This window comes from Panicum virgatum, chromosome 4N, assembly GCF_016808335.1.
Source record: "Panicum virgatum strain AP13 chromosome 4N, P.virgatum_v5, whole genome shotgun sequence".
Classification (NCBI taxonomy): domain Eukaryota; kingdom Viridiplantae; phylum Streptophyta; class Magnoliopsida; order Poales; family Poaceae; genus Panicum; species Panicum virgatum.
This window is the reverse complement of record NC_053148.1, coordinates 12,531,983-12,603,006: the sequence shown is the minus strand read 5'-3', so window position 1 is coordinate 12,603,006 and position 71,024 is coordinate 12,531,983. Positions and strand designations below refer to the sequence as shown.

At 48.5% G+C, this 71,024-nt stretch overlaps 3 protein-coding genes, 1 long non-coding RNA gene and 2 pseudogenes across 5 annotated transcripts; 4 read left to right on the top strand and 2 right to left on the bottom strand.

The window, feature by feature from the left end:
• The first annotated feature begins 27,122 nt into the window (after positions 1-27,122).
• On the top strand, positions 27,123-28,490 carry LOC120669952 (transcription factor MYB93-like). Its single transcript, XM_039949880.1, has 3 exons — positions 27,123-27,497; positions 27,578-27,707; positions 27,775-28,490. The coding sequence occupies exons 1-3, from the start codon at positions 27,239-27,241 to the stop codon at positions 28,466-28,468; spliced, it is 1,083 nt and encodes a 360-aa protein (XP_039805814.1). The 5' UTR covers positions 27,123-27,238; the 3' UTR covers positions 28,469-28,490.
• Positions 28,491-30,686: 2,196 nt separating this feature from the next.
• Positions 30,687-35,508, bottom strand: LOC120669951. Of its 2 annotated transcripts, XM_039949879.1 has the most exons (8): positions 35,073-35,508; positions 33,469-33,974; positions 33,302-33,374; positions 32,422-32,502; positions 32,280-32,343; positions 31,436-31,523; positions 31,209-31,293; positions 30,687-31,101 (listed from the first exon to the last, which is right to left on the bottom strand). In XM_039949879.1, exons 1-8 carry the CDS (start codon positions 35,190-35,192, stop codon positions 31,018-31,020), a joined length of 1,101 nt encoding a protein of 366 aa, XP_039805813.1. In that variant the 5' UTR covers positions 35,193-35,508; the 3' UTR covers positions 30,687-31,017. The 2 variants fall into 2 exon arrangements, 1 of the variants encoding a protein (XP_039805813.1); XR_005672904.1 differs by lacking the exon at positions 31,436-31,523 and having other exon boundaries at positions 31,068-31,101; positions 35,073-35,192.
• A 1,998-nt stretch (positions 35,509-37,506) lies between these two features.
• Positions 37,507-41,046, top strand: LOC120670944 (annexin D2-like). The gene is made up of 5 exons (XM_039951137.1): positions 37,507-37,709; positions 37,926-38,071; positions 38,180-38,398; positions 39,185-39,397; positions 40,541-41,046. The coding sequence occupies exons 1-5, from the start codon at positions 37,634-37,636 to the stop codon at positions 40,829-40,831; spliced, it is 945 nt and encodes a 314-aa protein (XP_039807071.1). The 5' UTR covers positions 37,507-37,633; the 3' UTR covers positions 40,832-41,046.
• A 368-nt stretch (positions 41,047-41,414) lies between these two features.
• Positions 41,415-43,243, top strand: LOC120668586 (annotated as a pseudogene).
• Positions 43,244-45,115: 1,872 nt separating this feature from the next.
• On the top strand, positions 45,116-46,358 carry LOC120669135 (annotated as a pseudogene).
• An 8,156-nt stretch (positions 46,359-54,514) lies between these two features.
• LOC120670863 lies at positions 54,515-67,781 on the bottom strand. Its single transcript, XR_005673407.1, has 3 exons — positions 67,596-67,781; positions 67,393-67,500; positions 54,515-56,143 (listed from the first exon to the last, which is right to left on the bottom strand). It is a non-coding gene; the product is annotated as an uncharacterized LOC120670863 (long non-coding RNA).
• Positions 67,782-71,024: the final 3,243 nt, after the last annotated feature.

Genomic DNA, 71,024 nt, shown 5'->3' with positions numbered 1-71,024 from the left:
GTTTTCAATTTGCTTACATGCCACTATTATGATTGCTGGTGGATATCAAAGATGGTTAACCTGTATGCAAGTTGCTCTGAGCTCAGTGCCACATTTACATCCTGTTTGGTTTGAAGGGCCATTTTATCATATCATGACACAAACCAAAGTTACCAAACAGCAATGAGATACATTCGCATGCCTTGGTTAAAGTGGGGCTTGTGATCGCTACAAAAATTCAGATGATGTTCTCAATCAAGATGTTTGCCATTTTATTCTTAAAAAAAGATGTTTGCCACTTTGCCAATATCTGTGCTTAAAGATGAAAGCCGATAAATTAAACTGGCATGGCAGAGCAATGAAATTCTTCATGCTTGTACACTAGATTGGAGACTACCTGTCAAGATGCTGCAGTTTCACATATCTCCGATGTATATGGGCACTTCAGGCAGGGCACATCTTTGCATACCATTAGGTAATATTGTTCAATGTAAATCACCAGTTGCGCTCCAGTCAAGGTACATAGCTGCCACGGCCTGCTGTAGTATTCAGAAATTGCAAAAGGTTTTGACCATGAAGCAGCTCCCTGTGTACCGCTAAAAGAATTTCAACACGCCTCTGAACGATTCAACACAAATAGAACTACCAGAAAATGATGAACACACCTCAGAATGATTCAAGAATTACAAGTTCAGCAAACGATTATACATCTGTATTGTTTTCTCAAATACGCAGGAGAGCTGCGTATCTTTGTATTAAGAAAGGAAATAGAATTGTTTTAGTACAACAGCGGAGCCAAGCTCACGCTAACAAATTGGGGCACACCCCGCTCCCAAGACTAGAACAGACCTGGCTATCTTGGACATACAGTTCGCGACTACTCACGCTTTAAACAACCAAGACGACTCGCGCCGGCTTCAATCCACTGTTGTGCTTCTTCCCATGTGCGTTCCAGCAGCTCATGGAACGAGCACTTATGTCACTCGAACATCTATACTTCTAAAAGATAGAAAAATTTTATAGCAAAAGTGTAGCTGACCTGAAGTACACATTTCATATCTTGCTTGCTCAACCTCCATAACACAAATATACTTACTACTCATGCTTGCTTTATGGGTTCGGTTTCCTAATATGGTACGTGGTACAGATTAGGCTTCTCTACCAAATCAATGAGCTGAAGCTTTCGCTCGTGGTCTGGTGGATTGCTGCCATCATTCTGTACTCAGGATTCGTCGCGCAGCATGACCATTGACATGTCTATTAAACTATTGAGCGGAAATGAATCCAACTTCCCTTGCAAGTAGCATTGGCATTTCGTTAGTTTTTTCAGAGTACTCCTTCAGTTTCGTCAGACTACTGTTTACCTCCAACGCTTACTTCCTGCATGATACTTTCTTCGACACCATTTTTCGTTCCACTAAGCTCTTAAGCGCATGCATTATACATGATAGCAAATATATTCCTCAGCTACGAGTAATTCCTGCATCATACTATTTAATCTCTCTTCAAATTAAACCAATCATTTGTCAACCGAAGGTTTAAAATAAGAACAGTAAGTTCAGATATCTTCATTTTCCCATCAAACTCCTGCGTATCTAAGCAATTCCACCAATGGTACACGGTATTCCACCAATGGATACATAAATTGGTTCACGGTATTCGCACTGGCCCGACAAAGTCCCAGACGCGGCAACGCGTCGCGTTGATTCTAGTAAAAGCCTAAAAGAGGTTGAAGTTGATTCAGGCTATTCCTAGTGGAGAGTTTCATTTTGCATTTTTTAAGAGTGCCATGTTATCTAAGAAGATAGGGAACATATCAAACAAACCTCTTCGCGCAAATCGTGCAGACTTCAATCTGGGCCACTAGATCAACATCGACACGGGGGGATTGGGTAATTTTATAATTAACCAGCCGCCTATGATCACACTTTTGCAAATCCGCCCTCCCACTCCCCCTGCGCTGCCTCTTGGATGTTGATCCGATGACCTAATTTAAAATTTGCACGGTTTGTACGAAAAAATTGGTTTGCACCTAATATGTTCCTAAGAAGATAAAAGTTAATAAATGAAATATGTCGGGTATCATAATCTGGGGCACCCTAACCTAGGTATTAAAATGCCCTAAAAAACGCTAAACACAATCAAGCAACTAATCCAAAGGCTCCATGCGGCGCAGTTTCATCATCTATGCTTGCGCGGCCAACCCCCTGCAGATCACAGGCCCCCGGGGTGCAGTGTCATCATCTATGCTTGGACGCCCAAATCCTCTCCAGGTTCCAAAAGGTCCAATACGCACTCAAGCTCACAACCCAACACCGAAGTACGGCTTGGCCGAGGCCTCCCAGGCCGCGGAGCGATCTCCACCTTGCCCAAGGCCTCCCCGTCGAGGTCCCCGGCAGTGCGTCTCATCTCCGCCTTGCCCGAGGGTAGGAGGCAACCCTTGGAGAAGAAGCGAGTTCCACCCTCGGCCAAGTCCTCTGCGGGGCCTCGGTTCGAGGGGAAACTCCGCCTCGGTCGAGGCCCCCCTCGACGGACTAGGATTGTAACCCACCCGCTCAACGGACAGGCGCATTTATTACCAACCACTCCGCAGCATGGTGCAGGTCAGACGGCGTCAGCAGCTACGCCACACAGAAGACATGACCGGGGTCCCGTCCGCCAACTCTGGCCATTGTGCCACCATTCCCAGCCCTGCGCGGACATGGCTGTGACACCTCTGGTGTCAGTCTAACCAAAGCCAGGCAATTAACATAACTTCACACACAAATGAACTAAGAAAACTTAAATAAGAATCCTATATATAGTTTTTGCAAACTTGTGTGTAGATGTATGTGTGCATGTGTTTGAGTGCAATGCTTGAAAAACAATATTTGGTATACTTTGAAACTTAACTTGACATGTGTGGTAATAAGGTAATAAAATACACCTTTCATAATGATCAATAAACTTTCTATGCAAATCAAATTCAAACTGGAAAACCATCACATGAAATGATTATTGGAACCATTCTTGGATTTGTGAAGAGCTACTAATTCAAACAAATTAAATAAACAAGAGTTCAATTTCTAGAAATAAGGAAATTAAAAATAACTTTCAAACCAATGCACTTATGCATAGGAAAATGAATCTACATATTCACCATGTCATGTTCAACAAAAACCTAGTTGAAGCCTAGGAGTAAAAGTGCCAAAATTCACATGAAATGATAAGTACCTTAAATGGCAGTTTTTGGAAATAATTAAATAACTCTCAAACCATTGCTCTAATGAAAAAGTGCATAACACGAAAGTTGTAGATCTCGAAAAACTGAGCAAAAGTGGTATTCAACACTTTTTCATTTGGAGCCAAGAAGAGGGAGAAAATTTGAAATTACAAAACTGATTTTGGAACTTCGGTTTATTTACGAAATTGCCACTGGCCGGTTCTTTAACCTCCGTCTCCCTGCACCTCGCCTACGACGGCGCCGTACGCCGGCGAAGCCACCTGGCCGCCCCACGCGTCGCGCCTCCGCCCAAAACCGCTCTCGCGCCCCTGGTTTGCGTGGCACCGCTCCCTGCTGGCGACCCCCCGAGCTCGACACGCGCCTGCGCAAGCCCGTCACGGCAGGCCGCCGGTCACCTCTGGCCGCCCCTCCCCGGGCGGCTAGCCTCCAGTTCGCCCAGCCCAGACTCGCCCTCCCCCTCCCCCTGGGCCTATAAAAGGCAGAACTCGAGTTCCTTCCACGCGCCCGAGCCCTGTCCGCCCAGTACAGCGCCTCCATGGCCGGCCTTCGCCGGAGCTCCGTGGACAACCCCATCCACCATCCCTCGCCTCCAACCGAGACCCAGAATGGTTTCCTCTCAGCACGCTGATGCTCCCAAGCCCAAACGCCCCTTCCCTACCTCACCCGAGCTCGCCGGAGCCGAGCTCCCATGGCCGCCGCCCCTGTACATCGCCGGCGACCCACCTCCCGGCCGCCCCCGACCCATCCAAGACCACCATAAGGTGCGCCTCGGTCTCCTCTCTCTTTTACCCCCACAAACCCCTCGCCGCCGGCCAACCCCTCGCCGGGAAATGCCGCGCCCGTACCCTCCTCTGTTCCTGACTTCCGCCAGGGACCTCCCTGGAGAAGAAACAAAAGTTCCAGGGGTCCAAATGAAAAGTTACAAATGAACTCAAAACAGCAAACTTTAAAAATGCCTAGAAAATCGTATAAAAATCAGAAAAATGCAAACTAAAATGTTTTGGAATCCTTGAAACAAGAACTACAACTTTTGTTACATTCACATGTTCATATTTTGCCTTTATTTTAATCTAGGGAAAATAATAAGAAAACCACCTTATGCATGTTCAGGAAGTTCTGCTCAGCAAATGACCTTGATTTTTGGACATGTTATCACTAATGGAATATTAAGATCACAGTAAAAAGATGAAACCCAACCAAAACAGTTATCATGTTAGAACAATCAAGATTCTCTAATCTGTTGCTAGCTTTCTCGATTTAATACTAGAAAATATGCACATGAACTTGCTCTGGAATTTTTACTTCATACATGTGTAACTGAAATCTTGTGAATCCATAAATTTCAGATTTATTAGAGTTCATTTGCTATATACCATGATTTATGCTTATTTAATCAACTTAATTCTCCATATATAGTTCTTATGCTCAGAAAAATCTATATTTATTTCTGAAGTCTCTTTTTAGCTCTTTGTTCCTGTATAAAAATTTTGAGGTGCAGTTACTGAGTTTTGCTTTGGTGAATAATCATGCTTAGCATCTTAGGGCTAGATTTACTATTTTTGTTCTGAGTAATCTACACCATAACTGATCTTGATTTTTGGACATGATCTTGTTTAGAGCATGTTCTACCTGTAATAAAAGGTCATATGTAGTACTGGTTAAATGCACCTTAAGAAATTTATGCTAAATCATGTTAAGTTAAATGCATAACTAATTTATCTGGTGGTTATAAAGCCCGATAATTTTTCTGGAGTATGTTTAGCTCATGAATAGGCTCTGGTAAAAATTTGAAAATCATATACCTAGTACAACTCTCTGGAGAATTAATCTTAGTTAATGGCTTGTTGTTTTTGTTCTTTTTATTACCTCAGCTACATAAGTGAATAAAATCTGGAAAAATTACAGTACTGAGTAGATGCTCCCATAAAATTTGTAGCACCAGAACCCATGTCAAACTTTCTGTGCAAAAAGGTGAAGCAACTCGAGTAATCTACTTACATGCTTTATTATGGATAATTGCTTTATGATTAGATGCTGAAAACTATACCATAGATGCTAGAGTATATGATTTGAGTTACTTTAATTTTTCATCACTATCTCATGAGTAAATTGGTTGCTATGAAATAGTGAAAGCATGCTATGTTTTAATGATAAAAATGAAAACCAAACCACACAGTTCTTTTATGAAGTAAAGTGAATTTAAGAACTACTCTATAAACGATTGCCCAGAAAATAAAGTTAACTAAGACCACCACAACAAACACTTGCTATTCTGGACTACAACTTTATAGTGAAGGAAAGAAATATATTTATATCATATTGTAACAATATCATTTCTGCATGCATATAGAAACGGTAAATCTACTCGACGGTGATTACGAGTTGGTGCCGCGAATAATACCACTCTGGAGAGTGTCTCTCTTAATTATACTGACTTGAATCAAGACCCGAACTAATGTTCGGAAGAGCCCAAGGCTACTTTTGAACAGTGCCCAAGAAGGCAAGCCCCGGTGCATAATCCCATTATTTTACATTTTATATTCATCTTACTATTTGTATATGTTGTAATAATTTTTATTGCGCATTTACGTTTTCTAGGAGTTGATCGAAAACCTTAGGTGCATGATCCCTAGGTACCTATGTTTGATACCCGGACCTTTTTATCGACTAGTTGCCATGCTAATTAGGTACGGTAGAAGTCGAGGGGTTTCCTGCCTCTCGCGAGCATATATGAATTTTACTGACTTTAATTCCTGCTGAAATATAAGGACAACGGGCGGGGTTGTGTAGTTGTGATACCCCGCTGGTGTAGGCAAAATGGCTAAGGTCGCGGTGTGTGGCTCATTTCGTTAAGCGTTTGAAAGTACTAGCCACATGCCGAGAAATATGGTAATCGGTAAGCTGAAGTACCTGATTGGACCAGCGAGTGGAACGATCTCGCACCCTCTTGGTAGAAGTAGGTTTTATTTTTTGTCCGGACGTACGGGTGCAGAGACGTCGGGCTCTGTAGTAGGGGAGGGTGTTCCGGATCCACGGACTGGAAAGAAAGGGGAAATGTTGTGTGGGTGACTTGGTTCCCATACGTGTGGTCTAGGTTCCCCTGGCCAGGTTGAAATCCGATTCAGAATCGTCCGCCTCTCACGGCATGAGACTGCTTAATGTTTTCGGTCACACAGAGTAACAAGTGGAACATGATGATGATAATACTGCTGGTTGATTAAATGGTTGCTCTACCATGTTTGAGTAGAGTTAGATGCAAACTTAGAATGGTTAATCCAACTGGAAGATGACTAAATAAAATCTGAAAATAAGGATCAACATTTAGTGGCGTTTTTGGCAAAACAAACTCCACCAACCAAAAAACCTTGCATGTCTAGTTATCGGACTATGTTATATCCGGTGACGGGTCAGTCTTGCTGAGTATTAGTATACTCAACCTTGCTTGTGGCACTGTTTTTCAGGTACTAACTTCGAAGATCTGTTTGCAAGTCTTGCTTGGCCGTGTACCTTGCCTCTGGGCTGGTCTTTTGAGTGGGATGATCCTTCAGCTGGTGCTGACCACCCTTCCGCTGAGTGACGCTTTCATACGGGCTTTATCGATGCGTCATGTTATTTCGCTAGATACCTTTTAATGCTTCCGCTGAACTATGACACTTGAATAATTTGTGTAGTTTGGAACTCTGTAGTACTTTACTATTCTAAACCTGGTTTGTAATAAATTTCTCTTCCACTGCAATCACTCTGAGATGTATGAAATGTTCTGTGTTGTAATCTCTGGGCTCACCTTCGTGTGAGTGTTGTCTGCTGATCCTGGAAGAGCGTGGCTTTTATCGAGGCTTCACTCGAGGAACTACCGGTGAGTGCCAATTTGGGTCAGAGTTGCTTAGCAACAAAGATCAGTGCACCCGGGCCCAGTAGTTTTGGGTGGTTCCGCCACAATGACTGCTACTGCTCCCGCAACTATGCTGCCAAACTTGTGTACTTTCTCCTCTGCAGGAGCCTCGGCAAACATGTGCAACGACCCTCGAACGTTGTACGGCCCTTGACCAGAACAAGACCACAGTCAGCAGCACCCTCGGCACTCCGCCCGGTCAGACGCAGAGGATGACGTGCCCTACAGCAATCGCCATGCCGCCCACTGGCGTCAGACGCAGAGGATGACGTGCCCTACAGCAATCGCCATGCCGTCCACTGGCGCCACAGGCCAAGGACACATCCCAGGCATAGTCAACAGCTTCCCAGGACGATGGCGATGCCCGAAGCCATGCCTCACAGTGCTCGGCAACAGCAACCGCCAACTGCTCCCCACGATTCGGGGAGAGACTGACGAAACCAAGGACATTCCGTGCATGTACACTGCCCCTCCTTAAGCCTATAAAAGGAGGAGGCAGGCCGCTCCCCAGGGGGCGGAACTCCAAGGCGAACTCCCACACACACACGCACACCAAGTTCTCCCCGATATTGGCACTTGCCTCAATCAACCCTAGCATACGCAGAGATTTGGGAGCTTCTCTCCCTCTCTCGCCCAAACTTGTACCCCCTACTACAAGCACCCCGGTGCAAGATAATACAGTGCTCGCACACCCTGCTAGACGTACGACCCCGTTGCCCGGAACCAGGACAAATCTTGTGTCATTGTGTTTCTTTTTGCATCAACCATCTAGAGACAGGGACACGCAGCATCATCACTAGTTGGTGCTAGACCGCATGGTCCGGACATCGATAGTTGGCACGCCAGGTGGGGGCTCGCTGCGTGACAATCATCCTTTGTACCCTCTCGCTCTCTAGATGACAGGCGGGCCACACCTGCTGCCGCCAGGCACGGTGCTCCGATTCGGGAGCCTGGAGTTCATGGCAACCGGCAATGGTTACGACATGGAGCTCCTCCCTCACAGAGCCAATCCCGACACTCCGACACTACCGCCCCGGCACAGGAGGCGCTCGGGCCAGCGCATGCAGCAGGCACGCATGGAGCGGCGCAGAGCGGCTCGCCTCAGCTCCCCCATGTAGGTTGAAGCTGGCGTGCCACAACCTGGCGTCGTGGTGGATAATGCCACCCCTTCATTGCCAAAACCGGCAGCAGTGCCGGCCAACGGAGATGCGTCTAGGCCGCTGTTGCATCCCTTCGGGATGCGCACTCCTGCTGCGACCTATGTGTCATCCGTCAGCACCAACATGAGCGCGTATGAGGATCTGCCAGGGCATCACCTGATCTCGATCCGGAACCTCATCGCGTCGACACCTGATGGCTCGTACCCCGGCTCCGCGGATGAGGGGTACGTCTTCGTGCGCGGTCACATGGCCCGGAGTGGGACTACTCTGGAGTCCGCGATCGCGATGCTTTTATGTCGTTTTAGGCTGCGGCGGACTACTGCCTCACCTGCTTCGACGACTCCAGCGAAGTGGATTACGATCCCACTCGAGAGTGCTTCCTCGTCGAGCTAGAGGATAACAAAGATGACGCGCCAAACGCAGAGCATGGCCCGGCGGCGCCGCCGGTAGTGCCTGCAACGCCTAGACCGGCCACCCCGGCGAACACGGGGCTACAGCAGCCACAACTGGAGCAACTCCGGGCGCATGAGGCCAGCTCTAGGAGGAGCGCGAGCAAATGCAGAAGCTATGCGCCATGTTCGAGCAGGAGCGTTCCATCCGCGGTGGGGGAGGCCGAGAGGCAGGACGGATTGCCCGGGACCAGATTCTGGTGGAAGGCGGCGTGGAACACCAACCGGCCTTGAACAGGGCCAGTCAAAAGATAACCGCTGCGGCTCTTCTACTCTGAGCCATGCCCGAGCCCTCTACGCCTGAAGGTCGCAACCTGCGCAAAGAGGCACAGGTGCTCCTCGAAGCTGCTACGGTGCAACAGGCGGAGAGCTCTGCGTCTCGTATGCGCTCGGCGGCCTCGGCAAAGGCTGGCGTAGCTGCACAACAAGAACGCGAGGACTCGATGCACACCCCGCCAGCGAATAGGGACAAGGCACCCTCAGTATGCCCGGTGGTTGGGGCCAAGGCCCTCATGGTGCACGGCCGTGTCAAGTTGCCTCCTGTAAAGGAGCGCATCCGGGACACACGCGGCCACGCCGATGACGGCGACGCCCGCAACATCCTCAATAAGAAGAAGCAGGATAGTGGGGGTCACGGCTACCACCCTCGACGTGGCGGCCGCTACGACAGCAAGGAAGACCGGAGCCCATTGCCGGAGCCCCCGGGCACCCACGTGTTCAGCCGGGAAATCCGCGCTTCTCCATTCCCCCACGCTTTCGTCAACCCACCACCCTCACCAAGTACTCGGGAGAGATAGACCCCGGGCTCTGGCTCAACGACTACCGCCTGGCTTGCCAGCTGGGCGGTGCGACTGACGACACCGTGGTCATTCACAACCTTCCTCTGCACCTTGCAGATTCTGCACGTACATGGCTCGAACATCTTCCCGCCAACCAGATCTACGACTGGGACGACCTAGTTAGGACCTTCATGGGCAACTTCTAGGGCACTTACGTGCGCCCTGTGAATTCATGGGATCTCCGTGGGTGTCATCAGCAGCCCGACGAGCCCTTGCGTGACTACATCTGTCGCTTCTCCAAGCAGTGCACCGAGCTCCCCAGTGTCACCGATTCCGAAATCATCAGTGCCTTCCATCTGGGCACAACATATAGGGACCTAGTGCACGAGTTGGGATGGAGCCCTCCCTCCAGTGCAAATGAGTTGTTCGGTATCGCCACCAACTTCGCCTCCGGCGAGGAGGCGGTCGGTGCCACCTTCGATAGCAAGAAGGGCAAACGCAAGGAGGATCCGCCCGCGGAGGGCTGCAAGACCAAGACTCCTGCGAAGAAGTAGAGGTGGACCAAGAAGGGAAAGAAGAAGGGCCCGCAGAACCAGTGCAGTCAAGGGCAGGAGGAGGACTCCAACAAGGCCCTCATCGTCACCCCTGATCGCAAAGGTCCCCGAGGACCCCCTCGAGACGGCGGCTTGTTCGATGACATGTTCAAGAAGCTGTGCCACTATCATAAGGGCTCGGTCAATCATATCCTCGAGCAGTGCGACATGCTATGCAAGTACTTCAACCGCCTCTGCCAAAACGAAGAGGACAAGAAGAAGGACGTGGAGGACAAGGGCGGCGACGGCTACCCCTCGGTGGAGAACGTGCTCTTTATCTTCGGCGGGCCAAAGGCGAGCATGATCCCTCGGCAGCGCAAGCGTGCGCGCCGAGAGGTCTTCTCTGTCCACAAGGCCACGTCATTCTACCTCGACTGGTCGGAGGACACCATCTCCTTCAGCCGTGAGGACCACCCCGACTACATCCCGAATCCAGGGCAGTACCCGCTTGTCGTTGATCCAGTCATCGACAACACCCGGTTCTCCAAGGTGCTTATGGACTTAGGCAGCAACCTCGACATCATGTACGCGCACACCTTGGAGCTCATGGGGATCGGCTTGGACAAGCTACGCCCCAGTACGTCGCCGTTCCACGGCGTCGCACCGGGAAAGCAAGTCCAGCCCCTCGGACAGATCGATCTTCCCGTCTACTTCGGCACGCCGGCTAACTTCTGCAAGGAAGTGCTCACCTTCGAGGTGGTGGGATTCCATGGAGCATGCCATGCCATTCTGGGACGGGCGTGTTATGCCAAGTTCATGGCGGTCCTGAACTACACCTACCTCAAGATGAAGATGCCAGGCCCGAAGGGCGCCATCACAGTCGGCCCATCATTCGAGCACGCCAACGAGTGCGACGTCGAGTGCGTCCAGCGCGCCGAGGCCTTGACAGAGGATGAAGCCCTCGCTGCCGACTTGGAGAAGATGGCGAACGAGGCCATGGACTCCGCTCACCGACACGCAGGCAGTTTCGAGCCTGTCGAGGGTGTCAAGGAGGTGCTCCTTGATCTGAACTGCCTCGACGGCAAGGCACTGAAGATCAGCGCTACCCTCGACAACAAATAGAAAGAGATGCCTGGCATACCGAGGGAGGTCGCCGAGCACTCCCTTGACATCCAGCCCAACTCCAAGCCGGTGAAGCAACGCCTGCGACACTTCGACAAGCTCAAGCGCCGGGCAATCGGTGAGGAGGTGCATAAGCTTTTGCGGCCGGATTCATCAAGGAGGTATTCCATCCCAAGTGGCTAGCTAATCCTATACTAGTTAAGAAAAAGAATGGGAAGTGGAGGATGTGTGTAGATTATACTGGTTTAAATAAAGCATGTCCAAAAGTTCCCTTTTCTTTGCCACGAATTGATCAAATAGTTGATTCAACTGTGGGGTGTGAAGTTTTGTCCTTTCTTGATGCTTATTATGGTTAGCATCAAATAAAAATGAAAGAGTCCGACCTGCTCGCAACTTCTTTTATCACACCCTTCGGTATGTATTGCTACGTCACGATGCCATTTGGCCTTAGAAACGCCGGAGCTACCTATCAGCGGTGTATGCTCCACGTGTTTAGGGACCATATCGGGCGGATCGTAGAAGCTTACGTCGATGACATCATTGTGTAATCCAAGGAGCCTAATGACCTGGTGACCGATCTCAAGATCACGTTCGATTGCCTTAGAGCCAAGGGGGTAAAACTCAATCCAGAAAAATGCGTGTTCGGAGTGCCTCGAGGCATGCTCTTGGGCTTCATTGTCTCCCAGCTTAGCATCGAACCCGACCCTGAGAAAGTTTCGGCCATCACTCGGATAGGACCGATCCGAGACCTAAAGGCAGTGTAGAAGGTCATGGGTTGCTTGGCAGCCCTTAGCCGTTTCATCTCACGTCTCGGTGAGAAAGGACTTGCCTCTGTACCGACTCCTGAGGAAAAGCAAGCGCTGTTCATGGACCCCAAGGCTCAGGAAGCCCTCGACAGGCTCAAGCAGTCGCTCACTCATGCCCCAATCCTGACACCGCCAGTAGGCAGCGAGCCCCTTTACCTATATGTAGCTGCAACGACCCAGGTGGTCTGTGCAGCCATCGTTGTGGAGAGACAAGAGGAGGGGCACGCTTTGCTTGTCCAACGGCCGGTGTACTTCATCACTGAAGTGCTGTTCGAGACAAAGACACGGTATCCACAGATCCAGAAGTTGCTTTACGCAGTGGTCCTGGCTCGGTGCAAGCTGTGCCACTACTTCGAGGCTCATCCCGTCACCGTGGTCTCGTCCTTCCCTCTGGGAGAGATAGTCCACAATAGGGAAGTCACAGGTAGAATAGCCAAGTAGTCTGTGGAACTTATGGGAGAGGCTCTCACCTATGCACCCCGCAAGGCGATCTAATCCCAAGTCTTGGCAGACTTCATTGCTGAGTGGACTGACACTCAGCTGCCCCCACCGCAAATTAAAGCAGAGTGTTGGACTATGTACTTCGACGGGTCGGTGATGATAACTAGCACAGGCGCTGGCCTCCTTTTCATCTCACCCCTCGGAGTACATATGTGCTACGTGGTACGTCTTCACTTCCCAGCATCCAAAAACATGGCGGAGTACGAGGCCATCCTCAGCGGCCTCCGCATCGCCATCGAACTTGGCATCAAACGACTCGACATGCGGGGGAGACTCCCAACTGGTCATCGACCAGGTGATGAAAGAATCTAGCTGCCACGACTCAAGGATGGAGGCATACTGCAATGCAGTGTGCCGCCTCGAAGACAAGTTCAACGGCCTCGAGATCAACCACATCGCATGCAAGTACAACGAGGAGGCGGACGAGCTAGCCAAGATTGTGTCTGGGTGAACCACCATTCCCCCGAACGTCTTCACCCGTGACCTCGCCAAACCATTCGTCAATCTCAAATATGCAGCGAAGGCTAGCGGAATGACCAACGAACCCTCGGGGGCTAATGATCGCCGAGCCCTCGGCCAAGGACCCCTCGGCGGAGGAGTCCGAGGCCATGGAGACAGAGACCGAGATTTCCTCGGTGGACGAGACCGAGGCAATGCAGATTGACGAGGCCCCACCTTCTCAAGACTGGCGCGACTAGTATTTCAACTGGATAAACCGAGGGGTGCTATCCTCGGATCGCGCTCAGGCACGGCACATCGCCAGGCGGGCCAAATCTTTCGTCTTGATTGACGATGAGCTGTACAAGCGCATTCCCTCGGGTGTTCTGCAGCGTTGCATCCCAATTCTCGAGGGCAGGGAGCTGCTCCGAGACATCCACGCCGGAGTTTGCGGCCACCACGCGGCACCACGCACCCTCGTGGGCAACGCGTTCAGGCAGGACTTTTACTGGCCCACAGCAGTCACCGATGCCACTGAAATTATGCGGACGAGGGTTGCCAGTTCTACGCCTGTCAAACGCATCTTCCAGCTCATGCTCTGTAGACCAACCCCATCACATGGCCTTTCGCCGTGTGGGGACTGGACCTCGTCGGACCGTTGCAGAAAGCGCCTGGGGGCTTCACCCACTTGCTGGTAGCGATTGACAAGTTCTCCAAGTGGATCGAGGCTAGGCCCATCGCCAAAATCAAATCCGAGCAGGCCGTGCAGTTCTTCACCGACATAATCTACAGGTTCGTGGTCCCAAATTCGATCATCACGGACAATGGCACCCAGTTGACGGGAAGGAAGTTCTTGGCGTTCTGCGATGACTACCACATACACGTGGATTGGTTGGTTGTGGCGCATCCGCAAACGAACGGCCAAGTAGAACGTGCCAATGGCATGATCCTGCAAGGCCTCAAGCCAAGAATCTTCAACAAGTTGAACAAGTTTGGCCAGAGATGGCTCACGGAGCTACACTCGGTCATCTGGAGCCTATGAATGACCCTGGGCGGAGCCACGGGCTTCACCCCGTTCTTCCTCGTCTACGGCGCCGATGCCATCCTCCCCACTGACTTGGAGTATGGGTCCCCGAGGCTCAAAGCTTACCAAGAGCAGCAAAACCAGCAGGCCCGCAAGGACACTCTAGATAAGGTGGACGAGGCTCAAGATGTGGCGCTCCTACATTCGGCACGATACCAGCAATTCCTACGACGATACCAAGCACAGAGGGTTCGGCGTCGAGACCTCAGCAAGGGAGACCTAGTGTTGAGGCTCCGGCAGGACAGCCGAGGGTGCCGCAAGCTCACCCCGCCTTGGGAAGGCCCGTACATCGTCGCAGAAGTCGTCAAGCATGGCACCTACAAGCTAGCTAACGGGAAGGGTGAAGTCTTCACCAACACTTGGAACATTCAACAGCTATGTCGCTTCGATCCTTGAAATTCCAAGCTCTTTATATATATTTTGTACTTGTACTTTAAGTTCCCAAAATAATAAAGAGTACGCTTTACTTGCGAACCTTTTGGGAAACATCCGAACCCTCGGGGGCTCGGATGCACACGTAACACTGAGTGAGACTTAGTTTTGCCCTCAGCAAAACCAAGCCTCCCTCGGAGGCTATAGCGGGGGGGGGGGGGGGCAAACGTCCCCAAAATGCCACTGCTTTTTTGAAAAATTTTCGTACCTAAGCCTCTCATACACCTAGAAAAATGGACGCGAGGCATAAGCAACTACAGGACGGGGCTGGCCGAGCCGCGGGACCGCCCATGCCTCCGGGATATGGCATCCCCACTCACTTCCGTACGCCTAAGTCGCTTATGAACGCGAAAATCCTCGCAGAAATTTATCTAAGCCACACACGAGAGCATGAAAATATAGTAAATAAAACGATGTGCATGGATACACGAAGGCCTCGAACGGCCACACTGTCAACATTACTTCTCTGTTTTCTTACACAGGAAGACGATTAAAACAAAATCCTAATTTATTATCATGGGCTTCACGGCCTAGACTGTCTCGATCACCCTCCCCATCGCGCAGGCCCTCGTCTTCGTCATCTTCGGCATCCGGGAGAAGGTCGCCCTCAAAAAAGTTGGCCAAGGCGGAGGCGGCACCCTCGGCGGCCGCATCGGCTTGCTCCATAGCGCTGACCGCGGTGTCCTCATTGCCATCGGGGATGATGTAGCCCATGGCCAGCTGCTTGAAGTTGATGATGTAGTGCGTCAAGACGACGCCGAGGGCCTTCCGGACGCTGAGGCGGAGGGCACCCTTGAGGCGTTCGATCAGCCGATCGCCCAAGGACATCAGGCGACTGGCCAACGAGCTGCCAGACATGCCCTCCCCCTTGAGCCCTTGGCATACGGCGATGATGGCCCCCTCCAGGTCCTCGTAATCCTTCTACACTGACGAGTACACAACCTGGAGGGCCTCTTTCGCCGTGGTCTCGTCCACCACTGCCTTCCGCAGCGCTGAGCAAAAACAAAGATAAGTTCCGGCGAACTAAAATTAACTTGAGCGAATTTTAGTACTTACCCTCGGTGCGCCCTTTCTCCTCCTCCAGATGCACCCGTGCGACATCTACCTGCTGCAGGAGCGCCGACACAGAGGCCCCCCTCTCTTTGAGGGCGGTCTCTGCGTCACGGAAGGCCTCCCCCTGCACCTCGAGGAGAGCATCCCTCTACGCGAGGGCACCGACGAGCGATCCAATGGCCGTCTCTTGGCGCTGGAGCTGCGCCGCCCCCGCCGCAAGGGCTTCTGTGTTCTCCCGTCTACTGGCGCTTGTGATTCGACCTCCTGGGCCTTCCTCTCGGCCACAGCCCTCTGCGCATCGCGCTCGCCGTTGGCCCGGGCCAGCTCCCGCTCCAGCACACGGTTCCGTGCCTCCAGGGCAGACACCTGGGCGTCGGCTTCGCCCAGCCGCACGCCTAGGCTGGCGCTGTACTTCTCGAGCCAGTCCACCCTGGAGTACAGTTGGGCCAGCTTCACGCTGTTGTCACGCAACATGGCCATCAGCTGTTGCGAAAAAATGACATGAGCGGACGCCACACAGACGCGATTAGAAACAAGCAAAAAGCAAGAGAGGCGCTTATTGTGTTGACATTGAATTTCTCCTCCTAGTGGAGCTGCAAGGCACGATCGATACTGGCATTGATCTAGGCACCAATGTCGAGCTGCGCCTGCCAGACTTCGTCTTCGTCCCACTCGGCGCGGACGATTTCATCAGGGACCCCGGGCTGGATAATCGCTCAACGCACCACCTCGCTGGGCCACCCAGACGGTCCATCAACAAGGCCACCCTCGGAGGTGGTAGCGATGTCGGCAAACGGGCTGACGATGCCGAATGCGGACCTCGAGGTGACCTCCCCAGGGTCCTCGACCAGCTCCGAAACCTCTCGCTTCGGGACGTCCTCCTCCGGCACGTCCTCCGCCGGCGCCACTTCTGCTGCCGCCGCCGCCGCAGCGGCCGCCTCGTCCCCGCCCCCTAGACTCCAGGGTGGGGCCACCTTCTTTTATCTGACCAGCAGGCCGCTCCGCTGCGGTTCCGCCGGCCTCCTCGTTTTCGGTACCCGGCCGGGTGGCATCCTCCGCGCCACCATGGCCGGCTTCTTCTCCGGCATCCAGCCGGGCAGCATCTTTCGTGCTGCCCGGCCGGCCTCTTCCTCGGCACCCGGCCGAGCAGCGTCCTCCGCGCTGCTTCGACCAGAGTCGCCCGCGTCCGCTTGCGCCCGAACATCCGCGACGATCTCCTCCGCAGTCTGAGGCCCTTCGGTCGGGGGCTGCACCGCCGTGCGTGGCGTGGCACTCGCTCCCGACTTAAGAGCCTTGGTAAGCGCCAACGGGGGAGCAGTCGCGGCGACCTTCAGGCTAAACCGAATTGGGAAAAGCCGAAATCAGCAGGGACGAGGGAACCGACTAAAGGACAGGACCGGTAAAAAAACTACTTACCTCGAAATAGCGCTCATCCTGCGCTTCCTCGAGCTCCTTGGGACTTTCACCTGCCCCGCCAGCTCCTGTCGATTGGCCGGTGCGCGGCACCCCCGCGCTAGCTTGACCCCTCGGTGGCGGCATCCGCCCGAGGGTCACCTCTCCTGAGGCTGCAGGCATCCTCCCTCCCGCCGCTAGCTCTAGCGCCGCGAGCATCCTTCCACCCACCGCCAACGCCGGCGCCGCGGGCGCCCTCTCAACCGCCGCCGACGCTGGAGTTTTGGCGCCGGCCTGCAGCTGGCCCGTTGGTCGGTCCCCGGCCACCCCCGTGTCAAGGTCCTCGAACACCGAGGGGTCGACGTCGTCGGACGAGGAGTCGTCGTCCGGTTCTGGCGTGGACTCGGGCGTGGGCAGCGGCGAGAGGCCCTACCTCTCCTGCTCCCTGTTCAACTTGTCGTGCTTTAACTTGGAGTTTTGGCGCCGGCCTGCAGCTGGCCCGATGGCCGGTCCCCGGCCACCCCCGTGTCGAGGTCCTCGAACACCGAGGGGTCGACGTCGTCGGACGAGGGGTCGACGTCGTCGGACGAGGAGTCGTCGTCCGGTTCCGGCGTGGACTCAGGCGTGGGCAGCGGCGAGAGGCCCTACCTCTCCTGCTCCCTGTTCAGCTTGTCGTGCTTTAACTTCTCCCTCCTCTTCCTATCACGACGTTGCTTCTCAGCATCCTTCCGCTTCTTCTCCAACTCCTCGTGTTGGCGGTTCGCGGCGCGGGTCTCAGGAGCGGGGGGTTTGAGATGTACCTGTAACGTCCCGCCTCCTCGAGGCTGGGCCCGCTTACATCTGACAGCTTTCTAGGACATAGACTGCCCTCACAGACCAACACATGTCTTTTCTGCACACTTTGTCCTCACTCGTGCGCACCCGGGAATAACTTACTGGTCGGTCACCCATCCCCAAATTGCTCCGGGCCAAGCACGCTTAACCTCAGAGTTCTTTGGAGACCGGCTTCCGGAAAAGAAGTTGCAACTTGTTAGTATGAGTATCCTATTAATCCTATTAAGCCCTGGGCCGGGGTGTCACATACTCACCCCCTTAAGAGACCGACGTCCCCGTCGGTCAATCCCAAACCAGGAACGTCCTCTCTTGGCCACGTCTCGTACGTCCAGTGCCAATGGTCCCTGTGACACGTCTGTGCATCCAGTGCCAATGGCGCATCTCAGATGCCCGCGCACTGACCCGCCACGCGCCCGTGCACATGCCGGTGGCATCTGCGCCCCCACGCACCCGTGCTCATGCCTCCGCACTTACGCCCGTACGTGCGCGTGAAACCGCGAGAATCGGCTCTGATACCATTTTGTAATGTCCCGCCTCCCCGAGGCCAAGCCCGCTTATATCTAACAGCTTTCTAGGACATAGACTGCCCTCACAGACCCACACATGTCTTTTCTGCACACTTTGTCCTCACTCGTGCGCACCCGGGAATAACTTCTGGGTCGGTCACCCATACCCAAATTGCTCCGGGCCAAGCACGCTTAATCTCGGAGTTCTTTGGTGACCGGCTTCCGGAAAAGAAGTTGCAACTTGTTGGTATGAGTATCCTATTAATCCTATTAAGCCCTGGGCCGGGGTGTCACAGTACCCGTGACGACTCAGTCCCTATGAACGCGGCAAGAATTAGAAAGGGAAAGGGAGGGATGATAACGCAAACAACCAGTGCACAGGAATGAATCTTACCAGCTGGATGTACCCCCGCTTCGGGGCGCATCTTGATTCCCCAGAGATCCACGGGGTCGGTCGTGGGGGCGCCACCGTGCGCCTCGCTCTCTGGGCGGTGATGTCGTGGGAGAGTAGCTCCGCCATCATCCGCGAGCCCACGGACAGGGCCCCCGACGTTAGCTTGTAGATGGGGAGCTTCCTCTCCATGAGGGGGAGCACCCTCTACCAGTGAAAGTTGGCGACGACGGCGGTCGCCATAAGCCCCTTCTCCGCCAGGCGCTGCAGTGCGTCGGTGTACACCTTGAGCTTGGACTGGCGCTCGGCGGGCGACATCCCATACGACCAAAAATCCGGCCTCTCCGTTAGGATTTTGTTGGTGTATGCCAGGAGCCGCCCGTCGTCGTTGCGCAGGTAGAACCAAGCCATGTCCCAGTCATGATTGTTCGATGTCATCGTGCAGGGGATGTACAGGTCCTTCCTCTTCTCCCGCACTAGGAGTGTGAAGCCACCGGCGCGAACAGGCCTCCTCACCCCTCGTGAGACGGACTCCGTGTAGATCTCCCCCTGGAATAGGTGCCGCCACAGACCCTAGTGCACTTCTCCCCCCAAGTAGCCCTCGCAGACGGCGACGAAGACCGCCGCCTGTGAGATGGCATTGGGGGCAAAGTTGTGCAGCTCGCAGGAACCGGCTGGCGGGGACGCCGAAGCCCCGCTCGTGTAGCCATGCTAGGCTGACGACATAGCCGGTCGGGGGCTTCGGGTCCGTCTCCGTCAGTGCCAGAGCGATCCACACCAGGCGTGCCGGATCGGTGTTCGGCGGCAGGATCCCGGTGGCGACCAGCGACTCCAGGAACGCCTGGTCGGTGATGGACTTGCCCCATGGCACGGGCTCCACTAGCTGCACCATGACGGCGGCGAAGGGGAGGGAGGTTCGGACAATGGAAAGGTGCGCTTCTTCTTCTTCCTCCTCTCGCCTCTCTCTGCTCTGGAGCACTGATGTAGGGTGGAGGCAACGATGCAAGTGGCGATGGGCAAAAGGAGGCAAAGGCAAAGGCAGGGGTAAGCCGGACGATCTCCCTCATGCTTTTTACTTATAGCCGTGGCAACAGGCGGAATCCCCGCGGCCATCCCGAATCAATCGCCATAAATGCAGTAGATACGGCAGTCACCAACAGCTGGGGCCCATGGCCGTGAAGACCCGCGCACACGTGCAGTAACTGTAGAGGTGCGGTTACCAAAGCGGTACAAGCGCACTATAGTAGACGTCCCATCAATTGGTGGCCGCCCGCGCCATTCCGTCTGCCCGAGGCCGCCGCCTCAAAAGGCGCGCCTGCACCGCACGCGCTGGGCCACGTCACGCATGACCGGTGCACGACCCACAACTTCGCGCCATGCGCGGACAGTGACGGAATATTCCCTCGAGGGGTTCCTTACTAACGAAGGAATAATGTTCCGAGCCCTACTGATTAGGGGTTCGAAGGCTGGCCCGTCGAGGGTTCGACAGATGCCCCAGATCAACAGAGTCAGGGACAGCATGGACGCGCTCATACAAGCCAAGCCTTGAACGCGAGTTCGAGACGTCCTACGTTGTGTTCGAGGCCGGACGAGGGTGCCTAGCATGAGGGATCCCATCGAGCCCTCAGACCCTATCTAACAGGTCCGAGCCTTGCCTAGCAAACCTTTGCAAGCGCTTTATGGGATGTTTCTCCGGACCACGAGCCGACCCTTATCGAACGGGGCACAGACGTCCACTCGAACCACCCGCTAACAGCTCACCGAAGCATCCATGGCTCGCCGCCCGGGCAAGGGTAGCATTCCTCGCTTCACCCCTCCTCTTTGTGAAAGGGCGACGAGGGTCATAACAATAAGTCGAGGTTACCCCTGATCGCCCTCACGCGGCCTAGGGCTCAGGGGCTCCTCGCACATCATGGCTAAGGCCATACCGTCGAAAGAAATTGGCTACAACCCAATTGTGAAATCCCACGTGTCAACAAGTCTCCTTGCACGCTCGATGAACTATTTGAATTGGTCCAAAAAGGGCAAGGGTCGCCTTATCAGCTGAAAGGAATGCCGAGACCGGCTGAAACGAATGCTGAATGGCTGCGTCATCCAATCGACCACACAAACGCGATATTCATAGCCCTTGGACGAGTGCTCGCACTCCTCCAAGGCCTCGGGATCTACACCCGTAGGTGACGCGCCCCCACGGAGGATACTTCACACATTTGAGGAACCGAACCCCAAAAATCAGCACCCGAGTCACTACTTCGAGGGCTCAAGCCTCTGCAGGACTGACACGCACTCCTACAAAGGCTCGGGGGCTACTGTTGGGTACCATAATATCGGGCACCATAACCTAGGTATTAAAACGCCCTCAAAAACGCTAAACACAATCAAGCAACTAATCCAAAGGCCCCACTCCGGTGCAGTGCCATCATCTATGCTTGTGCGGCCAACCCCTTGCATATCACAGGCCCCCGGGGTGCAGTGCCATCATCTATGCTTGGACGCCCAAATCCTCTCCAGGTTTCAAAAGGCCCAATATGCACTCAGCCCACAGCCCAACACCGAAGTACGGCTCGACCGAGACCTCCCAGGCTGCGGAGCGATCTCCGCCTCGCCCGAGACCTCCCCATTGAGGCTCCCGTGGTGCGTCTCATCTCCGCCTCGCCCGAGGGTAGGAGGCAACCCTCGGAGAACAAGCGAGTTCCACCCTCGGTCGAATCCTCCGCGAGGCCTCGGTTCGAGGGGAAACTCCGCCTCGGTCAAGGCCCCCTTGACGGACTGGGATTGTAACCCACCTGCTCAACGGACAGGCGCATTTATTACCAACCACTTCGCAGCATGGTGCGAGTCAGACGGTGTCAGCAGCTACGCCGCACAGCAGACATGACCGGGGTCCCGTCCGCCAACTCCGGTCACTGTGCCACCATTCCCGGCGCTGTGCGGACATGCCATGCCCTGCACGGACATGACTGCCATTGCTCCTGCCACTATGCTGCCAAACCTGTGTACTTTCTCCTCTGCAGGACCCTCGGCAAACATGGGCAGCGACCCTCAGACGCTGTGCAGCCCTTGACTAGAACAAGACCACAGTCTCGCCCGGTCAGACGTAGAGGACGACATGCCCTACAGCAATCGCCACGCCGCCCACTGGTGCCACAGGGCAAGGACACATCCCAGGCATAGTCAACAGCTTCCCAGGACGATGGCGACGCCCGAAGCCATGCCTCACAGTGCTCGGCAACAGCAACCGCCAATTGCTTCCCACGATTCGGGGAGAGACTGATGAAACCAAGGACATTCCGTGCATGTACACCGCCCCTCCTTGAACCTATAAAAGGAGGGGGCAGGCCGCTCCCCAGGGGCGGAACTCCAGGGCGAATTCCCATATCAAGTTCTCCCCGATATTGGCACTTGCCTAATCAACCCTAGCGTACGCAGAGACTTGGGAGCTTCTCTCCCTCTCTCGCCCAAGCTTGTACCCCCTACCACAAGCACCCCGGTGCAAGATAATACAGTGCTCGCACACCCTGCTGGACGTACGGCCCCGTTGGCCGGAACCAGGATAAATCTTGTGTCATTGTGTTTCTTCTTGCATCAACCATGTAGAGACAAGGACACGCAACATCATCACTAGTTGGTGCTAGACCGCGAGGTCCGGACACCGACAAAATAAGACCTCCAATGCACAGTTTTATTTTGTATCTTCATAGTTACACATTTAATTTTTTGCATTGTGTTACGAAACAATTCGATCAAATTAAATATGGTTTTATTTTGTTTCATAAATATTGGTAAACGAGTAGATAAGTTTCATCTAGATGAAACTCATTACTTCTCTCTTTATGAACCCCGCTCTCTTTCTTGTCCTCGCCTCTATTAATAAGAGGAGTGCAAACTTGGTACAGGGCTCAGTGCAGTGTTTAGTGCAAATTTTGGGATATCCTCTTGCGCCAACCCATTGTGCCCTGCCGGCCTTTTCGGACCTTAGCTTGTCTGATGATGCAATCGCAAACGCAATTTATATGGCAGTGATAAACCAATTGAAACGAAAGCCCTGTTTGGAAGAGGAGAGTTATTCTAGGAATTTGTAGGGTTTAGTTCAAGTTCGTACAAACCCTAAGGATTTGGAACGAAAATACCATTTCCAAACAAGCTCTGGTTGATTTATGTGCGCAGTCAGTGTGTAACATACACCCATGATTGATTGTAGCATAAGCAACAACATCAGCGAAGATACTCTGACAGATTAACCATCTTTGACTTCTTTACTCGGAAAATATATTTGCATTGCTCCTTTTATTTTGCCTGCCACGACAAGCTAGCCTTCGCTTTCCGATATATTTATTCATCAAGATAATATTCACTAGACAAAATATGTAAAAAAGAAATTAGGAGGTGGACATGAGCTTTTCTTTTATTTAGCACCAACATAAAGGTCAATGCTCCTATTAAAAAAGCTTTTAGGTCAGTTTCCAATGTGCAAAAGAGATTAGGTGCAACTGTCTACAAGTTTCTCTTGTCACTGTCCAGTAGCAAGTAGTAGTTGCAGGAGGGGATTAATTCTGTTAGCAAGTAGATGGCACAGGACAGCGTGGATAATGAGTAGATGATCACTGAAATTAGTAAGGCACGATCATTTGTTTCTGCATTGTTTGGTGTGACGGTTGGGAAGAACCAGCGGCAAGAAACTTCTGCGAAATGTGACTACGCGGCGAAGGTAAAACTTGGCTTAAATTTCACTTTTGGAATTCCATTCCTGAATAATTGATGTGTTTACGAAGAAGATAGACACACAATTTTAGTAAAGAAAAGGAAAAAGTCTAGTTTACATTCTTGAACTATCGCAAAAATCTAATTTTCAATTGTAAACTACAAAACCGGATATAGGTCATTCAACTATCGAAACCGAGCAAATTTGACTTTTAGGGTGGTTTCGAAGGTGATTTATATTTTTATGAAAAAACTAAAAATTCTAACGAGATCTATAAAATAAAAACTAATTCATTTTAAAATAGAAAAATATGAAACTAGTTTTAATTTTTTTAAAAATTATAATCTATCTATTATTGCTATATTTGAATCTTATTTATTCAAAAATAATAGGCATAACTACAAGCAACCAAATACTATGAACATAAAAAATGGCTTAAAATAAATGACAAGTACAGTGTCAATAGATAGGTTACATTTTTAGAAAAAAATTGATACCCATTTTGTATTTTTTTATTTAATGAATTAATTGTGAATTTTTTAGTTTAAATTTGAATATTTTTAATTTTTATAAAATGGAAAACCACCCAAAGCGTAAAATTTGCCCGGTTTCTATAGTTGGATAGTCTATTTTATTTGATTTTGTAGTTTAAGTTTGACAACCGGACTTTTAATATAGTTCAAGGGTAAACTGAACTTTTCCCTAAAGAAAAAGACTGAACGCTGTCAAAGTTGGCTGCACCTATGACCTATGTTACCGAGGTAACTTGTTTAGCATGCCTACCCTCAAAATGAGCATGGCTGGCCGCTGGCATCTGGCTAGTGCCATGGCAGCAACCTGAAAGAGTGTAGAAATCAGCAAAGTTCGTCAGCGATGAACGATGTTTCTAACAGGAAGCAAACAAAACAAATTGGATGCTGCTTACTTCCCTGCACCAAACCCTATTCAACCACACCTGTCAAATCTGGAGTCCCAGATGTGATCTTTTCATATATATATATATATATATATATATATATATATATATATATATATATATATATATATATATATATATATATATATATATATATATATATACATATACGCTGTGTTCGCTTAGCTTGTCAGCGAACCAGCCAACAGTACTGTTCTCTCATATTAAATCAGCATCGGTCACCGGCTACCAGCCAGTCAGCAGTACTATTCTCTCATAATAAATTAGCACCAGCCACCAACCACAGCCAAGCGAACACAGCGATAGTCAATAATTTGAGCTGCAGTCCAACACTAAACTTTTTTTCCTCCGTTGCTACAGACCATATGCATGAATTTTCTGAGCCATCGCTTGAATCATGCAATTGAAATGTAATGCAGATGCCGGGAACATTGGATGTGCATTGCCGAATGGTATGACGAACAATTTAATCGGATGCTACAATGTGTCCGCAATCACTATAAAACTTTTTTTCTTACACACTAATCCAATATTTCCTACGTTAAATCGTCAAAATGAATATTGGACACTCACCACCTGAGCCATGCCCATTGAGCAATGGATAAGATCGTAGCACTGAACCACTGAAGACTGATATATATAACTCATGAGTAAGTCACCTGTTCCTGTTCTTCCCAGATTCAAAATGTCCCATACAAACCTGTACTGTACCTGAAACCGTAAGGTGGGGTCCTGGAGTACACAATTCAGTCTTCAGGGCAGCACTAAAAAACATATATCAAACACAATCTTGTCATTTTCCTTCTCTAGTTTTTCTATCCCCATGAAGTGTCAAATGATTTGTATTTGTCAGGTAGCATACATAAGCAGAGATCTCGGCAGATTGTAGCATAGTATGAGCAGAACTTGTAAAGAAAGTAGTTGGTGATAGTTTGAAGCTGCCAGGGACCAAAACCCATGACAAATGACGAATACATTATCTTCTGCTGTAAGCTAAGTCATGGGCCTTGTTTGGATCACGCTAGAAATCTAGCGCGCACGTTTCCCGAAAAGAGAATCTCTCATGCATGGTGTACTAAATGAAATCAATTTGCAAAATATTTTCAGAGATGGGTGTAACTTTTCGCGATGAATCTAATGACGGTAATTAATCGATGATTTGCTACAGTGATGCTACTGTAACCATCCTATAATCGCGCGGTCAAAGGCCTCATTAGATTCTTTAGCGTCACTAGCGCGGGGATTCTGAAATTGGTTTTGTAAACTGGCTTTGTTTGACATTGTAATTAGCGGTCAAAATATCACTATTCCTAGCACGAGGAGAAACCAAACAAGGCCATGATTAGTCAGTTATACACTATGACCTTCGGATGTATATTGTGGTCATGTTAAACTATGAAGATGAGCAGAGGAGTGTTTCTGTAATTAGCCCCAATAAACTGATCTATGTGCAAATATGTATATTATTTTAAACTTTATATCGTGATGACATGTATTACATTTGATGTTATAATTGTATGATTCGACATTATAATTGTATGGAGAGCTTAACAAAAGATAAAGAATGCATAAATCAGATTGATAGATGTAATGAGATCGTCAAACACAATATGATCAATCAATTTTGACTAGAACAGTGGCATTTGCAAATTTAATGAGCAAGACACATAACCAAATAAGACCTATCAACAAAAACCATTTGATTTTACGATACCAATCCTAGGAAATGTACAGTTCCAAGGCACAACTTTGTCCCAAGGCCATGTTTGGCGTCCAAAATCCATAGGCTTTAGTTTAAATGTGATCCAAACCATAAAAATACCTTCAGAGCTTCCTCCAGCTGCATAAAAATTCAAGAAAGATCTAGAACACTATAGGCCATAAAAATAATAGGCTAGCTAATAAGCAAATCATGGACCTACTGGACTATATTGTAGTAGATCTGAGAAGGCCAGATCATACAAAAACAAATTGGAAATATATATTCTGGGTTCTATATTAGTTTATGGACCTGTAAAATGCGTCAGGAGAAATGCAGATACAGTGAAGAAAAGGCTTTATCTGATTTCTTCTTATGTTGCATGCATAGATGGCCTTCAGAAATGAGATATACGTACCTGCACTTCCAAAAACACGTGGAATGATGGCCATTAGAGGGTACCTGGGCTCAGAGCTATAAGATGATGAGGCAAGTGAACACAGTTCAGTGGTTCAGATCTTTGCTTTTTCGTCTGTTACTCTGGTGTTTGGAGGGGGAACCCAATATGTATCCGCAACTCTTGTTCAAACTCGACCACGTCACACAGTCTTGTGCTTGCTCTCGCTGCAGGTCTTGGAAGTCGTCGTCCGCAACTCTTGTTCAAACTCGACCACGTCAGCAAGTTCGTTCTGCTATTTCTAGAATTTGGTATCCGCAACTGTTAATAAGCTGGAATACACATTTAGTTCTACTGGCCAAATTTGATATCCGCAACTGTTAACATGCATGCTTAGTAAGCATTAAGTTTCTTAGTTGTTCAATTCCTTCCACTGAACATGGATCCCGCACTTGGTTCCTTCGGACCTCTTTTTATCAATTCCCCATACACCAAACCCTACATAGAGGAAGCTTAGAAGTCAACAATGCAAAATTTACTAAAGAAAGCCTTCTTCTGGTAATGTTATTTGCTATCTGATTCCAAAAGAGTCACGCACACCATTACAAACCAGAAAACAACTAGAAATATAAGCCAAGTACGCTAAACGAAGCAGTTGAGGTTTACATCACATTACAGTGTGGTCATACCTCACTCACCTAAATAATCAGCACTCTAAGTTCTCTTATCGAGTCAACAGAATCAAGGGCCATATATTTTAATATGAGCACAGCTCAGACCAAGACCCCTGTCCCTTTCCCAAAATCATGTGCATGCAATTTTGCACGGTGCACCGGGCAGATCAGAGTTCCCTGCTCAAATAAATTTGATTCAGCCTTCGCTTTTCCTCTTAGACACACGGAATAAGGAGCCGTTATATATAGATATAGATGAGCTATGCTCTGGTACCCGGTCATCTGAAATACAAGAAGCCCAAACATCAAGAGGGAGGCAGCCAGGCAGGTCCTCTCTCGCCACACCCTCTAGCATTTGTCATATCCTGTTATTATCCATCAATGGGGAGGCCTCCTTGTTGCGACGAGAAGGGCCTCAAGAAGGGCCCCTGGACCCTTGAGGAAGATCAAAAGCTCATGAACTATATCCAAAAGCATGGGCATGGAAGTTGGAGGGCACTACCTGAACTAGCTGGTACGTCCACTGTTAAACATTTCTGTGTCTTGTGCCCTTAGCTTTCAGAAAAAACTTAGTTTTGCGTATTTTTCTTGCAGGCCTGAACAGATGTGGCAAGAGCTGTAGGCTAAGATGGACAAACTACCTCAGGCCAGACATCAAGAGAGGAAAGTTCTCCAAAGATGAAGAGCAAACCATCCTCCAGCTCCATTCCATCCTGGGCAACAAGTACTAATAACTGCACCTAGCATACTTTACATATCAACTGTTTTGGCTAATCTGTAATCAAACCCAGGTGGTCAGCAATTGCGAAAAACCTCCCTGGACGGACAGACAACGAGATCAAGAACTACTGGAACACCCACCTCAGGAAGAAGCTCATCCAGATGGGTATCGACCCAATGACCCACCGTCCAAGAACAGACTTCTTTGCAGCGCTCCCACAACTAATCGCGCTTGCCAATCTCCACCAGCTCATTGAGCAGCAACAGTGGGACGGCCACATTACAATGTCACAGACTGAGGCAGTCCAGGCTGCCAATCACCAATACATGCAGACAATGTTTCAGACTGCAGCGTCCATTACACCCAACTCCACCACAATTAGTAGCCTCACAGCTGACCTTGAGCAGATCAGCCACCTTAACCCTCAGCATATGTTTTCTTCAACTCTTCTTGAGAGTACTGGTGGCGAAGACGTAGCCACGCAGGTGCCACACAACCAAATGCCAAGCGCTTTCTTTGACCAACCAGTTAGCAATATCAACCTGAGTTCAGATAACAACGTGAGCAGCAGTGAGCAGTGCCATATTGAGGGACATGTCGGCCTAACCTGTTGGTCTGAGAACTCATTACCACCACTCACGGACATGTCGGCCTCCAACCCTTGCAATGCTATCAGCACCTCAAAATGCGGTGCCAGCAGTACACTATCACCTAGTTGGTCAGAGATCCTTCTTGATGAAGAGCTCATGAGAGAATTTGAATGAATTCCTGAGTTTCAGTTGTACAATACCCTTTGTGTGGCTTGCACCTTTTAGATTTTAGGGTTATTACCACTTCTTTCTTTTTTCCTTAAATTGATGCATGCATTTGTTGATTCATAAAGAATTCGATGCATGAGTCTACACATATATACTTGTAAATATAAAGTACATGTAAAAGTTACTGATAAAAATCCGACATGCTTTGGCTTAACTTGCCTTTTTCATTCCTTCTGTTAAACTACCATACTTAAGTCCTGTATCTCCTGATTGCTCAGAAGTGGACCACTCACCACTTTGATATAATGTCATGAATATTTGATTGCAGACTCTAGACATTAACAATTTGTGTGCAACAAGTAACATGTATGGAAAAACTGGCACTTTATGCAGGTTGATGTTCTAAATGGGTATATGAGGAAATACAGTTTGATGGTGCGTGATAAAATAAAACATTGTAGATGCTGTGTATAAATACAAGAGTAATACAGTATGGAGAAGAACCTTGTCGGGCAGTTAGAGGATTGACAAGTCTCAAGCTGCTATCTCAACTAACAGGAAACTGGTAGGAAATATAGGAAGGACCTGAACAGCAAAACACACGCTGCTGTCACCTCTAATATTTAACTGTACTGATCATAAATCGATCAACTTATGTTACACGCTACTAATGTTTTGTCTTCACTCATTGTCATCATGTCCTTGTTTTACAATATAAACATCCTCTACTGTGAAACTATACACATAAAAACTAACCTCAAATGACATGCTTTCATATGGGCTGGTAAGAGTCCCTCCTTTTTCCTCCTAGAATCGACAGCTACAACTACAAGTACAAAAAACAATTTGCTTGCCAAGCACTAAAAAGTCATACAATTTATTAGGATGAAAACAAATTCAATGTACGTTGGTTAGGGCATCAAGTTTCCTAGACCACTGATAAAAAGAATGAATATAGCCATATAGGTTCAATAATAGTTCAGATACTATTGCGATTCGCAACACCTAAAACTCACAGTAGAAGACTGCTCATGTGAGAAGATGGTTACAGACTAGTAGTTCATATGAAACCTATGTAGTAGCTTTCCTTTTGTCTCTCTGTGGTCTTTGTGCTTGATAAAAATCTCCGACATTTTCTAAAACATCATGATTTCACCCCAGGAGATCTGTTTGAACTGAAATACAATGTCACTTTTGGTGTAAATTACCCAAAGGTTTTGACTGATCACATCACTTGTTAGGCAGAAATTGCCCAATTTCCCTATTTTTTATCCAACTCCATATAGTGTACTAATGACCATAACATTCAGTGATGTCAGCATAATAGCCCTAGTCTCTCAAGCAATCCTAATTTACATCATAATTCACAAACCCGAACAAAACAATCGAATTAATTACCAAGACCACGACTGCACGTAATCTCTCGCGTACCAGGAGGAGATCGCAGGGGTGGAAAGCCTGGCGCGCGCAGCGATCGCGGCGGCGAAGGAGACGGCGCCATCAAGGCCCGCCGGCTTGTGCATGCTCATGGCTGCATCCTCAGCTCCCCCTTCGTCTCATGTTGCTTCTACTCCGCACACCCCACACGAGCTGCTCCGCGAAGCCTTTTTACGGGATCAACTCCGGGAGCCACGCCGCTGGAACACCTCCGCTCGACGCGGCGCGAGGTGGGCGGCGAGCCGGCGAGGAAGATGGGAATGGGTTCGGTTGTTGTAACCGTTGGGCCTGCTAATATGGGTCCGGAATGGTCCACGAGATACCCCGGCCTGATGGGCTCTGTACTTTCGGCCTAATGCCCACAATGGCCCAGTGAATACTGCCAGCCGGAAAGCCCGTTGGCCAGCTCCGGCGCCATGGCGTCTCCGTGCGTGGCACCGGCCGACGCCGAGCCCGTAGCAGACGCCGTCGCCGGGCCGCCCCAGGGAGAGCTGGACGCCTGGCCAGCAACCGGGAAGAGAGCCGCGCCTTCGGGACCATCTCCTGCCTAGGGGAAGGGGTATCTCGACTTCGTCCGGTCGGGTCGTGCCGCTACAAGGAGGGCGATGTGGTCGAGATCTGGGCCTTCAGGGAGCGCTGCGATGGCATGGCCGTGTGGCAGAAGCCATCCGCATCTGCATGTGCAGCCACTGCTTTCCTACCACTGCTCCCTCCCGATGTGCAGCCACACAGCCGCTCATGATCGTTAAAAAAAGATCACCAAGATAGTTTATTGAACAAACAACAGTTTTATATTTTTTTTTCGAGGAGAAGAGAGTTTATTTATTACTCAGAAAGATCAAAGATGGTTACAATCACAAGCAATAAGCTGCTCAACACGCACTGGGGAAGCAAAACACCACACTCAGAGCGCTTGCCAGTCCTATATGGTTTCCAATGCAGATGTTTTTACTATATAGTACTACACTAACATCTACTGTTAATATTTACAAACATGAGCGGCAAAGCTCTTCACATTTCTATTCCATATGAAACTCTCCCCTTCATGTTCTACATACGTTCTACATACGTTGATGGTTGGCACCAACCATCAACTCAGTGAGCTCCGCAGTCAGCAGTCACAGATTCCAAATTCCTTGTTTTTCCATGCGGCAGATAGTGAGCATCTCTTCATATTTTGAAGCATTGACGAAGCCCCATAGCTACATCGGATAGATTATTGTTAATTCGCTATCACATTTCATCGTGGCAAATGAAATGATGAAAACTGAAACATATGCAGAACATTTTTGTAGTCTTGATTGCGTACCTCGACATCTTTGATTTTGAATTCCTGGGTATGGGATAAGCATGGATTGTTAAAAGTCTCTGAGGTGGAACTAGAACCATTCAGACTGCAGAGATCACAGAGCACACAGCAAAAATATGTGAGGCGTAGGAGAAAATAAGATGAAAAGCATGAAAAATGTGCTTGTGCCTGAAAGACATGAAACTAGGAATGTATGTCACATGATGCTGTGGAAGGATAGAGATTACAGGTCTCCATCGAGATAAAGTGCGAAGTGACCACCACCTCCCATTGCCAAATAATCAGTTGAGCAAAATGTAAAATAGTTATTAGCACCTGCAGTAAGTTTGAAAGAGATACTAAGAAAGAAATTAAGAAAAATCTTTGATATTCAACAACATGATGTTTCCTTAACACCAAGCTAATAACAGTATCAGCACTATCTTTAAAGCAGCACTGATTTTCTGGATACATGAACATTTTGGTTAAAGAAGTTAGCATTCCAGAACTAGGCAACACTGATTATCATGGATACATGAACACTTTGGTTAAACATGTCAGCATCCCAGAACCAGGCATTTAGGGCAAGGAACAGGGAGACATCTTATTTCTGATAGCACAGCTAGTGGTACAGAACTCAGAAGTGTACGAAATCAATGCACAGCAAAAATGTGTAATTCCTGTTTTTCAGGTTGGAGCAACTCCAACAGATTGATTTTCCCCTTTCCCCTTTCCACTTTTTAGCCATAAAGGGGATTTAGGGGAAAAATTTAGCTCCAACAAATTGATTTTCCCTTTTCCCCTTTCCCCTTTCTCCTATATTTCCCACCCCTCTCCCCTTTTTAAAGGGGAATTCCACCTTCTCCCTTTCCTTCCATTCTTTCCTAGCCACAAGATCCACATGCATGAGAAGATCATGGCCACTCATGAATTAAAGGGAAAGGGAAAAATCAATCTGCTGGAGCACATCTCCCCAATAAACTAAAATTGTGATGGGAGATTCCCCTATAAGATGAGAAAGGGGAAAGGAAAAAATCAATCTGTTGGAGTTGCTCTTATAAAGATCCTGTAAACTTAGAAAACAAAAATTACCTGTTGGACGGCATATAACAGGATGGCCTTCTACATTGGTGAACACAAAGCATTCATTAGTCCCCTGAAAGAATAGATGCAAGTACAATCAGTGTAATGGAAAATAGGCATCCAAAATTCAGCAGCAGCATGTGTATCAAACCTGATATTTCCTCTTTATGATAGGCTGCAGTGGGGCCTCAACCAAACCACCAAAAACTGCTCCTCTTCGATCCCCAACTATCTGGGACAGCGGTACAGTACATATTATCATGTGGACATCAGTAACTAAACTATAGAACTAAAGCATCATGCCTAAATGGTGCCCAACCATTTAATCAAGTTTTTTTTCCCAAAAACCTTATCTCTGTATCTAGGATCAAATCCAGCAGCAGAGTTGCAAATAGAATAAGGGATTCTATATAATAATGTTCCGATGATATAAGTATGAAAATTCAAGGTGCTGATTAGGGATATATGTTTATTTTGGCAAACTTTACAAGATAAAAATCCAGTCAGCATAACAACTGAAGAAAGGAATTGGGCAATGAACAGAACCTGTTTTATATGGATGCATAGAAGAAAGAACAGTACATAATTCCAGAACCGAACCATAATTCCAGATTCCACATTAAACTTTTCTTGATATATAAATACAAAATTTGAACAATCTGCTGGCAGATGAAACTTTATACCAAGAAACTTGTGATATTAAGGTCTTCAATTAAAACCTAATATGTCCACTTTATGAAAAAAGTGCTACGAATATATAGAAAACCTCTGGTGATTTGAAATGATATCACAGGGTTTGACCTCATATGATCAGAGTGTCAGTGCTTCTATTTTTTTGCAGAATACTGCATTGACATGACACAGCATCCTATTGCACTAAAATTAGCAGCAGTACTTCTATACACTATACCAGAGTAGAGTGGTAATATTTCATCATGCAACAGTAAAAAGGGATACATTGAGTAATTATATTTCCCGAAATGTAAGGGTAACAAACGAACACCATATAAAAATGAGAGTATGTAGCATACCAGAAGTGAGTAGCCAGCACAAAGCCTGCTCCTTCTATACAGAGTAGACAAAGATATTCCATGTCTCCAGGTACTGCAGAAGTGTGAACATAGACATCAGAAAGTTGAGTATATTGTAAAGATGGTAATGAACAGAACCAAATTTATGTTGCATAGATGTTTTGAACCTGTAAACCAACATCCAGTTCCTTCCTTGAACAAGAACAGGAAGAGATGAATAAAGAACAGATCGCATCATTTCTGACAAAAGAACAGATGGTTCGGACATAGCTGGCAACTTATCATGCAAAGCCGATTCCTTTGATCCCTTCATCTCAAACCTGGGTGCAACTGATTCTGTTTGACCTGTGAATTCACCCTCAAAGCTGCAGGCGGGTTTCTGTCTGAAATTACTGAGTCCTGCCTTGTTAATAATCCTTCCAATGGAATGCTTCCCTCTACTGAGCAAGCCTTTCCTCCCACTGCTTGCCTTTCCAACAGGTGTTAAAGTTGGATATTCCACATCTAGATTATGCTCAGGTATGGTCTCCATTGAATCCTTGCTGGAGGTTGTGGAAGAAACAAATGACATCAGAAATGATCTGAAGGAAGATGTGTCAGGACCATCAGGAGTCTCGGAATTTTTGTCAGAATCTTCATCACCAAATAGTGTGTCTTTTCCTTCAGCAGCATCCTAAGAGAGAAAGAAACATTAAGCTTTCAACACCATGGATAGGTCAATGGAATGGTTGACAGTAATTGCCATTTTATTTGCCAATTATTCAGAAGCTACACAACCCATCAGTATTTCCAGTTACAGGCTCTTTCCTTTCATGGAGGCACCATTCAAACTTTTTCTCTATGCAAAATTGCAAACAATTACAGCATATAACAGTAATAATATATCACAAGACACTTGGATTTGCCACTTTTCAGTTTGTCATTACCCTGGATGTTACTTATCTCCGAAATTGCATGCTGCAACAGCTCAAAAGTAAAAGCAGCTTACAGCAACAGCAACAACAAAGCCTTTTGGTCCCAAGCAAGTTGTGTAAAAGTGACTTCTATGAAACGGATGTTAAGTTTGCTGGTTTATAAGGCCCGATGGCAAATCTGAGAAGGTGTTCGCCTGGTTCTGTGATGTACTAATGTCATGAGAGCGATAGTAGATAATTTCTCATTTTTCGTATTTTGCAATGCATATGGAGAGCGCTTCGTCCTCAGGACTCAAAAAAAAGAGAAAGAAATTAAAAACAAAGAAGCCTAAACTGCTATCATGTGCAGAAACTTAACTAGGCAAACATTTGGGTAATATCTTAAATACCCATTTTCTCAAACATAGAAGGGGAGAATTAGAGCCTAATCGAAATCTGAGTATTGGCTAAGTGTGTACCATCTTCCTGGTTTGGTGCTACCCCAGTGCAATTTGGGTCCATAATTTTGCTCTACCAGCAAAGTAATATCCATAGAGGCTTTATCACACTCGGGCACTCCATAAGTCAACCACGAGGATAAGATCCCGATGAATTAACACTCATAACGCATCTCTCAGTTCCCAATTAGCAGGGCCGCAGCGAGGATACCCTAAACCCCCCAAAAAGCCAAACAAAACCCAGCAAAAAACAGCACCGGTCGACGGAATATACACGCCGACGCTACACTTACATCCAATTGCTCGGATCGGGAACAGCAAGCGCAGAAATGAAACGGGATTTGCGGAGCAGAGCGATCGGCCTTCGGGGCGAAGGTGAGGAGGGAAGGGGAAAAAGGAGGTGGCGCAGGAGGAGCTCACCGGGAGGTGGGAGGGGTGGTGCCGCTGGCGCTCCCGCTCGGAGACGGGGTTGAGGATGACGGTGGCGAGGTCGGACACCAGGTGCGCCGCCTTCCCGCCCAGGGCCGGCAGGTACCCCATCCCCGCGCCCCTTGCGCTGCGCTGGTGGGATCAAGGTTCAGGTCAGGAAGGCAGGCGAGGGGAGCCCGATCGCCATCCCCGTGCTTCTCCTCCTCCGACGCTGCCGGAGCCAAGCCGAGCCTCCTGAGTCGAGAGCGTTCGAGTTCGAGTTCGAGTGCGGGGGATTTTGGGTGAGAGACGGCGGAGAGACCGGTGGAGAGAGAGGCGGGTCGGGGGTGCAGAGCTCGCCGCGCGCGCTGTGCCCGTGGGTGGGGGATGGATCCCGTGGCAAGGGACGACACGTCACACGAGACATTCCGCTCTGACCTTTGCCGCGGCGGTGGCCGGGGCCGCGCGGCGCGCCTGCGGATGGGAAGCGGGAGTTTTTTTTTTGATGGCAGAAGCGGGAGTCACCCTTGTTAACAAGTTGCAAACATCAAAATTCCAAAAAAAATTCCGACACCTGCATGGAGACTTAAATCTAGACAAAATAAAAAACGCATTGCATAGTTTGCCTGTAAATCGCGAGACGAATCTAATGAACCTAATTAGGTCGTAATTAGGCTCTAAATTGCTACAGTAATACTACAGTAAACAACCTCTAATGATGAATTAATTAGGTTCATTAGATTCGTCTCGCGATTTACAGACGAGTTCTGTAATTTATTTTATAATTAGTCTATATTTAGTACTTCAAATTTAAAAAAAATATTTTTTAAAAAACTTTACACGAGACAACTAAACAAGCCCTCTGTCAGCGAGCCGCATGTGCGAGTCGGGGGCCTCCGGTTCGTTCTTCCGAGACCCGCGCCGCGGCGGTTGGCCCTTGGCCGGTTGCCACGCAGCATGCGGCTGGCAAAGGCAGGCGCGACCGAGCGAGCCGCGAGGGGCCGTGCGCGGCGGGCGCTCCTATACATTTTGTGGAAGATAGATAAATTATCCATTTTAAAAATTTATTAGGCTCAATTATCTACTATAAATATATTCAATATTTTGATAGTGTCAACTCAATATTTTTTTAAATAGATTCAACACTTTATGATTAAAATGTTGAAAACTGTACAGACGAATGTTGAAATTGAAAGTACAAAATATTGAAAATACTAAATTGAAATGTTGGAGGCGCTTCTTCTCCGGCGAGCTTGGCACAAGGCGGCGGCGGTGCGCGCCCGCGTGGAGGAGCGGCAGCGTGCGTGGGGCGGCGGCGGACGGCGAGCGTGCCGCGCACCCGCGCAGAGCTGCGGCGGCGGGCGGCGGCGCGCTCCTGTGCGAAGCAGCAGCAGAGCATCAGCGGCGGGCGGCGGGGCGCTCCCGCGCGGAGCAGCGGCGGTGCGCGCCCCCGTGGAGCAGCGACGGCGGGGCAGCGCGCGGTGGCGGGGTAGGGGAGGGCCGGTGCGTGGGGCAGGAGAGGCCCAGCGGCGCGGCCCGGCGTGGGTGGCGGCGGGGGCAGGGGAGGGAGCGCGGGTGAGAGAGGGGGGAGTGTTTAGGTTTGGGTGTGTTGATCCAACGATTATAGATGGTTGCACGAATCTCAAATACTGGAAGGTGAGTAAGAAAAAATCTACCGGAAGATATATATGATTCATGGTGCGCGGCGGGCCGGGAATTGCGGAGTACGTAGGCCTGTCGCTGGGCCCGGATGACGTCGGTGCGTGTGGTTGGACCGAACAACAGCCCATCTAAGTCTTCTTGAGCCGACATGGGCTCAATAATACCGCGGAATCGATCATGCGAGTGTAGTGTAGGAGTAGTGTGTGCCGAGTTACAACGATAATTGCCGTGTTTGGTTGACACCACGAAAAAATTTTCACAAAAAGACGAATATATGTATGTAGTACTAAACAAAATTTATTTGCGAAACTTTTTTATGGATGGGTGTAAATTTTCGAGACAAATCTAATGACAGTAATTAATCCATAATTTGTTATAGTGATGCTACAGTAACTATCCTCTAATCGTGCGGTCAAAGACCTCATTAGATTGGTCTCGCGAATTTACCAGGAGTCCTGAATTCGCAAATTTTTTTTCAGCCCTAACCAAACACGGCCAATGCATATCCATCCGAAGTCCAAACTCATGGCAGTTAGCACTGAGAAAGCAAACTTGCTTTGACATCAAGTCATCAACAGGATGAGCTGTATACAATCCACTAATCCAGCACGCCTGCCATTGTCAAGTGTCAACCAACCACGCCAGCAATTCCACATTTCCGTCGGTAAAATTTCGTTCCAGGCTTGACAGATCCCCATTTCCCATCCATACAATAAAATTGATCCAGATCAGATCACTAATTAGTACACGCTATATACGCCCGCGTCCCCCCACTTTCCTTAAACCCGCTTACCCTGCATTTCCTCCGCGCATTTTAATACTCCCCTCCTCCCCTGCCCGGACGGACGCGCACTCCACCACCACCACCACCGGGCCCGTCTCGAGATCCCGCATCCCAGGCCCCGCCGCCGATGGCGACGCTAAAGGTCCCCGCCACCGTCCCGACAGCCTCCGACGACTGCGAGCAGCTCCGCAAGGCGTTCCAAGGTCTGTCCCTCCCCTCCCGCTCTCTCTCTCTCTCTCTCTCTCTCTCTCTCTCTCTCTCTCTCTCTCTCTCTCTCTCGCTCTCGAGCGCGCGCGCATCTAGGCCCCGTGTCTTGGCGCGCTGCCCGCCCGCATTTCCCTTGTCCGTGCGACGCCTGCGAAGGTGACGCGATCGCGCGATCTGACCGTGCGTTTGTCTCCCCCGCGGGGGCCGTGCAGGGTGGGGCACGAACGAGGCGCTCATCATCTCCATCCTGGGCCACCGCGACGCCGCGCAGCGCCGCGCCATCCGCCGCGCCTACGCGGAGACGTACGGCGAGGAGCTCCTCCGCTCCATCACCGACGAGATCTCGGGCGACTTCGAGGTAAACCGCACCATCACTAGTCATCGCCGCACGCGCTGGAATCCACCTCCGCGCGAGCGCGACCAGCCGTTCCCAGATCTCTCCCTCATCGGGCTGTGATGAGACCAGAGGGCCGTGATCCTGTGGATGCTGGACCCGGCGGAGCGGGACGCGGTGCTCGCCAACGAGGCGGCCAGGAAGTGGCAGCCCGGGAACCGCGTGCTCGTCGAGATCGCCTGCACGCGCGGCTCCGCGCAGCTCTTCGCCGTCAGGCAGGCGTACCACGAGCGCTTCAAGCGCTCGCTGGAGGAGGACATCGCTGCGCACGTCAAAGGAGACTTCCGCAAGGTGATGTGTTTCTCTCATTTCTTGTGTAGTGCCTCCAGAATTAGCCTCGATACTTCGATTTGATATATTTGTCTGCTAGTGAATGGAACAATATTATATTATTCATACCTGCTAATCTTCGAAGGATATCTGATTGTGGACACGACCTGGATTTGTTAATTTTTATTTCTCAAATGTTGATTAAAATCATGTAGTTATCGTAAGTATCAATGTGCGACATTGATCAGTTCTGTTCTGAAGTTGATAGACGAGTTCAAGATCGTTAAATCCCATGCTTATGATGTTGACTTTTGACCCACAATGTAATGAAATATTAAATAGATTGGTGGATCTAAAATGTTTGTTAATGAGATTGGTAGTTGTATCCCATTGTGTAAAATATTCATTATAGATTGGTCTTTATGAAAAATTCATATATGATCTGTTTCCTTTGTCGCATCCTGGTGACCTGTAAAATTTAACAGTCCAAAATGCAGTTCTGGTCCTCCTTAAAGCAGAGGTCGAATCATTCAGTTTTCATTCATTCCAAATCTGATGCCCCCGTTGCCCTGTCATTTCCTCATTTTGTTTGTGTCACTCTTAAAATAAGGTTACATATGCAAGACTTAATTTGTTCAGGTTTGCTAGTTTAAAGGGTGGCTCACTTATTGTCATTTTAGTTTTTGGCAACCTTATTCTAGTTTCATTCACTAGCTCCCTGAGCTTTCGACAATAGGGAAAACAGTGCAAAAAAAGGAAACATTGCCAAATTCTGTGATCTGACCTTTGTTTTATTCTTCATTTCAGCTGTTGGTGCCACTTGTAACTGCATACCGCTATGATGGACCAGAGGTCAACACAAGGTTGGCACACTCAGAAGCCAAAATACTTCATGAGAAGATCCATCACAAGTCTTACAGTGATGATGAGATCATCAGAATCCTCACCACTAGGAGCAAAGCTCAGCTGCTTGCTACATTCAATTATTACAACGATGCATTTGGCCACCCAATCAACAAGGTGCATACATATCTAATAAACTTATGTTGTTTTTTGCTGTGATACAGGAAATGACCAACTTATTATTTACCATTTGCAATATCTATGTGTGCTTCTGCATTGCACTACAGTTGAATCAGATTATGCAGTTGTGGAATGAGTAAGGTGCATCTATGGTTGCATTTTGTCCCTCGTTTACTATCACAATCCACATTAATAAAAATCATCCATTCATATTCTGAAGGCAAATAATAAGCTGTTCCTTGTGCCTGCTTTTGCTGATACGACTCTGTTCTTATAATGTTTATTCATTCACCCAATTAGAAAGGAGCATGTGTAACATTTGGAAAGCTGTTTACTCATTTTAGTTCCTACACCCTTCAAGATCAGCCTTATCCAATAGTTAGTGTTCAGCCCATGTTGCTTATGTCTGGATTGGTTGCATCCATTATGACAGATACACTTTGTTGATCTATTTCCATTTGCAGCTTGTTCTGTTTCGTATTTGGTACAGAAATTTCATGATGCTCTGGCAATGCTATCCATGTTCAGAACTATATTACACTTTGTAATATTTGAATTCTGAACTATATAGGACTATAGTTTTTTTTTTCTCGAATACATAGTTAAATTTCTTTCTAGATCATTTAATGTCTTAAGATTTCCTTAGTCTTTCTAAGAGAATGAGTTACATATTCATGTGATATGCATGCCATATCTTGACTATACTGATTCACAGTACCGCTTCCTAATTTCTGCTAAAAAACATTTCCATGGTAGATCATGTGTTTTGGTGCTGGAACATGTTGTCCGTGAAAATGTTCTCTTTTCCCAAATAATAGTATACTAACTACTACTGCAGAATCACCTTGCCACTTTGAAGTCAGAAGTACTACTTTTATCAAACAAATTCAGTGATTATAGACTGAGAGTTTACTCAGCTTCAAATCCATTCAGAGCACCTGGTAAAAGTGCTATGTTCAGTTTGATGTTTTGCTGGTTTGAGAGTTTCAGTTCTGTATCATTTGCATGACCTACCATTCTGCCCATATCAACTCCGCAGATCCTCTAGTGTTCTCAGCAAAAATATTCGCATGATTCACTACTGGACTTTCTAGCAAATTCCTCATTGACCTGCTTCCTAATAAGCTCTACGCTCGTCAGGATCTGAAGGCTGATCCCAAGGACGAGTACCTCAAGACACTGCGGGCGATCATCCGTTGCTTCACCTGCCCCAACAGGTACTTCGAGAAGGTCGCCAGGCAGGCGATCGCGGGGCTAGGCACGGACGAGAGCTCCCTGACCCGGGTCATCACCACCCGCGCAGAGGTGGACCTGAAGCTGATCAAGGAGGCGTACCAGAAGAGGAACAGCGTGCCGCTGGAGCGCGCCGTCGCGGGGGACACCTCCGGTGACTACGAGAACATGCTCCTCGCGCTCCTGGGGCAGGAGTGATCAGCCCTCTCGTGTCGCACTGTCGCTGCTCGGTTCAGTGCTGTCGTTTGTGCTCTGATCGCGGGTAATAAACCTAGTATGCGCTGCTGTAAGCCGTTGTGGACGTGAGGTTGTTTCTTCAGTGCTGGTACAGTGTGGTACCGTCGCTGCAGCTTGCATTACAGTGGTGATCAAATAAATGATGTCTGCGATGAATCATTGCATTTGTTTTTGTAGTTATTTGTGGTCAGTAAGATAGCGGGATCTCGAGAAATTAGTTTCTGACTAAGCTGCTGCCTATTTGGGCAGAAAGGTTAAAATTCAGGGATGCTAGGCCCAGATTAGAAGATGATAAACTGCCACCAGCTGAAGAACTCCGGCCAGGCGGCCAATCAAGTACCAATGTTTCTGCGGTGTGTCCGTGTCATTGTCATCAACTAATTTTCCAGCATTGATCCAAATAATTACGTTGAAATCATGCGATTCGAAGTTCAAATTAAGATGACGTGAAAGTCTGCCGATCAAATAAGCTGGAAAAGAAAAGAACGAAAAACGAATAGCAGCTGGGGGAAAAAAAAAAGAGGAGCGTCGTTTAGCCACGGGAAAAGGAAAAGAAAAGGGTTGGGAGCGGGCTTGATGAGGACCGACCAACTCCTCTCCATCTCAACTAGGGAAGACCCCGCCGAATCGGGGGGAATCGACGCGCCACCGCCTCCACCTCCGCCGCCGCCATGCTGCTCCTCCGCAGGCACCTCCTCCCTCTCCACCGCGCGGCCTCCTGGCTCCCTTCCCCCATCTACCACCGGTCCACGTCCACCGCGCCTGGCTCCTCTCCACCTCCACCTCCACCTCCACCTCCACCGCCCCATTCTCCCTCGAGGACTACCTCATCGCCGCCTGCGGCCTCCACCCAGCTCAAGCCCGAAAGACGGCTAAGAACGCATTCGATGAAGCATCCAAAGATGGCAACAAGAAGGCATTCGAGATGCTAAGCCGGTCCCGCCTCAAATCCGCCTCCAACCCCGACGCCATCCTCGCCCTGCTCTCCGGCGTCGGCCTCTCCAGCGCCGACATCGCCGAAGTCCTCGTCGCGCACCCGCTGCTCCTCCGCGGCTCGCCCAAGAAAATCGGCCCCCGCCTTCATGCTCTCCGTGACCGCCTCGGTCTGTCCACTCCCCAGATCGCTTGCTTCCTCCTGGTCGGCTCACGCGCCCTCCGCAGGTGCGACGTCGTTCCAAAGCTCGAGTTCCTCATCTCCTTCTTCGGCTCATTTGAACAGCTCCTCGCGATCATCAAGAAGAGTGACCGCATTCTAGAGGCGGATGTTGAAAGGGTTCTCAATCCTAATATCGCGCTGCTTCGTCAGTGGGGACTAAGTGTTCGAGATATTGCCCAGCTGTGTTCACACCACGCGCGGATGCTTACCTGTAGCCCGGAGCGCATCAAGGAGTTCTTGCTGCGCGCGGAAGAGCTTGGGGTGCCTCGCAGCTCGCGAATGTTCAAATATGCGGTGTCAGTCGTCTTAGATATCACCAAAGAAAAGGCTGCTCACAAGCTTAAGTTTTTGAAGAGTACTCTTGGTTGCTCCGAGAGTGAAGCTGCGATTGCAGTGAACGCCAACTATCCTGCCATTGTCTGAAGACCTCCTTCTCCGCAAGATACAGTTCTTGATCAAAGAGGTTGGAATGGAGCCTCAGTACATTGTTGAAAGGCCTGTTCTGTTAAGTGTTAACACACAGCCTGGAGAAGCGGCTGGTGCCCCGGCATTGTGTCATGAAGGGTCCTGCAGGCAAAGGGATTGCTGAGTAGTAAAGTGGGCTTTTACTCATTGGCTCATATGGGAGAGAAGACTTTCAAATTGAAGTACATCGACTGTCACAAGGACTCTGTCCCTGGGCTCGCAGATGCTTATGCTGCAGCAATTGCTGGTGTTGTGCCCTCTGGAATCAAATTTGAACATCTTAAAATATTCCAATCCTTTTTGTTCGATGGTGTAAGTGCAACTCACGCTCGTTAGCAGCTGGCGATGGTGCAGCCATTTTCGATTCTTCTTTCTGCAGTAGAACAACTGCTGATCTCTGGCTGCTTAGAGCGTCCGCAGTGTTTGTTTCCTAGTTGGTTGGATGCATTAAATTCAGCTATAGGACTGGGTACGAGACACTGTGAGCTGGCTTCTATAGAGAAACAAGTCCCATGGAAAGAATCAAGCACTGTGCATTAAAAAAGAATATAACATTGACACAGGTGACATAACCGCCGAGCATTCAGATTTCAGATTTTCAACGGTCATGTGAAATGCACAGAGAAGTGAAATGCAGGTCACTTGACCGTTGCCTTAAAAAAATGTTCCTTGCTGCTTCCTACAGCACGCCGCTTCTACAAAAGGAGCCCCAGCTTGCTTCCTTCCTCCCAACAATCCTCTGCTGCCTCCTTGTTCCCAGCGGCCTCCTCCTCTGCTCCCAGCAATTTTTCTCTACCTCATTGTTCCCGGCAGGCTACACAAAAATAGAGAAGCAAAATCAAAACAACTCAATACTCATATTTCTTAGTTCACATGGAGCCCACGGAGGGAAATTTTGGTAGGTTGCTTGGCACTGATCCTAGAAATCCAAGAGCTAACACAAACTACCAGCATATGCTAAATTTCACACCCAACACTCTCAACCAGACTCAGGTCCCCACCCAACCACCATTCAATTACTCCCATCAACATAGTCAACCTACTCATGCCATGCACAACATGAATCTCTATGGTGGTGTAGGCAACCTCCAACAGTATGGCCAGTTTTCACCAAGTTTTCAAGGTTTTCAACCAATACCCAACTTTGGCTCCCCAGGTGGAATGTTTGCAGGTGCTGTTGGTGGTGCATCTTCACATGGGTCAGGTTCCGCAACCCTGCAGTCACAAATAAGAGAGCCGGAGCAAGATGAAGAGAAGGCAGATTCAAGCGACAGCAACCCGAATGAAGGAAAGAGGGCTGCGAGAATTAATTACTCTGAGGAGGATAACCTACGCCTTGTAAGTCTTTGGATTAAGCATTCAGTAGATCCAATTCGTGGCACAGATCAAAGCAGAGAGGCCTACTGGAGCAAGATAGCAGAAGCGTTCAATTCAGGCCCGCCTGAAGGTGCACGAAGAAGGACAAAGGGACAGCTCAAAAGCCATTGGGTAAGAATTAATGCAGTTGTTACCAAGTTCAATGGGGTCTATGGTCGAATGACCTATTGTAGTGGGGAATCTGAGGACATGCTGATGGACAAAGCACGTGCTACATTCAAAAGAGAAAACAAGAAAAAGCCATTTACACTTGAATATGTCTGGAAGATTCTGAGGAAGGAACCCAAATGGTATAGAACTCCTGGCATGGATTGTTCAGAGAAGAACAAAAGGACAAAAGTAGATGAATCTGGAGCGTACACTTCATCTTCCAACCAAGACACAGACGAGGCGGAGACATTCAAAGAAGTGCAGCCAGAGGGGCAGAAGAAAGCAAAGGCTAGGATGAGAGGGAAGGGAAAGGCCATACCACAGTCTCCCCTAGGGTCACAACCAGATGAAGACATGGTTTTGTTTCACGATGCTATGTTGAAGAGAGCAAGTGCACTAGAGAAAACAGTAGAAGCGTCTAAGGAGCAGGTTAGAATGGACAAGTTAAAAAAACTATATGCAACAGTTGGATAAGGATACTTCGAACATGAGTCCAGCAATTCTGAAGCTCCATGAACAACTCTTACAGGGTTTAGCCAAAGAACTATTTCCATCTTCAGACAACTAAGCAGATCATTATGAATTAGTGTGTCCTGTATGTGTTGTAGTAAATGTATGTAGCACTACTATTATGTAATAGTGTGTGGAATTTGTGTTGTACTAAATGTATGTGGCACTACCTTTATATATTAGTGTGTGGAATTTGTGCTGTAGTAAATGTATGTGGCACTACCTTTATGTATTATTTTTCATTATTGATAATATCAATATTGGTTTGTACCTGTTTTTGCAATGTGCCACCTGCTCTCCTTGTTCTCATTATCTGAAAAAAAAGGAGACATGAAAATCAGAAATAGCTGTCGGAGAATCTAGCTGTTGGAAAAACTAGCCGTTAGAAAAGCCAGCTCCTGGAAAAGCCATCTATAAATACTATGAAGGACAGGTAACACACAACTCAGTCATTCTCATATGCTACAATTCCTTCTACTCCATCCACCAAACCAGACCTCTACCAACAAATGGCTGAAGACTCTGAAAACCAATCCATCACTAGTGAGGACCTCCAAAAACTAATGTTGGAGGAAATCAATGACCCAATGGTGGCTCGTGTTGAAGCAAAAATGCAAGCTCGGTTTGAAGCTAAACTTCAAGCTCAGTCAGGCACTAGCGTCAACTCGCGAAGGTACATTAATAGGGATCATGAAGCTGGCCATGCAAAATTAGTTGCTGAATACTTTGCTGAAAATCCTTTGTACACTGATTACCAATTTCGTAGAAGGTTTCGGATGAGAAAGCACATTTTTTTTGCAAATTGTGGAAGCATTAGAAAATTGGTCCCCATATTTTCAGTTAAGGAGAGATGCATTCGGTAAGGTGGGTCTTTCACCGCTGCAGAAATGCACGGCTGCCCTCCGAATGTTAGCATATGGATCACCGGCCGACCTTATGGATGAATCATTTGGAATTGCTGAAACCACAGCTTTAGAGTGTCTAATCAAGTTTGTTCAAGGTATTAGACACGTATATGGGGAGAAATATCTTAGAAAACCTAATGATGAGGATATCCAACGATTACTGCAAGTTGGAGAGGCACGAGGGTTTCCAGGGATGTTGGGAAGTCTAGATTGCATGCATTGGCGATGGGGAAATTGCCCAGTTGCATGGAAGGGACAATTTACCCGTGGTGACTACAAGGTACCCACTATCATGCTCGAAGCTGTTGCCTCCTATGACCGTTGGATTTGGCATGCCTTTTTTGGCACACCTGGTTCCAACAATGATCTAAATGTGTTGAACCAATCTCCATTGTTCACACAAGTGCTACAAGGGAGAGCCCCAGAAGTTAAATTTACAATTAATGGTTCAGAGTACAATATGGGTTACTACCTAGCTGATGGAATTTATCCTGAGTGGGCAACATTTGTAAAAACAATTACTTTACCTCTTACTGAAAAGGATAAACTATTCGCTCAGCATCAAGAGGCAGCAAGAAAAGATGTGGAGTGTGCTTTTGGGATTCTACAGAAATGATGGGCCATTATACGTTATCCAGCACGTCTATGGGATAGGCAAGAGCTAGAAGATATTATGATGGCATGTATTATTTTGCATAATATGATAGTAGAGGATGAGAGGGACTCCTATTAGTTGCATATTGACACCACATACGAAGAGGGTCGAGCTACCAGACCAATTGAAGGACTGGACCATGGACCAATTAATGGATTTACCAGAATTCTAGAGATCAATGATATGATTCATGACAGAGAGACTCATAAACGTCTTCAGGCAGATCTAGTGGAACATATATGGCAAAAGTTTAGTGGCCGACAACCTTAGAACATGTATTCTGTAGATGTCCTTTTCATGTATCTTTTGTTATTTTTATTTTTTTGTATTGTCGTTGTAAACCCAAATCAATGAAAAATTCTATTTGCAACTTCGGTTAGATGCAGAAACAATAATGCAATGCCCTAAACTATCACACCAATCCAAATCTATTAGACGAGCAGAGACAAACCATGCCTGGTGCTCTCGGTGCTGAGGAAAGATACTCCTGGTGCTCGTACAGGACGGCCGGCTTCTGCTTCCTATAGGACGGCCGGCCACTGGTCTAGTGGTGACGACGGCTACCTCGTACAGGATGGCCGCTTAGTATAGGACGACCTGGCCTGCCGCCTCGTACCTGGCCTGCACGGGTCGGCCGGCTTCTGCTCCAATGGTGACAGCGGCGGCGACGTGCCCTTGGACGCTCCGCCGTTGGGGCTCTCCTGCGACGACTTGGGCAGCCTGCAGCGGACGGGGAAGCGCAGGGGCCGCAAGCGCAACGGATGGGGAAGCGCAGGGGTGCGGCGGATTGGGAAGTGCAGCGGCGGATTTGGCGAGGCAGCGTCCGGATTTGGCGAGGTAGCAGTCGGATCGACGAACTCGGACGGGAGCCGCAGGGGAAGAAGAATGGGGAAAGAAGACCGACGAAGATATTGTGGGAAGGAATGCTCCGTCTCTTCTCTTGTCTGGCTGTGGGTCCTCTTATCGAACCGCATCCATTTCTATACATTGTGAGATCGGTACTACGATCCGTCATTTCATCTGTGTACCCCATTATCGAACCATACTCAGTGCGACGCACTGCGGACGCTCTTATAGTCCAAGTTTAATTGGCTAGTGCCCCGGCAAGTTCCTGCAGGCAAAGAGATTGTTGTATCGCAAATTAAGCTTCAATTCATTGGATAAAATTGGAGAGGAGACTTTCAGATTGAAGTTCGTTACCTGTCGCATGGTCTCTGTTCCTAGCTTTGCAGGTTATTAATGCTACATCTTCTGCTCGTGATGCGCCCCCAAAGTCCCACTATCTTCGTGAAATATTTAATATTCTCGATAAGTGGATGGTGGATTGTAGAAGTGCAACTGTCATGGTTTGTCTCAGCAATAGAAGTACCGCCGATCTTTGACTGGTCATTATCCAAGTTTAAGTTGTGATTATCTATGAGGAAGTGGTTTGAGTTGTAGCCTAAGGCGTACGAGCCCTGCCCCCTCTCTCTCCCAGCGCCTCTCTTCCGGCGCGAGGTGGTTGGGCGGTGCAGGCCCCACGCCATGCTGTCGCTTGCGGATGGGATAGCATACTTCGCTACAGTTGCTTTTAGCTAAACGCGCGGTGTACCGTTCTCCTTTGCAAACAGCCTTCGAGCAAATATTATGGAGGACTAGGAGACGGCGGAATCCAACGTGGAAGAGAGAGAAAACAAGAGAGAGAAGAAAGCGGACGATTTGCGAAATGCCGGCAGTAGCGGGCGGATGCGAGCACAGGAAAGCTGCTATTGGCTGCAGTGCTGCGCGGCTGGGTGTCCATTCGCCAACGCTCGCAGCAGCTACACCAGCAGCATTAAATGCATGCTAGAGTGGCGTCTTTTCCGCCCGAGCGCTGCCGCAACCATTGCCCCTGCTCTTAGACTGACCTCACCAGCATGTGGCGGAGGCGTCGAGACGGTGACATGGCGGGCGGGCGGACGCGGCGGGGCCGGGGCCGGACCACGTGTGCGGAAGGCGACGGCTGGGGGATACTGGTGAGGTCAGTCTTATAGGTTGCTTGTCACCAAACGGCTGCTAGGGCCGCCACTAGCTAGACCTAGGGCTACACGTAGCTCGTGGGTGGGCCACTAGTCAGGATTCAGTGATGTGCCTTCAGCTAGCTAAAAGATGAAAATAACATTGTAGCGACCGTACTATAGCAAAATCACTATAGCATGGGGACTATTTGATACTCTACTATGGAAACTGTTTATCTAGAATGTCTAAAACACGCTTTGACTGCTAATTACATGTATTAAATAACGGCAATTTACAAAACTAACTTCAGAACCCCGCGTTAGGAACCCTGACGAATCTAATGAGACTTTTGACCGCATGATTAGATGATAGTTATTGTAGCATCACTATAGCCAATCATCGATTAATTACCGTTATTAGATTTGTCGCGAGAAGTTACACCCATGCATGAAGAGGTTTTGCAAATAAACTTTATTTAACGCGTCATGTATGCAAAATTCTTTTCGAGAAGATCCTAGAATAGGCCAAACCAAACAGGCCCTTCTTACAATTGACGACTGAATATTGATCCCCACCGGGGGCGTGCGCCGGGCTTGAGGCTGCTCGCACCGGGGTACGCTACCCCTCCCTCCAGTACGGGGGTAGCGTTTTCCCCCTGCAGCGGCGTACGCTATTGCCTCCGCAACAAAGCGTGCGATGCTAAATCTAGCGGGATAGAGGAATCCCTCTATCCTCTGCGCTGGCCCAACCGATGGCCCGGCCGTTGTTGCCCCGCCACCGCTGCCCCGACTGCTCGCCACGCCGGCCACCGAGATCCTCTCCGCCGTCGCATTGGGCCGTGTCGAGGCCGCCGCCGCCGTGGTGCCCCCCTCCCTTGCTGTCACCGCGGACCTCAACCTCGCCCAGGGCCCGTCGAGGAGGCCCGCGCAGATGGCCATCACCGGCGTGGCCACGAAGAAGGACGCCGGCGGGGGACCTCATGGTGGACGTCGGCGCCGCCGTTCGCAATGGCGCAGTCGTCCATCGCCGGCGAGCGGAGGGAGGGGGCGGGCGGGCGGAGGGAGGCATGGCTGGACCCACCATGGCTGTCGCCCCCATGGACCCGCCTCCACGCCGCGAGGGAGGGTAACGGGACGCTCGCCGCCGGCCACCGCTCGACCGACGCGGCGAGGGAGGGAGGAGGGAGGAGGACCAGAGCGCGGCAGAGGAGCAGGGGAGGGAATGAGGAGGGAGCCAGTGGGGCGGCGAGCGCCGCTTAGGGGCTCGAGCTGCCCAGATCCGCGGCGGCGGCGCCGAGCTCTAGGGAGGAGGGGTGCGTCGAGCAGGCCTTGCCCCCGCGCGGTCCGGGTGGAGGGGGTTGAGCTCGAGCGCTTCTGCGTCCACGCCTCCGCCGATGCTCGCGTGCGTCCGTCATGCCGTGGGGGCTCCGCCATGGCTGGGAGGGAGGATGCGCCGCCGCGGGGAGGGGCACCGCCGCGAGGAGGAAGGATAAGGGGCGCCGCCGCGGGGAGGGGCACCGCCGTGAGGAGGAAGCAGGAGGAGTGGGATGAAAACGGTACGGGAAAATCCAGTCCTGATCGGCTCCGAATCCCGTAAAAACCGACCGTGTACCATTTCGGCAAGAAAAAACAGGAACAGGAAAAAACAAGAAAAATCGGCAGGAACTGGAACAGAAACAAGAGGGGTCATTTCCCGGCCATTTTCGCAGTTACCGTATTGTATACAGGAATTCCTGTCAGTTATCCCGTTTTCAGCATGTATACCAATTCAGAGCCCAACGCGCCTCCTGCCCTCCCCGCAATTCCCTCGCCCAACAAAACTCTCCTTTGCTGCAAACCGTAATGCCCTAATCCCCCACCAGGCCACCACCCCGACCACCTGAGTCCCGCTCCCGCGCTGCCGCCCCAGTCCCTCTCCATCCCACCCGGCCACCCACCCCCAGACTCCGACCCGGCCATTCCAGACTAAAGTCCGAGGCTCCCAACCACCACTCGCCGAAGCAGGAGCAGTAGTCGCCCTCAACCTAGTTGGCCTCTAGCGATGCCCCCAAGTGCCAGCCCCCAGCCGGCCTCCACCGTCGCCCCCAACTGGCCTCCGCCACTGCCCCTAGCCGTCCAGCCCCCAGCCTGCCTTTGCCGCCGCACCCAGCCTGCCGGCCTTTTGGGCCCTGGTGACTGGCCGACCCCGTCAATGATGCCGCTTACTAGGGTGCTACAGCCTCTGCTGCTGGCTCGTCAGCATCCAAGAGCTGGTTCATCCTGGAGCCGCCACTCCGGTGTGGTTTTCTTGTGCCTATGCTGCTATTCGCTCTGTTCGTTTGGCTTGTCAGCCAACCAGCTAGCAGTACTGTTCTCTCATACTAAATCACCACCAACCACTAGCTACCAGCTAGTCAGCAGTACTGTTCTCTCATAACAAATCAGCACCAGCCATCAGCCACAGCCAAGCGAACACAGCGATTGTTGTGCCGGTGTGTGTCAGGGAGTGGTTGGCATGTGTGGTTGGCATATCTGTGTGGGTGCGGCTGTGCCTATGTGATGTACTGTGGTTATGAATTATGACCTTATATTCTTATAATTTTATCTGTTTGGAATTTATTTGTTTGCATGTGTATTATGTATGGTAGCAATTGTTGCATCAAGCTAACTCTTTGAAGTGGTTATATGTGTCGATGTTCCCGTTATAAATTACTGATTCCTGATCGTAATCGACTTATTCCCGATCGAAATATTCCATTCCCGATATCCCGTAATATCGGTTTCGTTTTCCCGTCCCCAATCCCGTTCCCGGTTAAAAAATATAGGAAAGGGAATGGTCAAGAGGTTTTTCCCGACCGTTCCCGGCCGTTTTCATCCCTAAGGAGAAGGGATGCGCAGTGAGACAAGGGGGAGGGGTGCGTGCCAGTCTCTCGATGGCGGAGCGCACGCGGGGCAGGTGGGGGGAGGGGGGTGGCCACCAGCGCCGCACCGCCCCGCCTGAGAGAGAGGAGCTCGAGGGGAGCCAGAGAGAGGGGCGGCGGAGAGGGAGGGAGCAGCAGACAGAGAGGGAGGAGAGATAGTGAGCCGGAGGGAGAAAGAATAAAAACACCTGACATGTGGGACCCATGGGTAGGTAGTTGATATAGAGAATGTATGAATGCGAAAAAATTGGGTGTAGAGGAAAAAATCTTAATGACCAGTCAGAAATATTTTTTATAGAGGATAGATATAGAGGAGAATGAGTGTGGATAGGTTGAGGTCTTCTATCCGTGCCAACCCGTCTGGATCTGCCGGCGCCCTGATCTGGCAGCGCGTGACACCGGGCAGATTGGGGTACAGAGAGGCCAGCTGCATGGCCTGCCCCGCCGTCCGCCGTGCCGCATCCCTCGCAGCCAACCGCTCGGAGAATCGGCACTACCGCCCAACTCGGCAGGATCTGGCGCCGCACCGCCGCCCCCTCCGGCACCACCATGCTCCTCCTCCGAAGGCACCTGCTACCTATGCTCCACGTGATATCCCCGCTCCCTTCCCCAATCCACCATCGTGCCTGCCCCCTACTCTCCATCTCCATCTCCACCTCCGCCTCCGCCTCCGCCTCCTTCTGCACCGCCCCTTTCTCCCTCGAGGACTACCTCGTCGCCGTCTGTGGCCTCGCCCCAGCTCAAGCCCGCGAGACGGCCAAGAAAGCTTTCGATGAAGCATCTGTACTACCCGTGGCCAAGAACTGGAAATCAAGGCATAAGATCATACAAACGGCAGTGCAAATTCGGTAGCGGGGCAGAGCGACGAACCCTGACACCCTGAGAACGACGAGTTCTTCTTCAGAATCAAAAACAGAGTAGTTGTCTTACACGGCATCACACATATACCCCTCTCCTCACTGACCCTCTGGGCCCACTACAATGACTCACGCGTACTTTCAAAATCCCGCTTTCCTCTTCAGTTGACGCCTGCTCTGGGCGTGACATAACCCCCCCGTTGAAGACGTGGATTGCCCCCAAGCCGCAGCAGTATGAAAACATTCCTTGATCACGTAGTAATCCTCCCAAGTCGCCGAAGTAGCCGGGATGTGCGACCATTTGATCAGGACTTGTGGAATCGCCGTATTGCCCTTCTTCACCAGACGACGATCTAGAACACTTTCTAGTTCCACGTCCACCGCCTGCAAATCAACCTGAGATGGCAGCTCAGAATAAACTGGAGTATAGTCTGGACGAAAGGATTTCAACTGAGAAACATGGAAGGTAGGGTGGATTCGGCTCTCCTCAGGAAGTGACAATTTGTATGCGGCAGTGCCCACCCACTCCAACACTGAGAAAGGACCATAGTATTTCATAGCCAGCTTCGGAAAGGGGAGTTTCACCAGAGAGGACTGAGCATAAGGCTGTAACTTAAGCAAAACTTGATCTCCAACCTGATACTCCACATCGGATCTGTGCCGATCGTCCTTTTGCTTCATTCGGAGTTGAGCTCTGGACAATTGATCTCTTAACAAACTATGCTGAAACTGTCTATCCGTGACAAACTGAGCTATGGAAGCAGGAGGACAGATAGTAGTATCAACCAAAGCACCCACCATAGGATCATAGCCATATAATGCTTTAAAAGGAGTGCACCCTAGAGAAGAATGAAAAGAGGAATTGTACCAGAATTCAGCCTGTGGTAGCCAAGACTTCCATTGTCGGGGAAATGCGCTGATAGAACAATGCAGATACATCTCCAAACATTGATTCACCCTCTCTGTTTGTCCATCGGTTTGGGGATGGTAAGTTGTACTGTATTTCAACTTGACTCCCTCCAATTTGAAGAGTTCAGACTAGATAGCACTTGTAAAATTTTTGTCTCTGTCAGACACCATGGACAAAGGCATTCCATGCAACTTAATGACATTGTCATAGAGTACTTAGACAAGGCAGTATAAGGATGTTTGAGAGGAATAAAATGAGCATATTTGGTAAAACGATCCACTACCACTAGGATAACATTGTACCCGTCTACTTTAGGAAGGCCTTCCACAAAATCCAGAGAGATGTCCTGCCAGGCCCCCTTTGGGAATAGGCAATGGTTGGAGCAAACCAGCATGATGGGTGTTAGAGTGTTTGGCCTGTTGACAGATGGTGCATTGCTGCACAAAGTTGATAACATCCCTTTTAATCCCTTTCCACACAAACATTCTATTAATTCGGTGAAATGTTGCTTTCTGCCCTGAATGTCCTCCCACTGGGCTAGCGTGCATAGCAGCTATTATCCTAGTTTGGATGGCTGAATTATTACCCACCCATAGCTTCCCATGTTGTCTAATGAGACCTTGATCCAAAGAAAACCCCTGCTCATCAGGACTTGCCAGACTAAGCTTGGCCAACAAGGACTGAGCCTGTGAATCAATCACATAAGAATTGACTATCTCTTGTAGCCATTGAGGTTGAACAGATGACACAGCTTGGATTGCCAACATATGACCCACGCGTGAGAGAGCATCTACAGCCAAATTTTCCTTGCCCTTGCGATACACCACCTTAAATTGAAGGCCCATAAGTCTAGTCATTGCCTTTCTCTGCAACTCAGAGTGCAAGTTCTGTTCAGTTAAATATGCCAGACTCTTATGATCTGTTCGAATAGTAAACTCTTGTCTTAACAAATATTGTCTCCACTTCTCCACAGCCATAATTAAGGCTAGAAATTCCTTTTCATAGATGGACTTAGCTCTGTGGGAGGCACCCAAAGCCTTACTGAGATATGCAATGGGTCTATCTTGTTGCATAAGGACTGCCCCAATGCCAATATCAGAGGCATCTGTTTCTATGACAAAACTCTCTTGGAAGTCAGGCAGAGCCAAAACTGGAGCAGTGACCATGGCTTGCTTGAGATTCTCAAATGCAGTTTGGGCTTCCACTGTCCATTGAAAGTCCTTCTTCTATAATAGCTGAGTTAAAGGTTTAGCTAGGCAACCATATCCTTTGACAAATCTTCTATAGTAGCCAGTAAGACCAAGGAAATCCCTGACTTCAGTCACAGATTTGGGTACAGGCCAAGCCAACATAGCTGCAATTTTATCCTTGGCTGTAGTTACCCCTATCCCTGAGATGACATGCCCTAGATATTCCACCTTGGTTTGGGCAAAAGAACATTTGCTTTGTTTCATGAATAGTTGGTTTTCTCTCAAAACTTGCAGGACTTGTTCCAAATGGAGCAAATGACTCTCCAAAGTAGGACTGTAAATGAGGATGTCACCAAGAAAAAGCATAACAAACTTTCTAAGGAAGGGAGCTAGAACCTCATTCATCATACACTGAAATGTTGTAGGGGCATTGGTCAGACCAAAAGGCATCACTTTAAACTGGTAATGACCATGATGTGTTTTAAAGGCAGTCTTATACTCATCTTCTTTCTTCATCCTCACTTGATGGTAGCCTGACTTCATGTCTAACTTAGAAAAATAGTAACAAGTTTATTAATCATGTGAGGGTCCAAGACGCTCATGAGCGTGAGCACGGTTGATATATCAGTTTTACACTCTACATAGGTTGTACACTTTCAGCACAATTCGCGTAAAAGTTCCGAAGAACTTTGGACCCAACCATGCATGTGCCGGCCAAGCACGTTATTACACTTCCTTAGGTGTGACTGCATAGGGACGCTACGAGGCTTTTGCAAAGAATCACTATATGTAGGTGTTGGTTCCTACTTTTTCAGTACCTCAGAAGACTCAGCTTCCTTCACCGCTCCACCACACAAACCCAAACACCACCAAGCAAAGCCATCCCAACACCACATATAGTTCATCTAATTACTTCAGAGCCCATTTAGTATTGTGGTTGTACTATTTTCTTGGGCGGTTCTCCATGTTTCAATTAATCATATAATCTTGTAAATAAGCATAGATAGAAGTATGGTTAGGGTCACTTGCCTTGCTCCAACAAAAAGCTACTCTTACTGCTCTTCAGCTCTTGCTCACACAAAGCGTCTTTATTCTTCAACCTTCGAACAATGATCCTTCTACTCGAAGTAAACATCGGGCAACCATACAAAGCAAACAACAAGTACAGCTAAGAACAATACACCAAAACAAAAGAAATGACTAAAAGAGCATATAGAAGGATAGGGCTCGTCGCTACGGTTACGACAGCGCAAGAAACGCAGAAAACGGAGCTACGGTTGAAAAGATACAACTATCGGAAGATTTGAATTATCAAAGAAACAAAAGAACTCTAATCTTTATTTATTAGAAACCACATGTAATGGACATTTAAAAGAAATATTTTTGTTGTATATAACTCATATTATATTTTCATCTATAAAATTGAAGTAAAACTTAGTCAAATTTTATTTATGATTATCTATGTACAAATTTCATTAAACTAATTAAACAATTAATTTGAAGGAAACATCTGAAAGCATCTAAACGCACAACTTTATATGATTCTTATTGAACTAACAAATTAAATTACAAATACATTTGATTTGATATTAATCAAGTTAACATTAGTGGTGAAAACCAGAGTATAGATCTAATTTTAATTAGAAAATCTAGATGGAAGGATATTAATCAAATCAAATTTATATTTAATTTTAAAACAGGAACTACGACGGAACAACACTATTGAACCGAAGCTAACGCTAAAACAAAATTAACGCAACAAGAACGAACTGAAACCGGTTGACATGACCAGCCTCTTCTTCTCATTATCAAAAGATGTTATCAAATTATAAAGCTGCTTTATTGATGATCTATATGCGGCCACAACAAACTCAGGTCTCGTGATTTTCCGTCGTGCCCGTGAGGTTACAAGAGTCAATTTGGGTTGCAACGGAAACAACTGCATGTTAGTGTGCAAATAAACTGAAATTATTTGATTTTTTTGCAGTATTACTTTTCTGATACTTTAATTTTTTTTTACCGTTGCTCATATGATCAAGTTGAGGCTGAATAGACATTTAGCATAAAGTAGTGATATCAATAAGTAGAAATAAACGAATAGCACAATATAACCTGCAGCGAACCCTCTCCTTCAGTGGCTGCAATGGTATTTGATTCATTTTGAATGGTTGTTTCAGTAGATGACCTCAATAACTCCACGACTTGGCTATACGGATGATAGCCTGCAGCGAGAACAGGGTATTTTTTTTATACTGACTTCCAAATCTATAGCGCTTCCACATAAAAAAATATTCACTATATTACTGCACTACTAGAAAACGGGCCTTGGGCACCGGCTGAGAAGGGTCAAAGGCACCGGTTTTCCAACCGGTGCCCCACAACCGCGACCATTGGCCTCGACTTAAGACACCGGGTTTTTCAACCGGTGCCTTAGGCTTCCATTGGTACCGGTTGGAAATACCAGCCGGTACCAAAGAGGCTGCCACGCTGACGTAAGGTGGCATCCCCTTTGGTACCGGTTGGTATTTCCAACCGGTACCAATGACTTTTTCCTTTTTTTTCTAAATCCAGTTTTGTTTGTTATATTTATTACTGTTTATTCTTTAATAATTGCTAAACGCACTCAAACTCTACAGTACTCTACGTTCATTGGTCGTTCGTGTTCGTTTTCAGAGAATATTTGAAACTAACTAAAAGTGAAATGCGAGCATATAATTAAGCTAATTAGATGAACTAATATATTTACAAATTTACAAACATCAAGGCATAATGTTTAAAAATATTTACAAATGTACAAGTCATGTTAGCCGTCCAACTACTAGTCCCCTCAGGATGTCGATGGAAGTCCTCTATAGATGTGACCGTCGTGGTAGAATTCGCCTCTAGGATCCAAGATCTCGTTCAAAATGAATCCGGCGAGCTGTTCGCACACGGCGTTGATCCGATCAGTAGAGTAACATTCATCCCCCATTTGAGACATCTATCATTTAGGAAAAAAGCATTAACATTATGTGCGTTAGTACAATTATGAAAATATACTAGTGAACGATTTGGACGTACTCTCGTTTCTTCATCAGTAGCCTTCCCGCATGGAGTCATGATGTGCAAGTAGTCGCATACGTAGTACCCGCACCAATCAGTTCCTTGTTGTTGTCTCGCACACTTAAGGAGAAACAAATAAATTACTCAATTTAGAACAATTTGGGATTATATACTTAACTAGACAAATCTTTATGAATGAACATACCGGATAATCCATGTTAACGTTCAGTTCGGGCCTCCATTGACCACGTCCTTTGTTATTTTTCACAAATTTTTTCCAAACCCTGCACTCAAAGTTAAGTTTGATATTCAGGAATTGTTATTAACAGAAAAAGAATTTGATTGTGCAAACTGAACTTACCTGTTCAAGGGGTCTATGATATGTTGGATTGCGGACTTTGGATTTCTCATTGAGTCAAAGACTATAAGATTGCCGGTCTCTATGGAAAGTATGAGTAAAATCCAATGATAACTGCAGATATGGATAGGATATATACATAAATGTATTAGACAACTTAGTATTTATTTAGTAATATAACAGAGGTTTGAGTCGATCAAGGCTTACCCAAAGTTGTATGGTATGAATATATAGGATTTGTAACTTTGCCTAGTCAATGAATCGTACATGTTTTCGCACGTTTCCTTGTAACTTTCGTTGATCAATTCCTGGTTGACTAGCAAAGGAGACATGAAGCCGATCTGATGGTGCCATCCATGTTTTCGGCTTCTTTGGGTCTCCTGTCTAAACGATGCAATAGAAATTTTATAATGCACACATATAATTATGTTCTTGTTAACAAAAAGTATTAATGTAGAGGTAAGTGATACTTACAAAACCCAAATGGTGATGATAGAGGCGTCGAGGGCTTGTCGATGGTAAATGTGATATAAATTTTGGAAGTACACCCAGAAGTCGTCCTCCCCGCGGAAGAAATCATGGTCACGATACTTGACTCCAAACATTTTCCCTTCGTCTTTCGCCATTCGCAGGTACCATCTATGCAAATTGAACATCTGCGTGCCTAGACTTTTCTCCTCTTCCTCAGTGACAAAAGGTTTTCCATGCTGGAATGAAGTAATAGTGCGAGCGACAGGGATTTTTGCCTCCACATGCCCCGTTGCCTCCTCTAGCATTAATCCAGTTTCAGAAAGAAATATTGCGGCCTGTAGGTCCACCTAGAGTTGTACGTCCGTCGGGTGTAGGTGTGACAACCCTGGCACCCGGAGGGGCTCGAGTTCTTTTTGTTGTGTGCCAAGCTGAGGAATGGTCTTGCCACATTTTTTCTTCAGATTTCTCACCTTGTGTGCCTTTGTCAGTGTACAATCATAGTCCGAGGGTAATCTTTTCGGTTTTGGTGGGTTGTCTAGGTTTGCGAGAAGCTTTTTCCCTAGTTGTAGAGGTACCTTTTCCCTCGGCGGGGGGACTTTAGGCTTCAATTGTTCTTTTATATATCGAGCAGTCTCCTCTTCCAACTCCTCAGCGGTTTTCTCGTAGGTTAATTGTCTTTCGACCGTTTTCTGCTTCTTCTTTGAGGGTCCAGCCGCTGGGAGGGATGCTGTCTTTTTCTTTCCCTTTTCTGGTGCAGGAGGAGTTGGAGTACTCGTGACCCTTTGCGCCGGCGGAGACGGTGGTGAAGGAGGTGGAAGTGGGGACGGCGGTGAGGTAGGCCGCGGAGACGGGCGATCAGTCTGCACGGGAGCCGTTGTGCTTGCAGTAAGTATGATGTCGGCCTTGCGCCATAGAACGACCCCGTGCAATGCGTCTCCCAATGTCTTCTCTCCATCCCCTCCAACGAAGTCGAGCTCAAGATCCTCATTGTTTCCAACTATCTGCTCGACTGTGACAGAGGTGTAGCCAGGGGGTATCGGCCTTCCATGAATTGTAGTAGAAGGATTCAGGGGCAGGGCTGACCCGTATGCGATATGAATGGATATATTTCTTGCTCGCACATGAAGCTCGCACGGTGTCGGCATGGTGACATCATCCACTGGATACCTCTGGTCATCTACCGCCGTTGGCTCAATCTGGGGTTGCTTTTCCGCTTGTACGTCGGGCCCCGCTGTGGATGCACAGCTGCTGCGTCGTTGAGAGGCTAGGCTTATCACAACATCTGGGTGCGACCCAGCAGTGCCCCTTTGGCTCAGAGCTAGCTGCACCGTCTCATTGACCCTGGCGTCCATCTGAGATTCTAAGGACGCAACCTTCTTGTTCATCTTTTCTTCTATGGCACGAAGTTTCTCTTCCTGTTCGGCTTTGCTCTTTCGGTGAGTCTTGTAAGAGGGATCTCCATCCCAAGCAACTTTCCATGGGACCATGCCGATGTCGCGGGCTCGTCCAGGGTGTTCCGGATTATTTAATGCCCTTGTCAGCTCATCATTCTGCCTTTGCGGATGAAATGTTCCTTGTTGAGTCTCATCTATTGCAGCGACTAGATCGCGGGACACTTCTTGCATATGCTCAGGCACGACCAAACTTCCATCCAACTGGTTTAGTGTCACGCCATTAGCAAATAACCATCACTTGGATCTATCCGGCCAATCCCAAGTCGTCGGCCTGATGCCTCTATCCATAAGATCCTGCTCCATCTTCTGCCATTTTTTAACTGACTTCTTGTACCCGGCAGCCCCAAGGTGGTGGTTGTACTTCTTATTTGCTGCATTTACCTTGGCTTGTTCAGATTTTTTTGGGCTTCCTCTGATAGTTTGTATTGTTTGAACTCCTCCCAGTATGGTTTAACCTGAGTAAGATCGTCCCAGTTCGGCTCCTTATCCTTCTTGATGTAATTGGTGTACAACTTCTTCTTGAAAGTTGCAAAGGCAAGGGCCATCTTTCTCAAGGAACATTTCTTCACAAGTTCTTGGTCAACTCCTTCAGAAAGAGTGAACATATCCTTGTGTTCTGCCCATAGCATTTCTTTCTGATGTGCAGGCACGGCGTGTTGCTGTTCTTCGGGTTTGGTCGTTTTCCATAGTCTTGTGGTGATCGGAATTCTTGCCCGAACAATAACCCCACATTGGTTGACAAATTTTGTGCTAGCATCCTCTGGAGCACTTGGACAGCCCTCTGCGTCCACTTCTGTGACGACCTGTCTTCCCTCCATTTTCTTGGTTGGCTGGCGTCTCCCTTTTGACTGGCTCAACGAAGTCGATGCGGAGGTTAACTAAATTACAGAAAAGATATGTTAATCGCAAAACTAATCTACCAAAGTCACCATGCATATAGTTTTAAGATTCGTACTGGAACATGCTGCTGTTGATTGGGCGGCGGCGCAAAGTCATCATCTTCTTCATCGGCATCTCCAAACATATTCAGGAACGAATCAGCTATCCGAGCATCTTCTTCAGCGATTGGCTGGGTGGTGTTGGCCCTCGTATCTTCATTTATTGCGTCCAACATGTATTGCCCAGCGGCCTGCTCATCACCGAAGGGGTCCATCCTTAACTGAAACTGTAAAAATGTGTTAGAGTATGTGTCAATCCTTAAATGAAGCAGGAGAATTCAATTCTTTGAATGAATATGCATGTTTGAGAGAGAGAGTGTGTATGTTAGAGGAACAGAGAAAGAGAGCGAGAGAGTTAGTGAGTGTGTGTGTGTGTGTGTGTGTCTGTGTGTGTTAGTGTGAGTGTGTGTGTGTATTAGTGTGAGTGTGTGTGTTAGAGTGTATTAGACAGTGTGTGTGTGTGTGTCGTGGAACGGGGTCGAGGAACCGGGTCGAGGAACGGGGTTGAGAGTTGAGGGTCGAGGAACCGGGTCGAGGAACGGGGTTGAGGGTCGAGGTCTAGAGTTGAGGGTCGAGGCATGGCGAATGCATGAGTTAGAGAGCGAATATGAAATTACTCGTCGTCGTTACTCGTCGTCGTTACTCATCGTTACTCGTCGTCGTTACACGAGTTACATGATAAATACATGAGTTACAGAAATACATGATAAATACATAAATACAAGCATTATTCACTCTCTATTTAAATACATGATTAAATAAAGTCTCTCTAATAACTAAATTCTATAACTAAATTATACACTATATACACTATATATAAAGGATATAAAGTGGCAGTATGAAAATGTATTTAAAGTGATAGGTGTTGTTCATGTTATACTTGCCTTCCTCAAATTGCTCCTGCTACTCAAACTGCTCAGAAGATGGCTGCTCTGGGTACTGGTACTGGGGCTCCTTAGATGGATCAACGTCTACTCACGAACACATGGCCAAAACAATACACAACATAAACATACATGCAAACAATGGCATATACTATGAAACAGTACAACAATACATAAAAACAGCAAACAAAACTAAACTAGAACTATTCTACGCGTTACAACGATCGCGTGGACATAAAGAACGCCTAAAACGGAGCTAGAACGCGAAAACTAGGCCTAAAACAAGGTCCAGGGGCTTAACTGTAAGAAAAACAGAGTTTCTAGGGGTTTTCTGCAAAAACCAGGGACTAAAACATAAAAACCAAAAAGATCCAGGGGCTAATGCGTGAAAAGGTCAGGGGTGGACGGCGGGTTCTAAAAGGGTAAAACGCAGGGGCCTAAGTGCTGAAAACAGGGTTTAACTGGAAATATTTTTGAAGGCGCTTTAGAAAAAAGGGTGGCGCTGACCGGTATCTGGTATGTTTGACTCGGGCTCGGGTTGACTCGGGCCGTCCGATCTGGATCGTGCGGCCTGGGAGGGACTTGGCGCGCGGGCGGCGGCGTAGGGTCACCGGAGCTGAGTCTCTGCGGCGGCGCGGGGCTGGAAGCTCGCCGGCGTTGGCCGATCTAGCGATCCAGAGCTTGGTTCGGCCTGAGGTTTGGCTCAGAAGCACGAGAACAACACGCGTGGTCCACCTGATGCGACATTTGGGCACGAGATGGCTCGGAGCGGGGTGTTCGGCGGTGAGGGCGGCTTGGCGTGGTGGCGCATCGCCGGCGCAAGGTGTTCGAGGGGTACCAGTGTGGGAACCGGGGTGCAGGGGGTTCGTGGGGGAACAGGGGAACGCGTGGGTGCTCACCGGGCCCTGGAAATGGGAGGAGCGTCGATGCAGAGGGGTCGACGGCAAGGATCGGCGACGAGTTACGGGCGGCGCTCGGGGACGGGCCGCTGTAGAGGTCGGAGCAGAGAGCAGCAGAGAGGAAGAGGCGGCGGCGCGACGATGTGGCAGCGGCGGCACGACTATGCGACGGTGCGCGCGCGGAGATGGAGGGCGGCGGCGGTCGACTGGAGGAAGGTGATGAGCAGTAGAGATTTGGCAGCGGAAGAAGGCAACGGCTTTATACTCGTGGCCAAGGGTACCGGGTAAAAAATATAACCGGTGCCTTAGGCAGGCCTTAGGTACCGGTTGCATCTACAACCGGTGCCTTAGGCGAGGCCTTAGGTACCGGGTCTCCGCACAACCGGTGCCTAAGGGCCCAACGGGCGGGAAATGAAAAAACCCTATGGTACCGGGTGGATATCCAAAACCGGCACCTTAGGCCATTTAAAGTTCACTTTTCAGATATCTTTGACCCAGTTTGAACGGAATTCTTTAGTATCTCAATGGTAACGCTTGGTTATTTGGGCTCCGCGGCCACGGTTCGACTCCCGCGCGACGCCCCACTTTTTTTTACCCAAATAGCACCCTAAGGTACCGGTTTGATTTTCCAACGGGTACCAAAGGTTCTCTTTTCTTTTCCCTTTTCTTTTTCTCTTGTAAATCTATTAATTGCCTCATAATTCATAATAAATCTGATATTTTCATAATAAATCTGATAATTGCCTAGAAAATCTGATAATTATCTAATAATTTAAATAATTATCTAATAGTTAAAATAATTGTCTAATAAATTTGTTATTTGCTCAATAAATTTATTAACTTCCTAGTAAATCATTCAACTAAGAAAATATTAACTATGGTTTTAGGTGCACAATAATAAATCGTTTAAATTTTTTATTTGCTCAATAATTTTAATTACTACATAATAAATCATTTAGGTGCATAACTAATTATTTTAATTACATAATAAATCAAATAATTGCATAATAAATTATTTAAATGCAAAATAATTCTAAATACTGCATGATAAATCATTTAGGTGCATAACTAATCATTTTAATTGCATAATAAATCAAATAATTGCATAATAAATCATTTAATTATCCAATAAACCAATTCAATGCATAAGAAATTTAATAATGTTCATAGAAAATATTATAAGACATAATCATTCAACTAAGTGAATATTAACGATGGTTCGCTTTACAATCGTCCCTTCATTATGATCATGACGTGCGTACGGAGCCTCCTCTTCGGCTGAAAGAATACTTGTGTCAACCTCCACTGCGAACGGAGTCATATCTTCAACCTTATTGTATTCTTCTTCATCTGTGACATCGTCGACTCCCACAATTTTTCTTTTTCCTGCCAGAACAATATGGCGCTTTGCCTCATCTCCGGCACCTACAAAACTTGATTTATTCCTGGACTTGTCCTTTCTCATTTTGCTAGACATGTCCTGCACATAGAAAACTTGAGTGACATCTTTAGTTAGGACGAATGGTTCATCTCGATAGCCAAGCTCTTTGAGGTCTACCGTTGTCATTCCGTACTCGTCGATATCGACACCTTTTCCTGTGAGTTTAACCCATTGACAACGAAATAGAGGGATCTTCAATGGCCCATAGTCGAGTTCCCAGATGTCTTCAATGTAACCAAAATATGAGTTCGTTTGGCCACTAGAGTTGGTGGCATCAATATGGACATCACTATTTTGATTGGTGCTCTTGTTATCTTGGGCTCTTGTATAAAATGTGTAACCATTAATTTCATATCCTTGGTACATCAGGATTGAATTTGCCGGACCCCTGGCCAGCCAAGCTAGCTGCTCATGAATTTGATCGTTCGCCATGACTTCCTTCTGCAACCAGGTGGCGAATGTATCGTTATGATGTTTTGTAATCCATGTCTCAGACTTCAAAGGGTATATACTTCGCACAATTTGCATGTGCTCCTCCATGTATGGAGCCACCAAGGCTGATTGTTGCAGAACTGTGAGATGTGCTTTGCTCAACGTGGCATGATCTATGGCATTTACTAATTTTTTTCCAAGTGTGCCCTTTCCAATCAGCTGCCCCTCATGACGTGATACTGAAATCCCAATTGGGCAGAGTTCTTCCACATAGTCAACACAAAATTCAATGACCTCCTCTGTGACGTAACCCTTCGCAATGCTTCCTTCTGGACGAGCCCGATTACGAATGTATTTCTTTAGTACTGCAAAGTATCCTTCAAAAGGGAACATATTATGAAGGAAAACAGGACCGAGAATACCAATCTCTTTGACCAGGTGAACTAGAAGATGCGTCATAATATTGAAGAATGATGGAGGAAATATCATTTCAAGACTGACTAAACTTTGGACAACATCCTCTTGTAGCCTGCTTAAACTCGATGGATCGATTGCCTTCTGAGAAATTGTGTTGAGAAATGCGCATAGCTTTATGATTGTTGCTCGAACATTAGCTGGAAGAATACCTCTAAGTGCAACTGGAATCAATTGCGTCATCAACACGTGACAGTCATGGGACTTTACGTGTGCGAATTTCTTCTCTTTCAAGTTCAGTTGCCTCTTTATATTCGAAGAGTAGCCTGATGGGACGTTGATACTATTCAAATAGTCGAACATACTTTGCTTCTCTTCCTTACTAAGAGTGTAGCATGCAGGACCTAGATAATGACGTCATTTATCCCTTTTTTCTGGATGAAGGGCGGCCTGTTGTTTCATACGTTGAAGATCTTGCCGCGCTTCCAATGTATCCTTTGGCTTACCGTAGACACCAAGCAAGCCTAGAAGGTTCACACAAAGATTTTTTGTTAGGTGCATCTCATCAATTGCGTAGCGGACGTCTAAGACTTCCCTATAAGGTAACTCCCAAAAAATACTCTTCTTCTTCCACATAGGTGCACGTCCGTCATCACTCTGCACTGATCTACTGTTGGGTCCTTTTCCGAATACTACTTTTATATCTTTGACCATTTCAAACACCATTTTCCCACAACGGTGCCTAGGCTTGGTACGATGATCTGCCTTTCCATCGTAGTGAGCATGCCTCCTCCTTAATGGGTGCTTGATCGGAAGAAATCGACGATGACCCATATACACGATCTTCCTACAGTGCTTGAGGTACATGCTGTCAGTTTCTTCTAAACAATGGGTGCATGCCCTATAACCCTTATTGGATTGTCCGGAGAGGTTACTTAGTGCTGGCCAATCGTTGGTGGTTACGAAAAGCAATGCACGCAGGTTAAAATGATCCTCTGCGTGCGCATCCCACATACGAACATCCTCATCTTTTCACAACAATAGAAGATCCTCAATCAGTGGTTTCAGATACACATCTATATCGCTACCGGGTTGCTTCTCGCCGGGGATAAGCACCGGCATCATAATGAATTTCCGCTTCATACACAACCAGGGAGGAATGTTGTATATACAGAGTGTCACAGGCCAGGTACTATGGCCACTGCTCTGCTCACCGAAAGGATTAATGCCATCTGTACTTAAGCCGAACCTTATATTCCTCGCTTCATTTGCAAATGTTGGGAATGTTCTGTCCACTTTTCTCCACTGCGACCCATCAGCGGGGTGTCTCAACATATTGTCTTGCTTACGTTCTTCTTTGTGCCATCGCATCAATTTAGCATTCGCTTTGTTCATGAACAAACGTTTCAGACGTGGTATTAGAGGAAAATACCACATCACCTTGGCAGGCACCCTCTTCTTGACACGCATCCCCTCAACGTCGCCTGGATCATCTCGAGGGATCTTATACCGGCATGCGTTGCATACAGGGCATGAATCCAAATTTTCATACTCACCTCGATATAGGATGCAGTCATTAGGACAAGCATATGTATCTTCTGTGCCTCTAATCCTACCTCGATATAGGATGCAGTCATTAGGACAAGCATGTATCTTTTGTGCCTCTAATCCTAAAGGACAAACAACTTTTTTTGCCTCGTATGTTGTCTCCGGCAAGGTGTTACCCTCAGGGAGTAAGTTTTTTATAAGTTTCAGCAACTCCTCGAATCCCTTGTCAGACAAACCATTTGATGCCTTCCATTGCAATAATTCCAATGTGGTACCCAACTTCTTTTGGTGTTGTTTGCAATCAGGGTACAACAATGTTCTGTAGTCCTCCAACATATGCTTCAGATCTCTCGATTCCTTTTCTGTTTCGCAACCTTCCTCAGCTTCGCGCAGCATCTGACCAAGATCATCTTCTACAACGTATCCTTCAGTATCTTCTTCAGGCTCACCCATTGCAGTGTCGTTGAAAAAAGAATTATAATTGGCTGCAAAGTCAGGAATCCTGTCCTCTTCTTCTACATTATTATCCAGCACAATTTCTCTTTCGCCATGCTTGGTCCAAACATAGTAGTTCGCCATGAAACCACTATTGAACAAGTGACTATGGATGGTTCTTGATGATGAGTAATCCTTCTCATTCTTACAGAATTTGCATGGACAACGAACGAAACCGCCATACTTGTGTTTCTCGGCCGCTTCTATGAATTCATGCACGCCATCCATGAACTCCTTTGAACGCCGGTCGGCCATGTACATACATTGCCGACTCATCTGGGTCCACAATACATTTATATACATCATTGTACTGTACTAATAGTTCATTCATACTACCAATTTATAACAATATATTTATATAATTGATAATGCATATAACTATAATAAATAAATACTATTCACTTATCAAATAAATTGAAAAAACATATAAATACAATAATTTGATAGTATTCAAATATCAAATAAATTAATAACATATATAACTACAATAAGATGCTACAAATAAAAATAATTATCACATATATAAACTAAATCAAGTAATAACTATTTCTAAAAATTAATTACTAAGTTATAAAGAAAAATAACTAACCTTTTTTTCAAAAAAAGCAAAAATTCCCCTCCCCTCACCTCACTCAGCTGCCATGAACAGTGAGTTCACGGCAGCTTGAGGGGGGGAGGGGCTGGGGTATTTATAGGCTCGGGCCAAAGGCACCGGTTGGTGCCTTGACCCGGTGCTAAATTTAGTTCAATAGCACCGGGTCAAGGCACCAACCGGTGCCTTAGGCCCGAGCTCCTGGTAGCTGCCATGTTTCATCACCATAGGAACCGGTTATTACCATCAACCGGTGCCTATAGCGCCGCCGTCATTTGGTACCGGGTGGTGGTTCTAACCGGTGCCTATGCTGACGCATTGGAACCAGTTGGAACCACCACCCGGTACCAATTGTCCTCCATTAGATTGGTACAAGGCCAAAGGTACCAGCTGCTGTTGTAGCCGGTACCATCGGTACCGGTTGCAACAGCAGCTGGTACCTTTGGGCTGGACCCATGGCCCGTTTTCTAGTAGTGCTGGATGTTTAATGCATCCGTTCTTACCTTGGGGATAAGCAGTCAGTCGGCCGGAAGTCCTTTTATCTGCCTTCTTTGTAGGTGCGATATGGCCTCACGGGTTCAATCGTTGTGCTCTGCTTACCAAGAACTTATCTGGGGCAAGTTTACGAACTTTTAGTGGCCATGATGAAGTAGCTGCAGTTCTTCAATTTCTGTTGAACCACATAGGAGATCGATGGAAACATTACCTGCGTATTATGGAACCAACGGAGTAGCTCGATTGTTTCGAAAATAACAGCGCTGACAATTTCTTGGACTGCCCCTCTTCTAGATTTAGGCAGTTTGGGTCGATTCTAGCTGCTTAATCGATGGGAAAAAATTACTGTCAGAGCAGGTAGGATTGACATGGGTTGAGTCGCGGGGTATTCGGGGGGCAAGCGCATGGGATTGGGGAGGATGGGGGTTGGGGGCAATCTATTCATCGCGCGCGTGAGTGCGAGCGATGCTGTCGCAGAAGGAGGAAGAAGAAGCGCCGCCACTGTTCATCTTCCTCGCGGAGACGAGTGCGCCGGTGAGGGGTGGGAGGTGGGGGAGGTCGGCCGGCAGTGGGAGGTGGGGGGAGCGGCTGCCGGTGAGGTCATCGGTGGTTGGGGTGGTGGAGGGTGGTGGCGGACCTTTAGGGTTTTGAGTTGCCGGGGCTTCCAATGGCCAGCAGCCGTAGAAGAGGGGGTCAGGGGCGGCAAAGGACCGGCGGCGATGATGGTTCGGCCGGCGGAGGGCGAAGGGCAGGAGCCCCGGTGGGCGGTGGTGGCGGTGGGGGCGAGAAGGCGGCGCCGGTGCGACGGCGAACTTGGTTAGATATGGCGGCGGTGGAGGGCTGTGGCGTGGGATGGTGGGGGAGCGACGCCGGAGAGGCTTCCTGCGACGCAATCATCGCAAATCGCAATTAGCGACGAATAGGCGCCCCAGGGGGGTTGCGACACTGTAGCTTTGCGATATTCGCTTATAATTAGACTTCTTGCAAATGGCTATGTTAACTCGAATGGATGGGGACCAGTCATGCAAGTCTCGGGAAATCGGTTCATTGTGTGAACAGAAAAAGTAGTAATCCTTGTCGGATCAGAGTTTGGGTTTCATTATCTTTCGGGCCGAACTTGGACAGTATTAGATTGTTGGGCTTGATGTCAATCTCGGAGCACCTCGGACGGCGGATCGCAAGGATGGGTATATACGCTATATGGGCTGTGTTTAGTTCCGCGAAAAGTTCTCAAAATTTTTCACTGACGCACATCACATCGAATCTTACGATACATACATGGAGTATTAAATGTAGTTAAAAAATATAACTAATTGCACAGTTTCATTGTAAATGACGAGACGAATCTTTTGAGACTAATTACTCCATGGTTGGACAATAATTGCCAAATAAAACTGAAACGTGCTACAACAACTTTTTCGCGAACTTAACACACCCATGATAGCATATCCACATTGCCGTCGCCGTTGTCGGTGCCGTCTGATGCGGACCTGAGTGGCTGCTCGTGTCCACCGCTGCCGGCGCTGGCGCCAAGGCCGTCGAGCTAAGGTTGCCGAACCCGAGTATGGATATGGCATTGTCGCCGTGACGAGGAGTTCGAGAGGCCGACCATGGAGCGAGCCTTCTCCACGGAGTCAGAGAGAGAGGCAGAGCTGAGAGAGAGAGAGTTCGGGAGAGACATGAGAGGATAAGGCTGGCTGCACGGGGAACGCTATCCCGTCTGCCACCCGCTCCTCCGGTAACTGTTTAACGTTTTTTGGGCTGCAGCGGGTACTCTACCCGACGCGCTATCTTTGCGGATAGGGCGGAGGCACGACAAATGTAGAACGATAGAGGCAGTTCGGTATGCGGCAACGTGGCGTGGGACCCGCCGTCCGGCCATTGCTCCCCAGCTCCTCCCACGCCGTGCAGTGCTCCGCCGCCACCCGCCGCAGCGCTCCGCTTGGAGAGGGAAAAGGGGAGGGAGCAGAGAAGGGACGCCGATGCGCACGCGGCGACCAGTTGCTCCGCCACTCGCCAGGGCTTCCACCGCGCCGCGCTCGCGCCGGCCGAGGCCCGCCGCCCACCGTCGAGGTCGAGGGAGCAGAGCAGCGCAGGCGAGGTCAAGGGAGCAGAGCAGAGCAGTGGCCGCTCTCGCCCGCACGCTGCACGCCGGGGGCGCGCCGACCATGCAGGGAAGAGGTAGGGAGGGAGCCGGGGCGCCGAAGGCCGAGTTCAAGTGCGCCGCCGCCGCACTGCATGCGCGCGCCGTCGCAGCCGCCGCTCCGCACCGCCGCGGAGGCTGCTCCACGCGTGAGCCCCGCCGCGGACGCCTCTCCACGCGCGCCACGCCACTGACGCCACTCCCCGAGAGCCCCGCCGTGGATGCCGCTCCACTCCTTGTGTGCACGCCCTACCGCGGACGGACGCCGCTCCGCGCGCGCCCCTGCCGCGGTCGTCGCTCTGCCATGGGCGCGGATCTGCGTCCTCCGGGCTCCGCCATGGCTCCGAGCTCCGCCATGGCCCGCCGCCCGCTGGGACTCCGAGGCCCACCACCCGCAGGGCCGCCGCGCCGCGACGACGCTTGTCGTCAGCGCCGCCGCGACCCACCCATGTCGGCGAACTGAGGCGGCCGCGCGAGGAGGGGCTGGCAGGGAGGGAAGAGGCGTCGTGGAAGAGGGCCGGAGGGGCGCGCCGGCGAGGAAGGTCTGAGGAGGGCCGGAGGGCCAGGCCGCGGGCTGACGAGGCGAGGCCGGCGGAGCGGCTGCAGGTCGGGAAAGACGATGAGCTCGCGGGCCCCGACTGATGAGGGCAAGACACCTTCGGACACGACCATTGATTATAAGGTGAGCTCGTTCTAAATAAATTTGTCATCTGAATTTGAGAATAAATTACTACCTAATGATTTAATTATTGTTAGAAACCATATAGATGATGAGGATGACATTGGGGAGGAGTTTGGAGGCATGGTGGACCAGCAAAGGCAGCCAAGCTGAGTTGGAGGCCCAATCCAAGTTGAGTTCGAGTCTGCTTCGGAGTCCAGGAGCAACTCACACCAAAATCAACGCCCAGGCCGTATACAGAGTCAGTTTTGGATGCTCTTTATATGGATGGAAAGGTAATTTTAAGGAGCTTCCAATGACACTGGTTTGAGACCCAAATTCATTCGGAGTCAACATGAATCATTGAAACAATATGACATCCAGAATCTATCAGGGCGCTGCGCTGCCGTCTTTTGGGCTGTTGGCCTGTGTACCGTGTTGGCCCAAGTGGTGGATGCCCCCTTGGCCTCCACCAGCAACCCTCGAACGTCCCTTAGGATATAAACTCAGTAGCTGCCGCCTTTTAGACCAGGGTTTTGTTTAGATCAAGTTTTCCATCGAGAAACTGTCTTCTTCATTGTAACTGTGACGACAAGTCCTTTTGCTGTGAATCAGGGTCCCCATTCTTGTTCTTCATCACTGTGGAGATTAGTCCTTTTGTGATTAGAGCTTGAACCCCACTTTGATTTTCGCTTCATACACATCTGCAATTTCAGATTGCGTGTTTATCCTTTTTTGCTTGTGTTCTTCGATTCGCTTGCAGGAAAAGCCTTCTTGGTGAGGTCAATAAAGTTTTGCTTGGTTGATAACCAATGGAGCGGTGGTATAATGATTGCAGG

Coding starts and splice junctions, on each gene's coding strand:
- LOC120669952 (XM_039949880.1), top strand. CDS start 27,239: ATGAGCTATGCTCTGGTACCCGGTCATCTGAAATACAAGAAGCCCAAA. Junction 27,498..27,577: donor GGCACTACCTGAACTAGCTG/GTACGTCCACTG, acceptor TTTTTCTTGCAG/GCCTGAACAGATGTGGCAAG. Junction 27,708..27,774: donor CATTCCATCCTGGGCAACAA/GTACTAATAACT, acceptor AATCAAACCCAG/GTGGTCAGCAATTGCGAAAA.
- LOC120669951 (XM_039949879.1), bottom strand. CDS start 35,192: ATGGGGTACCTGCCGGCCCTGGGCGGGAAGGCGGCGCACCTGGTGTCC. Junction 33,375..33,468: donor AACTGGATGTTGGTTTACAG/GTTCAAAACATC, acceptor ACACTTCTGCAG/TACCTGGAGACATGGAATAT. Junction 31,102..31,208: donor TCAAAATCAAAGATGTCGAG/GTACGCAATCAA, acceptor TATCCGATGTAG/CTATGGGGCTTCGTCAATGC.
- LOC120670944 (XM_039951137.1), top strand. CDS start 37,634: ATGGCGACGCTAAAGGTCCCCGCCACCGTCCCGACAGCCTCCGACGAC. Junction 38,072..38,179: donor AGATCTCGGGCGACTTCGAG/GTAAACCGCACC, acceptor TGATGAGACCAG/AGGGCCGTGATCCTGTGGAT. Junction 39,398..40,540: donor TTGGCCACCCAATCAACAAG/GTGCATACATAT, acceptor TACGCTCGTCAG/GATCTGAAGGCTGATCCCAA.